The sequence below is a fragment of the Symphalangus syndactylus genome, chromosome 4 (genome assembly GCF_028878055.3).
Source record: "Symphalangus syndactylus isolate Jambi chromosome 4, NHGRI_mSymSyn1-v2.1_pri, whole genome shotgun sequence".
In the NCBI taxonomy this organism is placed as follows: domain Eukaryota; kingdom Metazoa; phylum Chordata; class Mammalia; order Primates; family Hylobatidae; genus Symphalangus; species Symphalangus syndactylus.
Window position 1 is genome coordinate 161320767 of NC_072426.2, and position 71574 is coordinate 161392340.

General features: G+C 45.6%; 1 protein-coding gene, 1 long non-coding RNA gene and 1 pseudogene across 2 annotated transcripts; 2 read left to right on the top strand and 1 right to left on the bottom strand.

The window, feature by feature from the left end:
- Positions 1 to 7942: 7942 nt before the first annotated feature.
- LOC129481397 (uncharacterized) lies at positions 7943 to 8042 on the bottom strand (annotated as a pseudogene).
- A 17814-nt stretch (positions 8043 to 25856) lies between these two features.
- Positions 25857 to 33896, top strand: TRIML1 (tripartite motif family like 1). Its single transcript, XM_055276675.1, has 6 exons — positions 25857 to 26386; positions 26945 to 27044; positions 28686 to 28912; positions 30276 to 30298; positions 30474 to 30571; positions 33233 to 33896. The coding sequence occupies exons 1-6, from the start codon at positions 25979 to 25981 to the stop codon at positions 33766 to 33768; spliced, it is 1392 nt and encodes a 463-aa protein (XP_055132650.1). The 5' UTR covers positions 25857 to 25978; the 3' UTR covers positions 33769 to 33896.
- A 12464-nt stretch (positions 33897 to 46360) lies between these two features.
- LOC134736539 (uncharacterized) lies at positions 46361 to 47728 on the top strand. The gene is made up of 3 exons (XR_010120635.1): positions 46361 to 46491; positions 46805 to 46920; positions 47105 to 47728. It is a non-coding gene; the product is annotated as an uncharacterized lncRNA (long non-coding RNA).
- The last annotated feature ends 23846 nt before the right edge of the window (positions 47729 to 71574 follow it).

Consider the following 71574-nt stretch of genomic DNA (forward strand, 5'->3'; position numbering starts at 1 on the left):
TGTGTCCAGCCATACACCCCTTCCCTTATCTCAGATGATTACCTACACCCACTCTGTTTTCCAAAACCCAACACCCCAGCTTTCTTCAAATAGACCACATTTATTCCTGTGTCCCCCTCCCCTCCTCAGCCAGTCCATCCTCCTTTACTTCTCTTATTTTCCTAATCCAATCTTCCTTTCTCTTCTAAGGCTGGGTACAGCCAACGTCTGTGAAGATACTCATATATACTTGTTGTCAGATACTTGTCATTTATTCTCACCATCCCTTGAGCTTTCATAACTCTTGAGCTTACTCATTTTGACAAGAAAACTTTGTAATCTTTGAATCAAATGGAAAATAAACATCAAGCATATTGTCAGGATTTGAAGTCCCTTAAAGCCTGTTTTAGAGTATTAAATACTTATTAAATACTTAAATACTTATTAAAGCCTGTTTTACTATTAAATATTTATTTATTAATAATTATTAATTCTAGAAGAGTCAATATTTTAAGATAATTCTAAAAACATTACAAAAAAGTGTGCTAAACCCTTATTTACTGTTCCACGCCCCACAACCCTGTGAGGTACATCTACAGCTGATTAAGTAGATGACGTGGAGAATAAGTCACTGCTGGATTAAGTAATTGACCAAGTGCACTGGGTGCAGAAAATTGAAGATATGGAATTTGAATCTGGTGCCAAATTTCATGATATTTCCTTATTATACCTATTTGTCCTTATTAAATGTTAACCAAATGTCTTGATAATTTATAAAACAGATGCCTCAAATTTGTATGACAATTTATCACGAGATGCTTTCATAGGGCTAGAGTAATCAAATTACAAGGAACGCAGATCATTTTAAGGTAGTTAGATTTTTCATAGGAAAACTTTTCATTAAAATAAGAATCCTGAAGAAATGTAATTTTTTTTTCACTGTCAAAGAACAAATACAGTTACGAATGAGTAAGTCATTGTTCTCATGAGTCATTTCATGAACTTATAACAGTCGTATCCCAGCCGGGCACTCTGGCTCACTCCTGTATCCCTAGCACTTTGGGTGACTGAGGCGGGTGGATCACCTGAGGTCAGGAGTTCGAGACCAGCCTGGCCAACATGGGAAACCTCGTCTCTACTAAAAATACAAAAATTAGCCAGAAATTGCTTGAACCCAGGAGGTGGAAGTTGTAGTGAGCCAAGATCGTGCCACTGCACTCCAGCCTGGGCAACAGAGCGAGACTCGGTCTCAAAAAACCAGGACAAGACAAAAACAGTCCTGTCCCCTTTGGTAGCCACATCACCTTCACCACTCGCCCCAGGCTGGCATACTCTCGGCTTCTGGGTGGGATGAGTATGGCTGGTGCCAAACAAGGCTGTATTTGTTACTTTGGACCAAATCTGCGGCAGGAGACTACCACCTCCTCCCATTCCAGAAAAGAACAGCTGGAGGCAGGGGTGCGCTGGCTGTGGCCCCAGTGTTATCCCTCATCTGGAAGGTGTGGCTTCTCTCTGGCTCCTTTTCTCCAAGGCTGCTCCATTAGAAGCAGGGGCTTGGCTCTCACTGGCTTACTTCCCACAGCTCTAAGAGGTCCAGAAATCATGTTCAATTGCTTCTTCCTTGCTTAAGAAAGCATTAAAACTTAAGAATCAGGCCAGGCACAGTGGCTCATGCCTGTGAGAGGCCGAGGCGGGCGGATCACCTGAGGTCCGGAGTTTGAGACCAGCCTGACCAACATGGAGAAACCTTGTCTCTACTAAAAATACAAAATTAGCCGGGCATGGGCACATGCCCAGCTACTCAGGAGGCTGAGGCAGGAGAATCACTTGAACCCGGGAGGTGGAGGTTGCAGTGAGCCGAGATCGCGCCATTGCACTCCAGCCTGGGCAACAAGAGCAAAGCTCTGTCTCAAAAAAAAAAAAAAAAAAAAGAAATTAAGAGTCAAACATTATGGGGGCCGGGCACTGTGGCTCACACCTGTAATCCCAGCACTTTGGGAGGCTGAGGCAGGTGGATCACAAGGTCAAGAGATCAAGACCATCCTGGCTGACATGGTGAAACCTTGTCTCTACTAAAAATATAACAATTAGCTGGGCATGGTGGCGGCGCCTGTAATCCCAGCTACTTGGGAGGTTGAGGCAGGAGAATCACTTGAACCCGGTAGGCAGAGGTTGCAGTGAGCCGAGATCACAGTCACTGCACTCCAGCCTGGGCGACAGAGCAACACTGTGTTTCAAAAAAAAAAAAAAAAAAGAATCAAACATTACGGTCGACCTCATGATAGCACAGTTACCCATTTCTTGTTGTAAGTCAGTGCATGCTTATCTGAACCCAACACGTTCAGTTCGCTTGCACTCTTTTGTAAGGAAGATAATCCTGCTAACAATTCCAACAGAATTAAGAGGTCACCTTCACCTCACCTATTACAACACTGGGACAAGCCCTATTGGTTTTCACTAGACAGAATACCCTCAGCAAAAGGAACGGGCTGGCTTTAGCTGAAATCAGGGAATCCTGAGCAAATAAAGTTCGGATTTTGCCAAAGTTCACAGGCTGAGGAAAGCATCATGTCTCATTGATGAGGTTAGACTGACGTGGGCTCTGATTCCAGCTTGGCCACACACTTGCCACGACCTGCAGCAAACCACTGAACGCTGAGCATCATTGCACCATGAGTCACTGTCACCATCTTTCATGAGTCTCTGAGCATTAGGAGAGGTTGGATGAAGCACACGTAGGAGCGAGGAGGGTGGTAACGGGAACAGAAATTGCTCTGTGAATGAGTATGCTTCCTCTTCTTGCCCAGAGTCACTCTTTTCAGCAAAGTCAAGAGCACGGCCCTCTACCTGAGGGAGAGTGCAGCCAGGGTGGCAATGGAGGTGGTAGAGATGAATTACTGGCGTATGGGAAACAAAGAGATCTTTGATGCCCTTTTCAGTTTCTTTTGCTTAATACTATACATATTAATAATGTGGTAACTGTATAACTGATATCAAGGCATATATTCGGCTTTTATTAATGTAATGTTTATCTGAAAACTTTTAGACCACTGGTATAATTTCTTTTTTTTTTTTTTTGAGATGGAGTCTTGCTCTGTCGCTCAGGTTGGAGTGCAGTGGCGTGATCTCGGCTCACTGCAACCTCTGCCTCCTGGGTTCAAGTGATTCTCCTGCCTCACCCTCCCAAGTAGCTGAGACTACAGGCATGCGCCACCATGCCCAGCTAATTTTTGTATTTTTAATAAAGATGGGATTTCACCATATTGGCCCTGTTAGAACGTAGTGCTAGCTTTGAACTCCTGGTCCCTAGTAATTCCCCCCGCCAAAGTACTGGGATGACAGGCATGAGCCATGGCACTGGCCCTGTTAGAACATAGTGCTGGCTTTGCCAATGCTTTTTCATCAGTAGTAGGTAGAATGTAGGGACTAGTTAAATGTTACGGTGATTACAATCTTGAAAGAAAGTAAGTAGTATCGTTACTGCCAAGTAACTTCTTCTTTAGCCTGTAACTATTTCAGTGCGCATTATGGTTGTAATTAGAAACGGTGGAGGCAGGAACCAGGCCTACATTTTACCTATTATTCTATCTGCTTAGTGCAAAAGTCCCTGACTCCTAATCCAGGATTTTTTTTTTCTCGGAGGGTTAAAAATAGTTTTCTTTTTAAAGGTTTGTGGACTGGACAGACAATTAATGGTACAGAATCCCCACGCATATTGTGGGAATGAAAAAGAAGAAGGCCGGATGCAGAGTCCTAATGGCACAATTGGCAACCAGAGTAGGAGCAGTCTCTAGTAGCATCGTAAACGAAGACAGCCCCAAATACCTAGTAAGAGCTCTTCCTTGTTTGTAACAAGCTTTGTTTGAGGAACTAGTAGTAAAGAACGTGGTTCCAGAAAATACAGTGGTGTCTGCCAAGCACCTCGGCAAATACAAATCCACAAATCCACACTGCAGAAGGAGACACCTTTGTTTTCCGGGATACCTGACTGATTCCTACTGCTCAGCCATGCTTCTCTCCCACACGCAGCCCCAGTAATGACTCCAGAGGTAAAGTTCTGAGTTCTCACGATGGCAGGAGAACCAGCCTGTCAAGACAGTCACCTCGATTAACCGCACGCTGCAAATCCGAGGACTCCGTCAGGGAAGGGCTCTGTTTTCCCATCCAGGGTTTAGGCAGTGGGATTAGAGTTCTCCAGAAAGACACAATCAGTAGGATAGGTAGAGAGATGCATGAGAGGAGGTGTATTAGGGGAACTGGCTTATGCTATTAGGAGGCTGGTATGTCCCAGGATTCGACACACCCTCGTGTCGGCTGGAGGGTGTGTCTCCAGCTGGAGACCAGCCACGTTCGAAGACCTTAGAGCCAGGGAGGCCGATGGTGGGGCTCGTGGCCAGGGCTGAAGGCCTACAGACCCCAGGAGCTGCCGGTGTAAGTCCTGGGGCCCAAAGGCCTGGGAACCCGGAGTTCTGGTGAACAAGGACAGGAGAGGAAGAGGGCCTGCACCCCACCACAGAAGATGGACACACAGATTCGCCTTTGCTCTGTTTTTGCTCGGAGTGCCCATCCTATTGACGGCAGATCTTCCCCATCCCCTCCAGTGTGACTCTCACCCTCATCTTTTCCAGAAACACTTTCACAGACATACCCCAAATAATGCTTTCCCGGGTTTGTAGGCAAGTTGACACCTAAAATCAATTGTCACAGTGTGGGGAAAATGCGTGGCCCCCACCACAGCAACGTATAGACATGTCATTATGTTCTCGCCAACAGGTTCTACCACAAAGTTTTTGTGCCACTTTGTAGAGTCCTTTTTTTCTTTTTTCTTTTTTTTTAAGACAGAGTCTCGCTCTGTCACCCAGGCTGGAGTGCAGTGGCATGATCTTGGCTGACTGCAACCTCCGCCTCCCGGGTTCAAGCAGTTCTCCTGCCTCAGCCTCCCAAGTAGCTGGACTACAGGTGCCCGCCACCATGCCCGGCTAATTTTTTGTATTTTTAGTAGAGACAGGGTTTCATCATATTGGGCAGGCTGGTCTCAAACTCCTGACCTCAGGGATCCGCCGCCTCAGCCTCCCAGAGTGCTGGGATTACAGGCGTGAGCCACCACACCTGGTCACTTTGTAGAGTCTTAAAGAGAGGGGCTGTACCCTTCTCCTCTTGAGCCTGGCTTTAATGTAGACATAATGATAGAAACTGGGTCATCAGCTGTCCTGTAGGATGGAGGCTGTATGTGTCAAAGAAACGAGAGTCGAGGTCCCTGAATTCATTCTGCCTACCGGCTATTAAATGAGGAGAATAAACTTCCACCCTCTTCAAGCCACCATTACTTTGCTTTTTACTGTCACACACAGCTGAAGCTAGTACACTGGATACATAGACTGTCCTGAAGTTAAGGTCTGGAAGATCTAACATGGACAGCTGAGCATGAGATTTATCTGCGTTTGGGATAACTCGTGGGATCATTCTGAGTTTTTTGGCAGTGATGGCAAGGGGAGGTGGCAAGGAACAGGAGATAAAGCTATGGAAAAAGCAGTGTTAATCGTGGAGAAGGACTCAGACTGTCTCTGCCTGCTAGACTATGTGGCCTTAATAATGAAGAGCTGCAATATAAAACCTGCAAACCAAAAGCATTTTCTTGAAACTGATAGTTCCTGAAAAGAGAGCGGATAGAAGGAAACCGCTATTTCTATGTAAGTCCTGTGTGCCATGGACAGTTTCATTTGACTTTAATCTTGTGTGGGTAAGCCTTGGTCTTTTTGCTTGACCGCTCCAAGCTTGGAGGCGCAGTACAGTGATAGAACAGCCGTGAATCCAGGCCAGCTCGCCTGCGCCATTGCTGACTTCATCTGAAAATTCTCTCATCCATTCTTACCATCTTGCTGCATGCTCAGGCCTTCTCAAAACCACCTTGGGGACATTCTTCATCTTGGAATGGTGCCTGTGAACAAAGATGGAGTTACTCTGTTTAGGTAATGCTAAGAAAAAAATTTGTTTTCCTTACTCCCTTCTCTCACTGGATGCCTTCAGTAAGTAGGCCATCCCTTAGATACAGGCAGATAGAGAAGAGGCACTGTGGTGGGCAGAAATATGAGAATGTCCCCAGGATTCTCACCCACTAGTACACATACACCTTCTCCCAGTTTTTCAAACACACACTAATCTGGGTGCTGGCCAGGAGCGGTGGCTCATGTCTATAATCCCAGCACTTTGGGAGGCTGAGGCGGGTGGATCACAAGATCAAGAGATCAAGACCATCCTGGCCAACACGGTGAAAAACCGTCTCTATTAACCTCCAAAAATTAGCCAGGCATGGTGGCAGGCACCTATAATCCCAGCTACTTGGGAGGCTGAGGCAAGAGAATCACTTGAACCTGGAAGGAGGTGGAGGTCGCAGTGAGCTGAAACCACACCACTGCACTCCAGCCTGGGCAACAGAGTGACGGAGTGAGACTACGTCTCAAAAAAAAAAAAAAAAAAAAAAAAAAATCTGGTTGCTGATGTGAGGGATTTTGCAGATGTAATTAAGGCCAAATCAATTGACCTTAAGGTAGGGAGATTGCCCTGGATAGGCTTGACCTACTCATGTGAGCCCCTAACAAGGACTGGGTTTTTGTGGTGAGGAAGACACAATGTGAGGGATTGGTAGCTTGGGAGAAGGATTCTGGAGAGACACACGGCGGGGATCTGACAGTGGTGGACAGTGGCCTCTGACAGCAACTCTCATTGACAGTCAGCAAGAAAATGGGGTCTTCATCCACTCCTCTTAACTTTAAGGAACTGAGTTCTGTCAATGATGTAGATGAACTTGGAAGAAGACCCCAAACTTAAGAGAATACATGCTGTCCAACCTCTGAGACTCTGAGCAGAGAACCAAGTAGTGGGATGCTGGATTTCTGGCCTGCAGAAATGTGAGCTCATACATGGGTGTTGTTTTCAGATGCTAAGTTTGCGGTCACCTGTTACAATGCAATAGACTACTGACGCAGACACCCCACTGAACTGCTCAGTGACTAAGGAGATAAAGAAAGAGGATTAGAAGTGGATTCTTCAAGCAACGCCTACATCTTATGTTGGGTTCAGAAAACAAATCAAGCTGGGCGCGGTGGTTCACACCTGTAATCCCAGCACTTTGGGAGGCTGAGGCAGGTGGATCACCTGAGGTCAGGAGTTCGAGACCAGCCTGGTCAACATGGCGAAACTGCTTGAACCTGGGAGGTGGAGGTTGCGGTGAGCCGAGATAGTGCCACTGCACTCCATCCTGGGCGACAGAGTGAGACTGGATCTAAGAAAAAAGAAAACAAATCAAGAATTCTGTTCTAACACAAAATTATTTTATTAGACCAAAATGATAGCCTCAACACAAACCTAGAATAGCTTTGACATAGAATTTAACCTAGAAAGAAAATATACTCGGTGAGGATTTTTTCATCAGAAAGTAATAAATTTTACCCTTCCCCTACAAGGGTGAAACCCTCTCCCTGAACCAAAGTTCTTTAGAAGATACAAAGTATTTATTTTCCAAAAATTCACCCTACTTATCTCTATACCTGTTCACACAAGACAGTGAACTAAATGTCTTCACATATTCAATGAAATGAGCACAAATTGCTACCAGTTTCAGTAGTTTTACATTAAGAATTTTCTTTTTTCTTTTCTTTTTTTTTTTTTTTTTGAGATAGAGTCTCGCTCTGTCGCCCAGGCTGGAGTGCAGTGGCGCAATCACGGCTCACTGCAAGCTACGCCTCCCGGGTTCACGCCATTCTCCTGCCTCAGCCTCTCCGAGTAGCTGGGACTACAGGCGCCCGCCACCACGCCCGGCTAATTTTTTTTGTATTTTTAGTAGAGACGGGGTTTCACCGTGGTCTCCATCTCCTGACCTCGTGATCCGCCTGCCTCGGCCTCCCAAAGTGCTGGGATTACAGGCGTGAGCCACCGCGCCCGGCCTAGAATTTTCTTATTTTAAGAAAATGTGGAATGCTTCACGAATTTGAGTGTCATCCTCGCACAGAGGCCATGCTAATCTCCGTATAGTTCCAATTTTAGTTTATGTGCTGCTGAAGCGATCATGGTTTCCGTTTTTTTCTGACAAGATTCTGCATAAGCATCTTCTATAGAGAAGCCTCCTGCAGGTATTGACGGATTCTTGCATTTTCTTTGTTTTTCTCCAGTTCCTACTCATTCATGAGAGGTTTCACCTTTGACTACTGACGGTTAACTGTAATCCATGTGGTTAAAGTTCGTTCCATGAAGTTAGTGGCGTACCGCCTCTCAGTCTTACAGAGGCTAATAACAGGTACTTGCAGATTGTTACCTGTGGCTTTCCACTTTAAGGAGATAAATCCTTCTTCAAAGGAAATCCGACACATGGCACACACACAGGTAGTTGAAATTCTCATCCAGCCCTTTGTTTACCCAGCATCTATTTGATGCCCGTCTCCATATATATGCACAGAACTGTTAGAATGCAATGTGTGGAGAAAAATAAAATACCCACAAACACACACACACACATGGTCCCCTCCTCTTGGGTCGGTTTTTCTACACTGCAGGTTGCTATGTCAGTTGAATTAATCATGACTAGTACTAAAAAAAAAAATAAGAAATTTGGGCCGGGAGTGGTGGCTCGCACCTATAATCTCAGCACTTTGGGATGCTGAGGCAGGCGGGTCATTTGAGGTCAGGAGTTTGAAACCAGCCTGGCCACCATGGTGAAATCCTGTCTCTACTAAAAAACATTAAAAAATTAGTCGGGCATGGTGGCACGTGCCTGTAATCCCAGCTACTCAGGAGGCTGAAGCAGGAGAATCTTTTGAGCGGGAGGTGGAGGTGGCAGTGAGCTGAGATTGCGCCACTGCACTCAGCCCAGGCAACAGAGTGAGACTCCATCTCAAGAAAACAACAACAACAACAAAAAACAACAAAAAAAGATTCAGGGCACTTTTTCTGCAGCAAAGCTAAGAGTGCTTCATCAGCTGCATGTCCCACGTCATGTAAAACTGTGTTTCTTCCAGTGGGTTGTGGTCAATAGTATGAAAAGCACTGACATAAGGGAGTTACAGTCTAATACAAGAGACAAATGGCAACACTAAGGCATTGAAGGAGAGATAGGAAGAACTATCAGCTCATGTATCAGAGGAGGGATTTAATTATCCAAGGAGATTTGGAAATGCTTCCCGGAGGAAGCTCAAGTTGAAAAGGCAGTAAACGGGGTAGATGCCCTTCACCCTGAGGTATCTTCCATTAATCCCTGCAGCTCACTTCTAAAGGTAATCATGGTTGGGCAAATAGATGAACAAAACCTTGCTTTCTTCTTCAGAATGATTGGTGGTTTAAAAGGAAAACTATTACCAAGTACAGAACAAATAAATTCTTTGTTTCTTCTTTTTTTTTTCTTTTTCCTTTCTTTTAATTTTTTTCTTTGTTTCTTCTTATTATCTAGAAGTGCCTTTGGTCTTGTCCTTTCAAAATCTTGAGGGTTTTGCAAAGGTTAGCATTTTACATGGAGGTTCCCATGGCTCTATAGTAGATCTTCTTATATCATATGCGAATTTATATATAGGGTAGAGGGGCCACAAGGGCAGTATTTTTATATGTAGACTATCTGGAAGGTTTGTATTTATAAAGCCAAACCCCAAAATAGGTTTTCTTAAACTTTTGAGTTTGTTTAGAGTTGTTACATAATTCTAGCAAATTTTACCACTCAAAGACCCTTATGCTTGGTCTCATTTACAAAGCTGGACCATTTTATATAGTCAGGATATAGTTATCAATTAATGTAGTCAATATTTTTAATACTTTAATTGTCTAACTTGAAAAATATCCTCCCCCAGCACGAAATTCTTCTTCTTTTTTTTTTTTTTAATTTGAGAAGGAGTTTTGCTCTTGTTGCCCAGGCTGGAGTGCAATGATGTGATCTCAGCTCATTGCAACCTCTGCCTCCTGGGTTCAAGCGATTCTCCTGCCTCACCCTCCTGAGGAGCTGGGATTACAGGCACTCACCACCACGCCCAGCTAATTTATGTATTTTTAGTAGACACAGGGTTTTACCATGTTGGCCAGGCTGGTCTCAAACTCCTGACCTCAGGTGACCCACCCGCCTCAATCTCCCAAATTGCTGGGATTACAGACATGAGCCACCGAACTCGGACCAAAATTCTTATATGATAAATCAAACTTATAAAAATAGTGAACCTGATATTCTGAAACATCACAATGCTTTGTATATATTTAAACCTCAACTTAGAATTACAAATCTAAATCAATGACTCAATTGTATGTTTTATATTGGAGTTACTTGGCTATTTCCATAGCCAAGTTCTCCTAAATATCACAAACAAAACTAAATAGATTTTTACATATCCAAAAGTATGAAGAGTCTGGTTATGGTACTTCTTTCAGTTAAAAAGCACTAGCCTTCCAGGGGGAATCGCTGTCATTGGGTTGGACATTTCAGCTGGGCGTGAACTCTAAGGCAGCACATACCCAGGGTGCTTCTCCTCAGCACAAGGAACTGACCTCCTACCACATGACGTCGATGCATCCCTTCCTATGTGATTTTTTGGTATTTCTTTTGCAGCCTGCTTGAAGTGACATAATGACCAGATATGTTTGGGACGATGCTGACTGGGATTTGGTCAGAGGCCCTGGTAGGCCCACTGAATTCTTACCATACATCAGTGACCTCATAACCTTTCAAGCTTTCTATTCATGAAGCTCAAAACACCCGTCAGTAACATACACACATCACTTGATAGATTTTGCATTTTCTTGGCTCTTAATATACTCAAATGCCTTTTTCATTTAAATCTAGAGTTTGATCTGGATGAAATGCTGCATTTTTCCATATATAGGCATTTCTGCTACGTGCAATGTATTTTCCTAACAAACAAAAAGACACTCCACTCTGCCAGATAATGTATTAAAATAATAGTGCTTCCATAAGAGTTAGAGCGGAACACTCAATCCTTATACAACTCAAACCAGATGCTTACAAAATGTTAACAGCCCTTAAAAAAAAGCCACATGTAGAGTCGAAGACACATAAACTTCTAACAACAACAAAAACAAAAATACAGGGTAACTACTGAATCCGCTTTTTTAGGAAGTGAAAGTTATTTGATAAGTAATTTGGGAAAGGGTTGAGGCTGCCGAGTTAGGGTGGCCAGGACACGATGCACATAGGAGCAGCAAAATCAGCATCTCTATGACAGAGTATCTGGTCAAACTGAGCCAAGAAGAGTGTGGTGTGGATGGCCATCGTGATCTCATCACAGCAGACAGATCACCCCACTGAGGGCTTGCCGCACTTGGCTGCGTTAGTGTTCTCTGCCTTCAACTGCTCTTACTTACAACCAAACTTCAGTGTGCCAGGGAAAGGTCATGTTTGAATCAACATGATTTTCCTGTCATACTAAAACAAGTCCTTTATTTTGCGTTATAGAAACATGTTATTTTTAGCCCTACAGTTGATTTCCAGTCCTCGTAGGACAATTCCCAAGGATGTTTAAGATCTATTTGAACTTTGAGTTTCACCTGCCTTCTCTAATCATGACAATGGAGACTACCCATTCTACATATTCTTCCTGGACAGCTCCCTGTGATCTAGTCTTCAGCTACCTTCTATATGCCAGAACTTTATCTCTAGTTTAGGTCCCTCTGTTCGTCTTCAGGCTCATAAGGATGTACCTATTGATCATTGGAACTCTCTATTCAGATATTGTGCAGGGCGCCTCAAAGTCAAGGTGTCCAAAATGAAACATATACATATATATACACCATCCTCTCCCCGTGTCAAAGGCAACCACATCCACTCAGTTTTTCAGGAATACCAGTATTGTCTGAGAAAGACTATCTGCTTCATATTTCTATAGTTAATTACCAAGTTTTAGCTATCTAAGACTTTTTTTTTTGAGATGGAGTCTTGCTCTGTCACCCACGCTGGAGTGCAGTGGCGTGATCTCGGCTCACTGCAACCTCTGCCTCCTGGGTTCAAGTGATTCTCCTGTCTCAGCCTCCCGAGTAGCTGGGACTACAGGTGTGTGCCACCATGCCTGGCTCATTTTTGTATTTTTAGTAGAGACAGGGTTTCACCATGTTGTCCAGGATGGTCTTGATCTCCTGACCTTGTGATTCGCCTGCCTCAGCCTCCCAAAGTGCTGGGATTACAGGCATCAGCCACCGTGCCCTGCATGTCTAAGACTTTATACAACATTAAAGTCCACTTATCTCTATCCCGCTGCCACTACCCCAGCCCAGCTTTTAGCTGAGAACTGCAACCAACTATCAAGTTCTGTGACAGTGTAAACTATTTTGATCCCAACCTGAAGCCAGTCAAAATAAATAAATAAATAAAAAATAATCTTTCCCTGCCAGTCTCTTAACACTTCGGTGGATATATATTTACTTTGGAATTAAGTAAACTTTTTTTAGATGTGTAAGGCCCTGCCTATTTTCTCCCAAATAACTTTTGCTGATGAGGGGCTTAACTTACTCCTCCTTCCAGTCCTTCCCACGTAATAATGGTGCCCTCTGAGCCTTCTTGTTCCTTCAAACCCTATTAGGATGGAAGAAGTGGCTCTTGCATAGAATCCTTAACTATTTCTTTGAAACCGTTTCTGGCCTTGGTGCTTTGTGTATCCACTACAGCCATTTTACCATAGTTTCTAGATCATGACCGTCCAGTGACTTTTCTGACTCTCCCATGAGGATAGCTTCCTTGAGGCAAGCACTTGCTATATTTTCTGGCCGTTATATAGTTCGGGTGCTCACATTTGGCCAAATGGGTGTTGACACTGTGGTGAGGAGAAGCTGCAGCCTGTGACCCTGGACTCACTGAACACTCCTCCTTAGTCAAGCGGCCATCCTTATTCGGAGGAGCCCCAAGCATACTCACCTGTTCATTTTTCTCTGCCGAGGCCGTCGTCCGCTTGTGAGACCATTGCCTTGTGTAGAGAATTCAGGATTTCTTGGGCCTCAGTCTGAAAACGATAACTATTATCCTCTCTTGGAGGTTGCTATGCTAGAGCTATAAAGTCGAAAGTAAGCTTAAATTTAGGCGTTACTTAGAATTAGCATTACTGTCAGTCAAAAGGGGGCTTTTGGGGCTCCTGAGTCTCCATTGTTGTCAGGTCAGGGATAGAAAATGAATGAGCTAGTAGGAATTATTTTGAAGACCCCACGTCTTCAAAGACAGAAAGAATGATTAAGAATGAACCCCTGGAATTTTCTTTTTTTCTTTTTTCTTTTCCTTTTTTTTTTTTTTTTTTTTGAGACAGAGTTTCATTCTTGTTGCCCAGGCTGGAGTGCGTGGCACAATCTCAGCTCACTGCAACCTCTGCCTACCGGATTCAAGCGATTCTCCTGCCTCAGCCTCCCGAGTAGCTGGGATTACAGGTACGTGCCACCACGCCCAGCTAATTTTGTATTTTTAGTAGAGACGGGGTTTCTCCATGTTGGTCAGGCTAGTCTCAAACTCCCAACTTCAGGTGATGTGTCCACCTCGGCCTCCCAAAGTGCTGGGATTACAGGCGTGAGCCACCGCTCCCAGCCTGAAATTTTCAGAGTAGACAATCTTACCTTGCAGATGACTTTTGCCTTCCCAGTGATGAATTTTGAGAGAGACCTGTGTTGCTGAGACAGAACACGAGTCTCACACAGAAGCATCGAGTCTGTTAACACAAGCCTTCAGGCTTTTTGGGTGCATCTCACATATGCTATTCTTGAAATCCATTACATGACATCTCAGATGCTTTGCCATCTCAGCCATCATCCGCTACTGCACAGTAAACCTTGGAGCACAGCTGCCATAACCAGACGTTCCTTTCCATCTCCTTAGAGGCACTCACAGCAAGGCCTGCGTGCACCTGTGATTACAAGTGTTTTGATCAAATGACGTGAATGGATAGACCAAGTCAGCTCTTTCTTGAAATCTGGTAGATCCAAGCTAGCCTTCATACTTTTCAGGGAGGAAGAGAAGGATTAAGGAGAGAAAAATCAATAAAAACCTCTCATCTTGACCTGATTTTCTGCAGCAACAGGAATTTGTCTTTAATGTCAGCTCACGATCACATTCCTTCATCTTCTGAGTCACACTCTGAGTCACACTTGCCATTCTTAGCCTGTATAGAAGCTGTCTGGGACTTTCCTCCCTCCACCCTAGACCTCCCTCAGAACGTTACTGTCTACCCACATTCATGCTGGAACTCTCATTTGGAATGAGGGGAGGGAGGCACAGTTTTGCTAAGAGGCAGAATAAAAGCATGACCCAGGTGCCAGCCTCCAGCTGCCTGGGAACCCAGTCTTTGTGAGGTGGTTTTATTTGTGAAAGCCATGATTCTTAACTTCTTAACTTTATTGCATGTTAGAATCACCTGAAAAGTGACAACAATTCTGATTCTTTTTTTGTTTTTTTTTACACGGAGTCTCGCTCCGCTGCCCAGGCTGGAGTGCAGTGGTGTGATCTCAGCTCACTGCAACCTCTGCTTCCCGGGTTCAAGTGATTCTCCTGCCTCAGCCTCCCGAGTAGCTGGGATTACAGGCATGTGCCACCACACCCAGCTACTTTTTGTATTTTTTAGTAGAGACTGGGTTTATCCATGTTGATCAGGCTGGTCTCGAACACCTGACCTCAGGTGGTCTGCCTGCCTCGGCCTCCCAAAATGCCCAGATTACAGGCGTGAGCCGCCGTGCCTGGCCTTGCTGGCTCCTTTTGAAAGCCCAGTCATAAACTTACCTAGAAGTAAGCACTCTCTTCTCTGGCCTTACCAAATGCGGCTACAAGTAATCAATGAATATGGGAGGAGTGTCCCCAGGCAGCATCCGGCACCAATTATTATTGGATAGTTCAGGGGCCAGGGGAACCTCAGCCCATCCACTGCCAGGGACGGACTTGACAGGATCCTTGCCCAGCAAGCCTCCTTTTGGTCACAAAACTCAAGGAGTCTGGTTGCCAACCAAACTCCTTGAGTTCTGCATTTGTGGCTCATTCAGTTCTGTGGAAATGGCAGCATGGCTCTGTGGTTGATAGCCTGGACTCTGAAATAAGGCCACCTCTGGGCCGGGCGCAGTGTCTCACGCCTGTAATCCCAGCACTTTGGGAGGCTAAGGTGGGCAGATCACAAGGTCAGGAGTTTGAGACCAGCCTGACCAACATGGAGAAACTTCGTCTCTATTAAAAACAAAAAAAAAATTAGCCGGGTGTGGTGGTGGGCACCTGTAATCCCAGCTACTCAAGAGGCTGAGGCAGGAGAATCGCTGGAACCTGGGAGGCGGAGGTTGCAGTGAGCCGAGGTCGAGCCACTGCACTCCAGCTTGGGCAACAGTCTCAAAAAAAAAAAAAAAAAAAAAAGTCCACCTCTGTGAATCTAAGACAAGTCACATAACTAGCGTTTGTTTTCTCATCTGTAAATGGGGCAGAAACTCATGTCCACTTCACAGGGTCACGTGTTGAAAGCGTTGAGAACGGTGTCTGGCAAGAAGCGGGTGCCATTAGAACAACCAGTCTCATGTTTCTTTCCGTTAAAGATCCTATTTTTTTGCAGCGGGGTGAGAGGTAGAGTCTTATGGATAAATGTTAAGATTTCTGGGCCGGGCGCAGTGGCTCACACTTGTAATCCCAGCGCTTTGGGAGGCCAAGGCAGGTGCATCACAAGGTCAGGAGTTCAAGACCAGCCTGGCCAAGATGGTGAAACGCCGTCGCTACTAAAAATACAAAAATTAGCCGGGCATATGGTGGTGGGCACCTGTCATCCCAGCTACTCGGGAGGCTGAGGCAGGGAATTGCTTGAATCTGGGAAGAGGAAGTGGCAGTGAGCCAAGATCACACCACTGCACTCCAGCCTGGGTGACAGAGAGAGATTGTCTCAAAACAAACAAACAAACAAACAAACAAGCAAACAAAAAAGATTTCCCTAAGAAAAGCAAAAAGTGGACTTTCTCATTAAGGAAGTGGTGTGCACTTACAGTCCCAGCTACTTGGGAAGCTGAGGCAGGAGGACCACTTGAGCCCAGGAGTTCAAGGCCAGCCTGGGCAACATAGCAAGACTGTCTCTCCAAAAAAAAAAACAGAGGAGGAAACAACGTGTATATACTTAAGCATCTGTTTCCCTATAAAATATTAGTTTAATGTGGGATGATTATTTATTTCCTAATATACTGGGTGTATTACACCACCTAGAACTTAAAGGTTTTTAATAATTCCTGCAGAATTAAGTGATAGAAGCAAGACACAGAACAAGTGACCTTCGCTCTCAAGGGTTTTTCTAAATTAATCTGCCATTATTCTTTACCAATATTAAATCCCATACACATGGTAGTAATTCAAATTATTTATCTCTAATAATCTCAAACCCCAGAATCTGCACTAGAATGAGGGAAGAAGTTAGACTATAACTCTTTTTTTTTTTGAGACGGTGTCTAACTCTTGTGGCCCAGGCTGGAGTGCAATGGCGTGATCTTGGCTCACTGCAACCTCTGCCTCCTGGGCTCAAGTGATTCTCCTGCCTCAGTCTCCCAAGTAGCTGGAATTACAGGTGCCTGCCACCATGCCCGGCTAATTTTTCTATTTTTAGTAGAGATGGGGTTTCACCATGTTGACCAGGCTGGTCTTGAACTCCTGACCTCAGGTGATCCACCCACCTCAGCCTCCCAAAGTGCTGGGATTACAGGCGTGAGCCACCGTGCCTGGCCTTAGACTATAACTCCTAAATGTCAACCAAGTGTTTAAATTCTTATTTGTCTTATTTGAATTGCTTTTCCAAGTTTCCTGCCCAGGCTCCCCAACTTACATAATTTCTTTTTGACGTCCCCCCCCCATTTTTTAAAATCTGTTTAAGAGACAAGTGCATAAAGCACCCAGCAGAAAGCCTGAAACAAGGAAATTTTCTTCATTTAACGTTTATTAAAGCAAGGGGATGAACAATATAGCCTTTATTCTCCAGAAGCAAACAAAACACCTCCCCCTAAATCCTCAGGGAAGCTGTGTGGATGGAAGCTCTAGGGAGCACCTCCCAGTGGCCAACCTGGGCAAGTGGTTGAGAGTGGCTGGTTCGACACACCAGGAAACCTGTGCAGTCGCAGTGCCTGGACCCTTCCCCACAGATCTGGCCCCATGTCTTGCTGTGTGATGTTAAAGGCGAATATTGTCAAGCTGAATTGGGTCTTTAAATATTTCTGAGATAACAAGAGTGTTGCGATTTTTGTTTGTTTGTAATATTTTGACTCACCGTCAGATTACGCATTTTATTTCTGAAATATTCAGTGAGTTTTCTCACTCCTAAACAGTAGCTATCTCTTCAGTTGAAATACATGTTAGCCCTTAAAGGTCCAGATTGAATGCCATTTCTCCAGGAAGTTTTTTCTAATTGTTCCAGCAAGAATGTCATGTTCCCGCCACTAAAATGCCAAAGTAGTTAATTAATTTAAATTCTACCACTCTCAGGGCACACGTCTTTTCATTTCGTAGATTTTTCTTCTCCTTTTGCACATATATCTTCTGCTCCCAAAGAAGAGAAATAATTTTTAGTTACTTTCAGCACTGAGCTCATTGCTCTCTATATAATAGAGGCGCAATATCTATTTGTTAAATAAATAAAAGCTGCCATTGAAATTGCAAACTATTGAAACATTTTATTATATCACAGCTGAAACCAATCTTCAGAGACAATTTTAACCTCAAAGCTGAGGAAAATTGCTTCATTAATTGGCTTACTCCAAGTCACACCTCACATTTCCTAGCTCCTACTCCATTCTTCAACATTTCTTTACTGAAAAAACTGCCGACAAATTCTTTAGAAGGGGTGTGTGTGTGTGTGTGTGTGTGTGTGTGTATTTGGAGACAGGGTCTTGCTCTGTCGGTGGAATGAAGTGACAATCATAGCTTACTGCAGCCTTGGATTCCTGAGCTCAAGAGATCCTCATACCTCAGCCTCCTAAGTAGCTGGGACTTTAGGCACACATCACCACACCTAGCTAAATACACACACACACACATATATATATATATATATATTTATATTTAGAGACAGGGTTTCTCTATGTTGCCCAGGCTGGTCTCAAACCCCTGGTCTCAAGCTGTTCCCCTACTCTTTGTTTTATTTTTTAATTTTTTTTGAGATGGAGTCTCGCTCTGTCACCCAGGCTGGAGGATAATGGCATGATTCCACCTCCCGGGTTCAAGCGATTCTCCTGCCTCAGGCTCCCAAGTAGCTGGGATTACAGGTGCCTACCACCATGCCTGGCTAATTTAAAAAATATTTTAGGTAGAGGCGGGGTTTCTCCATGTTGGCCAGGCTGGTTTTGAACTCCTGACCTCAACTGATCCCCCAAGTGATCCACCCGCTTTGGCCTCCCAAAGTGCTAGGATTCTAGGTGTGAGCCACCGTGCCTGGCCTCCCCAACTCTGTTTAGCACCTTCTCATTTTTTCCCTCCCCCTAGTCCCTGGAAACCACCCTTCTACTTTCTGCTTCTGAGTTTGACTATGTCAGGTAACTTGTAGAAGGAGAATCATGTGGTATTTGCTCTCTGTGCTTGACTTACTTCATTTAGTATAGTGTCCTCAAGGTCCATCCCTCCTGTAGCATATGACAGGCCTTCCTTTTCAAGACTGACTTGGATATGTATAGTATATTCAACCGAGTATGTTCAATATAGTGTATTCAATATATGTACTGGTATGTATAGGTCTCATTTTCTTTATCCATTCATTCCTCGATGGACATTTAATTGTTTCCTCATCTCCGCTGTTTTTTTAACTGTTTTGAGAGGGAGTCTTACTCTGTTGCCCAGGCTGGATTGCAGTGGCACCATCACAGCTCACTGCAGCCTTGACCTCTCGGGCTCAAATGATCCTCCAACCTCAGCTGGACTAAGGACCACAGGCATGGACCACTACACCTGGCTAATTTAAAAAGAAATTTTTTTGTAGAGAAGGGTCTGGCTATGTTGCCCAGGCTGAATTCCTGCCCTCAAGCAATCCTCCTACCTTGACCTTCCAAGATGCTGGGATTACGGCCTGAGTCACCATGCCTCGTCCCTCAACTCATAGCAATTGCCCCATTTTGGATTTCCACCAACGGGGTTCCAGTTTCTTCACATCCTCCCCAACTGTTGTTGTCTGTTTTTTTTGTTTGTTTGTTTGTTTTTTGATAATAGCCGTGTAACAGGTGAGAGGTGCCATCTCTTTGTGATTGTAGACTTGCATTTCCCTGATGATTAGTGATATTGAGCATCTTTTCATATGCCTGTTGGCTTTTCTATGTCTTCTTTGGAGAAACATCTCTTTGGTCAATATTGTAATCTGGCTATTAGTTTTTTTGCTATTCAGTTATAGAAGTTCCTTATATATCTTGGGAATTAACCCCTTATCTGAGATATGATTTGCAAACAGAGTCAGCCCTCCATATCTGTGGGATCTGCATCTGTCGATTCAATCAACCGTGGATCAGAAATATTTTTTAAAAAATTCATTATGGGGCCAGTCATGGTGGGTCACGCCTGTAATCCTAGCACTTTGGGAGGCGGAGGTGGGAGGATGGCTTGAGGCCAGGAGCCTGAGGTCAGCCTGGGTAACAGAGGAAGAACATATCTCTACAAATAAAATAAGGTAAATAAAAATTAGACGGGCATGGTGGTGTGCACTTGTTGTCCTCGCAACTCAAAAGGCTGACGCGGGAGGATCACTGCAGCCCTGGGGGCTTGAAGCTACAGCGAGCTATGATTGCACCACTGTACTCCAGCCTGGGTGACAAACTGAGACCCTGTCTCAAAAAAAAAAAAATTAAATTCCTTACCTTGTTTTAAAATTGTTCTTTCTAGCACTTATAACTACTTAATATATATGTTTTTTATCTTATGCCTCTCCTTACTAAAATATAAATTCCATGATGGTAGAGATTTTCCTTTATTTTTTCCTAATTTCTCATTTATAAAGAAAAATCTGGGGTGTTCATGTTATTTGTATTTCTTTCACATGTATGGTTCTTTCATCTTCCGAAAATGTTATATAATATTTTATAATTTTATCACTCCTGTGCCTAAAATCTCTAGCAATTCCCATCGGTTACAGAATGAATTTCAAAACTTGGCATAACACAGAAGGCTGTTGTGATTGGGTCTCTGCTCACCTTCACCTCCAGCCCGACTCCCACTTCGTCAGGTTCTGAACAGTCTGCCAAAACCTCTAATGTTTCCATTTTTGAAGTTTTTTTGTATTTAGAATGTTAACTATTCGGATGCCACATGCCGAGTGTGGGGAAAAAAAGCAAGAGCATTAAAAATACTTTAATACTTAAAAATAAATAATAAATGTAAAAGTCTGCAAATATACAGACTTTTTTGGGTCATTCTCTAAACAACACAGTATAACATCGATTTACATAGCATTTACATTGTGTTAAGTATTATATGTAATCTAGAGATGATTTAAAGAATACAGGAGGATGTGCAGGGTTAATGCAAATATTATGTCATTTTCTTTCCGCGACTGGAGTATCCCTGACTTTTGGTATCTGCAGGGGGTCCTGGAATGAGTCTCCTGCAGACGCTGAGGGGCCACTGCATTTTCTTTCGTTCTGCAGAATATGCCTTTTCATGCTGTCAATCGCTTCCTTTGCTGTGCAGGAGCTTTTTAGCTTGATGTAGTTCCCTTTATCTGTTGTTGCTTTTTTTGACTGTGCTTTCAGTGTCATATTCACAGAATTCCATACTTCTTCTATGCTTTCATCTACACAAACACATATGTCAACATCCATACTATGACCTCTTATTTTTAGGAAAAATACATAAATAGTGGAACATAATTGTTATTATTTAGACAAACTATTTTTGAGGGCAAAAATTTATTTCCCCTTAATGTCATGTAATGGATGTCATATCATGTTAATGTATGTAAATAGATCTGCTTTTTAAAAAATGTCTATGTAGTAAGATGAAGGGCTATTATTTTGGCCTGGTGTGATGGCTCACGCCTGTAGTTTCAGCACTTTGGGAGGCCACGACAGGCGGATCACTTGAGGTCAGGAGTTTGAGACCAGCCTGGCCAACATGGTGAAATTCCGTCTCTGCTAAAAATACAAAAATTAGCCGGGCGTGGTGGTGCACACCTGTAATCCCGTTACTCGGGAGGCTGAGGCATGATAATCACTTGAGCCTGGGAGCCGGAGGTTCCAGTGAGCTGAGATCACGCCACTGCACTCCAGCCTGGGAGACAGAGCAAGAATCCATCTCAAAAAAAAAATAATAATAAAAGCTATTATTTTAAGTATACATTCATGTAAGACTGCTCCATAATTTCAGAGTATATGTTTGACACCTGTTGCAAATTCTCTTTCCTAGAAATATATAAATAAGGTGAAAAAAGCAATACAAAAAAGGAAAAATATGAGTAGAAATTCATACTTAAAGGGGAAAAAACAGACACACTTCCCCCCGCCCACACGCACACATGCACACACATATATCCTGTATTTATCTACCTGGAATATACTTTGGTATAAGTTGCTAGGTAGAGATCAACTGAATTTATTTTTCCAGATGACTCCTCGACTTTCCCTAAACTGTGTGTTGAGTAACCTATCTTTTCCAGACTGGCATGAAATGACAGATATACAGAGGACCCTTGAACAACCTGGGTTTGAACTCTTCAACATGAACACTATACATGGATTTTTCTCAATAAAAGTGACACCAAGAATGCCTGCCTCTCCTGCCCAGCCTTCCACTTCCTCTACCTGTCTGGCCTCTGTCACCCCTGAGACAGCGAGACTAGCCCTCCTGCCCCCACCTCCTCCTCCTTAGCCTACTCAACGTGGTAACAAGGCTGAAGACCTTTATGAGGATCCACTTCCGCTTAGTGAATAGATTTTCTCGTAATAACATTTTCTTTTCTCTAGCTTATTTGACAAGAATAAAATAATACATGTAACACAAAAATATATTAATTGGCTGTTTCTGTTATTGATAAGGCTTGGTCAACAGTAGACTATTAGTAGTTATGTTCTGGGAAAGTTAAAGTGAATTTTTGACTGTGCAAGGGGTCAGCACCTGAAACCCCTAAATTGCTCGAGGGTCAATTGTATTTGTTTTTTATTTGAAATCTCGCACTGTGCCCAGGCTGGAGTGCACCAGTGATCGTGTCTCACTGCTGGCTTTGTCTCCTGGGTTCAAGTGATTCTCGTGCCTCACCCCCGAGTAGCTGGGATTACAGGCACCCGCCATCACGCCCGGCTAATTTTGGTATTTTTGTAGAGACAGGGTTTCACCATATTGGCCAGGCTGGTCTTGAACTCCTGACCTCAGGTGATTCACCTACCTTGGCCTCCCAAAGTGCTGGGATTACTGGCCACTGGGCCTGGCTAACTTTATTTTTAAAACTAGGCTTTCAAGCAATGTATTTTTCAAATAAGCTCCCCACCAGTCCACTGCCTCATCAACAAATAAGCCCTTACTTATCTATAACGTTCCTTTTTTTCTGCATGTGCCAACCCTGATGGCATCTGGGTGATAGTTGTGACTGTGACCCTCCTGGAGTACTGCTAGCATCACCTCTCAGGAGGGAAAGGCCAGAGAAGAAGCTACTTGAGTTGTTGATCTCAGAAGCCATGCTGGTAGTGCGATTGGGTCATATATTTTGGGAAGGCTGGTCTACTCTATGAATGCATTTCATCTATGAATTAAGCCCAGGTGGTATGTTTAGAAAGACAGTAAGGAAGTCTGCCTTCCCAAGAGTGAATGTGGCCAGTGATTTTAGATACCTGTCACACCATCACTCCATAATGACAGCGGTCTGACTTCCTTCTGACAGCAATTGGTCAATGTTCATTTTTTTTTTTTTTTTTTTTTTTGAGATGGAGTCTCACTCTGTCGCCCAGGCTGGAGTGCAGTGGTGCGATCTCGGCTCACTGCAAGCTCTGCCTCCCAGGTTCACACCATTCTCCTGCCTCAGCCTCCTGAGTAGCTGGGACTACAGGTGCCCACCACCACGGCCGGATAATTTTTTGTGTTTTTTTAGTAAAGACGGGGTCTCACCGTGTTAGCCAGGATGGTCTTGATCTCCAGACCTCGTGATCCACCTGCCTCGGCCTCCCAAAATGCTAGGATTACAGGCATAAACCACTGCACCCGGCCTGCAGTGTTCATTTTATTGAGATAACTGGAAATTTTCACCCACTCACAAGTCAACAAGTGAGATGCAGTATAGTGTGTTGACGAAAGAGAAAGACTGGGAGGTTGGCACCCGAGTTTTCTAGTCTTAATCTGGCCTATGTAGTAAGTAAGTATCAGGAGACGAATTTAATTTATTCAAGCCTCAGTTTTCTTCAGCATCTGTAGAAGGTAGTTGGACTATATGATCTCTTGACTTCCAGCTAAATATAAGACTATGATTCCATACTAATATAGTTCCTCTATTCATTTATAACTCATTAACAGGAAAATCGAGCCATGAGCAAAGAATTCTTGTAGTCACCAATGAATAACACATGGTTATTGTGTTACGATGCTTATAAAATAAAAAAATTCATCTGGAAGAGGGAAGTGGGATGGAACAGATCGGTGTGACTTGAACAGAGACTATGCCAGCCTCCCTATTCCAAACTGGAATACTGGCTCTGTGATGTGCTATAACTGTATTGTGAGGCTTATTCTAATGATTTTGGTAAATGTTAAAGACTCCTCCTGGGGTTGTGTTGAAATAACACACTGAATGGAGATGGTAGTTCATAAACTCTTTTTCTAGTGGTGGCAGTTAGTGTTATTGTAGTCTTTTTTTTTTCCGTTGAGATGGAGTCTTTCTCTGTCTCCCAGGCTGGAGTGCAGTGGCGGGATCTTGGCTCACTGCAACCTCCACTTCTGGGGTTCAAGTGATTCTCCTGCCTCAGCCTCCCAAGTAGCTGGGATTACAGGTGTGCAACACCACACCCAGCTAATTTTAATTTTTTTTTTTTTTGAGACAGAGTTTCTCTTTTGTTGCCCAAGCTGGAGTGCAATGGCGTGACCTCGCCTCACCACAACCTCTGCCACCTGGGTTCAAGCAATTCTTCTGTCTCAGCCTCCTGACTAGCTGGGATTACAGGCATGTGCCACCATGCCCGGCTAATTTTGTATTTTTAGTAGAGATGGAGTTTCTCCATGTTGGCCAGGCTGGTCTTGAACTCCCGACCTCAAGTGATCTGCCTGCCTCGGCCTCTCAAAGTGCTGGGATTACAGGCATGAGCCAAGGCACCCAGCCTAATTTTCATATTTTTAGTAGAGACAGAGTTTCACCATGTTGGCCAGGCTGGTCTTGAACTCCTGACCTCAAGTAATCCACCCACCTTGGCCTCCCAAACTGCTGGGATTACAGACGTGAGCAACCACGCCCGGCCAACCTTTTTTTGTTTTGTTTTGTTTTAAGACTCTTACTTAAGACTAACCCATAGCAATATTCTGAAGCTGTGACAGGTTAGTATCCTGGAGGCTATCTCGGTAGAGGTTTCATGATGCCACCGTGATGCCACCTCTCTTCCTCTTTACAGTAGTATAACTCTTTGCTCTGTTATTTTTTCATAGCTTAAATTCTCATCCTAGTAATTCACATATGCTTTACAAGGGATGTATAGGATTAAAACATGTTGAATTAATGATTTCAGAAAGGTGAGTTTTGACTAGGAGAAAGGAAGGTGGAGGAAAAAACATTCTCAGCCAGAAAACTTCTTTTTCCCAAAGTTCAAGATAAGAAAACATCTAACATCCTGTTGGAGGTAAGTGGGAAAGAAGTAGCAGTTGGAGCCTTGAAAGTCAGAAACCAACGAATGGAACAACCTCAGTAATGGACCCGACCCGTGGAAGGTTGCCAGGCTGGAGAGTGAGGGGACGGAAACAGAAATATGGCGTGATGAGTGCGTGGGGAGGTCAAACTCGCTGGCCTTTGAGGAAGAGCTTTTGAGGTGCAACTTCCTGCATGCAGCGAGCAGAAGGCAGGCCAGGACAGGAGCTGACTCCCGAGGAGGGGACACAGTGAATTTGTGGCATTTGGCACCAATCTCGGAGTTCACTGTGCAGTCTCCACACTAGGCATTTACTTTTCCACATGTCTGAAAAAATGTCTGCACACTTCATTTCTGTCCAGTAAGAACCGATAGAGAATCAGGGATTCCTAGTTTGGAAATTTTCAATGGGTGAAAATAAGTGAGCAAAATTACATTTATACTAAAATATAATTCTTTCCATCCACTCCACAGTGAGGTAGGCTCTTGAGGCAACTTCCAATTAGAATGCCATTTTAGATGCTTTCCATGATGGCAGAGGGGTGAGTACTAGGGTGTGCAGGGAAGAATAAACAGCTCTGGCGATCCATCGTGCATCTAACACCAAGGAATACTTCAGTGGAAGGGTTCTCATTTTGTTGGGATGAATAAAATTAAATAAAAGTACACAGTACCCCGTAAAGGAACAAAAGCTTAGGCTTTGGTCAAGCAGAACAAAGGGCGAATGAGAAATGGACCATGTATTACAGTTTTCTTCTTTCAGTTCTCAACTAGGTTTTGTTAGTGGAGTTCCCGAAAGATTTGGACCAAATTTCCAATTCAGGTATTATTAGAGATCATCAAAACTCAAGTCTCTTTACTGGTTTACACCAAATCACCCAAGCTTCCAGCCTAAAACCCACATGTCCACATGGTTCCACAGTGCTGTTTATGTACAATAACCAATTCTCCAAATGGTAATCCTGTTAGAAGCCAGAATCCTCAGCCTCTAGCGTGTGTGCTTTTCACAGATAAGTCTCAAAGTTTGGGGTTGGTGAGGAGCCCAGGGTACAGGAGTTCCACAGTAAGTCATAATTGGCTTTGTGTTGGACAGTGTATGTCAGTTGGTGAAATCAGGCACAGAAGAGATAAGGGTTTCTTGTCATAACAACATAGCAACAGGTCACCCATGTGCTACTCAAAACCGTAGGACTGCAGTGAGGGCTTTGCTAGTCCTAGAACAGAGGTGTCACCTGGCCCCACATCCAGCCTTGAGAAAATGTCTACAGCAGATCTGATGGGGAACCTCACGGATGAACTCACCTGTTTCATCTGCTTGGACTATTTCCGCAGCCCAGTGACCACCGCGTGTGGGCACAGCTTTTGTCTGGTGCGTCTCCTCAGGAGCTGGGAGGAACATAACACCCCTGTATCTTGTCCTGAGTGCTGGAGGACCTTGCAGGACCCGCATTTCCAGCCGAACGAGCGTCTGGGGAGGCTGGCCAGCATCGCCAGGCAGCTCCGGTCCCAGGTGCGGCAGAGCGAGGATGAGCAGGGCAGCTACGGGAGGATGCTCGCCGCTGCCAAGGCACTCTCCGATGACGAGCAGGGTGGAAGCGCCTTCGTAGCCCAGAGCCATGGTGTAAACAGACGGCATCTCTCCAGCGAGACTGAGGAGCTTCACAGAGTAAGACAGCTGCTCAGCATGAACCCCACGACTCATTGCAGCTAACTCCGTTAGCTTTCCTAACGTTTCCTAACGTCCTCTGTGGGGGACAGTCACGAGGGCCCATCTGAGCACCATATCACAAACTGGCGTGGGTCCAGCTTACACCCTTTTTTTTCCCTTTTTTTTTCGAGGCAGAGTTTTGCTCTGTCACCCAGGCTGGAGTGCAGTGGTGTGATCTCGGCTCACTGCAACCTCTGCCTCCTGGGTTCACACCATTCTCCTGCCTCAGCCTCCCGAGTAGCTGGGACTACAGGTGCCCGCCACCACGCCGGCTAATTTTTTGCATTTTTAATAGAGATGGGGTTTCACGATGTTGGCCAGACTGGCCTTGAACTCCTGACCTCAGGTGATCCACCTGCCTCGGCCTCCCAAAGTGCTGGGATTACAGGCGTGAACCACTGTGCCCGGCCTGTCCTTTCTTCTAGAGGCCTAGCCCTGTGCAGTTACTGGTCTTCAAAGCCCCTTCATGACCTGGTACCCTGCTCATTTGCCAAAAGGGGTTTGTTTCTATTGCAGGAGAAACTTCAGGAAATCCTGAATCTTTTGCGCGTAAGGAGAAAGGAAGCTCAGGCTGTACTAACCCATGAGAAGGAGAGAGTGAAACTGTGCCAGGTCGGCGACTGTCTGACTTTTGCTGCTTGTATATGACCCCATGAGGGGGACTAAAGGGAAATTTAGTGAAATATCAGGAAAAAAAAAAGACAAACTTTTCCAGTCTCACCTCTAAAATATGCAGTTTCCTTGCATTGGGCTGCCTTCTTCTGAGTGTCCTCGTGGGAATCTCAAGGCTCAGCTACAATTCGCCCCCTCTAGGAGACTCCTTTGTGGAACTAGACAACGCTGTGGCTTCCTCTGTGATGGCTCTGATAGAATGATTTAAAACACAAGTGATACTTATAGACATGCAACGTGAGACGGAAAGCGATTTGAAAAAGAAATAGCTCAAAAACATTGAGGGGAAAATGCAAATTAAAAAGAAATAGAGATATAAAAGCAAAATAGTGGTTTAAATTATACCTGACAAGTCCTCAAGGTTAGTCACGGACTTGGATTTGAGCTCTCCAGCAGTCAAAGCAAAGCCCTAAATATCTAACTATATATTTTTTAAAACCATGTATCTGATTCTCCCAATAGACTTTGAATTCTGTTTTTTTTTTTTTTTTTGAGATAGAGTCTCACTCTGTCGCCCAGGCTGGAGTGCAGTGGCACGATCCCAGCTCGCTGCAACCTCCACCTCCCAGGTTCAAGCGATTCTCCTGCCTCAGCCTTCTGAGTAGCTGGGATTACAGGCGTGCACCACCATGCCCAGCTAATTTTGTATATTTGTAGAGACGGGGTTTTACCTTGTTAGCCAGGCTGATCTCGAACTCCCAACCTCAGGTAATCCACCTGTCTCAGTCTCCCAAAGTGCTGGGATTACAGGTGTGAGCCACCGTGCTTGACCATAGACCGAACTCTTAAGTGAGAGTATTTGCCGTGTATATTTCTATTCCTTTTTGGTTATCTGCCACCTACTTTCATTGAATAAATATTTATCGAATAAATGAACATTTTTCACAATTTTTCTTAATTTTGTTTTATTTTTATCATAGTCCTGATCACTACATGTCATATTTCTTACTCATTTTTGGTTTTCTCCACTAGAACGACACCCTCCTGGGAATGGAGATTTTGGTTTTGTTTACTATTGTATCTATAGCATACATACCTCCGAAAACATCAACCTCTACACCCAGCACATCAATAGATTAAATGTGTTATATGTTGGATTTCAGGAATTGTTGCCATGAAACTCTGGGACTTGGCCGGGCATGGTGGCTCACACCTGTAATCCCAGCACTTTGGGAGGCCGAGGAGGGCGGGTCACCAGGTCAAGAGACTGAGACAATCCTGACTAACATGGTGAAACCCCATCTTTACTAAAAATACAAAAATTGGCTGGGCGTGGTGGCACACGCCTAGCCTATGGTCCCAGTGACTCGGGAGGCTGAGGCAGGAGAATCATTTGAACCCAGGAGGCGGAGGTTGCAGTGAGCCAAGATTGCGCCACTGCACTCCAGCCTCGCGACAGAGTGAGACTCCATCTCAAAAAAAAAAAAAAAAAGAAAGAAACTCTAGGACTTGCAAGGATTAAAAATCTACAGACAAGGGCATTTCTCTTAGTAACTTTATCTTGTGTGTGTGTGTGTACGTGCACGCGCATGTGTGCGTGTGTGCGCGCGCGCGTGTGCGCGTGTGTGTGAGTGTTGGCGGGAAGAAACAAAGACCTGTAAACAGGTTGTTGTGTCAGAATACATGAAAATGCACCAGTTCCTGAAGGAAGAGGAGCAGCTGCAACTCCAGCTACTAGAGCAGGAAGAGAGAGAAAACACGAGGAAGCCGAGGAACAATGAGATCAAACTGACCCAGCAAATCAGAAGCCTGAGCAAAATGATCGGACAGATCAAGTCCTCAAGTCAAAGCTCGGCTTTCGAATCTCTTGAGGTGAGAATAACATTCATGAGAGTAATGGGAAAAGTTATAGTAACTCATAGTACTTCGAGCCATAGGAAATAATGCTTTCTTTATTCATCTTAAAAACTAAGTTCTGGTCCAAAAGTAGTTTTCCTAAGGAATTGACATTCTATATGTCAGTAAAGCCTTATAGAAGAGAGAGAGAGAAAAAAAAAAAATCCAGAGGAATAACTATCCCAAACAAGCCTGAGAGTGGCTTCAATTTCTCCTGTACCTGCCTCTCTGCAACCACAGCTTTGTTCATTTTTTTTTCTAGTTTATTAATGTGTATTTACTATGTGCTGGGCACATTAAATTTAATCTTCACAAAGACCTGATGAAGATAAGTACCATTATGATATGAACTCTAGGTCTAGATGACTGTCATCTACAGGATGGGTTAATAGCGGCACTGATTTAATTATTCATACCTGTGATACTAATGCAATCTGCCGGCCTGATAGTTAATAGACAGGAGAGCCCCCCTGTTCCGTGCAGGGAGCTCCTATTTCTCACCACCTTTGGTCTACTGCCCTTCTAGGCTACTGCATTCTTCAGGACCTTTTTTTTTTTTTTTTTTTTTTGAGACAGAGTCTCACACTGTCGCCCAGGCTGGAGTGCAGCGGTGCAATCTTGGCTCACTGCAATCTATGCCTCCTGGGTTCAAGCAATTCTCCTGCCTCAGCCTCCCAAGTAGCTGGGATTACAGGCGTGCACCACCATGCCCAGCTAAGTTTTGTATTTTTAGTAGAGATAGGGTTTCACAATGTTGGCCAGGATGGTCTCTATCTCTTGACCTTGTGATCCACCCACCTCAGCCTCCCAAAGGGCTGGGATTACAGGCATGAGCCACCAGTGCCCGGCCATGGACTTTCTTAAACATAAACCATGTAATCTAACTCCAGCTTCAGGTCTGTTTTGTAGACTGGTTCCACAGAATGCTGCTATTTAATTTAGTGTCTTCCAAACACACCACCCCGACCTGACACAGGCTTGGTTAGCCTCAATTGTCACCAGCCCATTTTCCTTCGTTATCTCTGCCTCTCACTGGATGATCAATGAGACTAACAGGTTGGCTTGTTTGCAGAACACGTTCCCTGGACAAAGTGATGACACGAGAAAAAGAAAAGGACAAAGTATTCTCTAGTCATTGTGAGAAACATCTTGTGTTCACCACAGCATATCCCTGGAAGAAACTGGGGATGCTTTTCTGTGCTCTGTGTGCCCCCACTCATGGTGTGCTTCATGGGAAGAAGCAGATTCTGTGAGCTTCGCAAGGACTGTATGCAAAATGAATTTCGTCTGTGTTATGATCAAAGCGCACAGTGCTAACTTCTTTCTTTTTTACCCTTAGGAAGTGAGAGGAGCACTGGAAAGGTAGGCTTTCATTCTGTGTTCAGTTACACAAGCTGCGGGGAAGTGGTGCTGATGGACAGTTTTGAGTGGGGATAAGAGGTCTGCGCTGTTGCTGGCGGAGAAACGAGGTGGACTCTCCAGTTGGAGCAGGTCACGCGGTCTTTGCTGAGGAGTGAACCTCTCTGCTGTCTCGCAGGAGCGAGCCACTCTTGCTTCAGTGTCCAGAGGCCACCACCACAGAGCTGAGTCTGTGCCGCATCACGGGAATGAAGGAAATGCTAAGAAAATTCAGCAGTAAGTCAGCCTGATTTGTTACCCCTCCGGGGCTCGTAGAATTAACTTCAGCATACGTTCTTCCAGTGTCAGACATTTACGATCTGACACTAGGCTCCTGGTTAAGGAATCTGGGCCAGCACGGAACACCAGGGAGGGCTGGGGCCACAGGCCGTCTCTGAGTGTGAGCAGAGAGAAGCAGTGAGACTTGACTCAGGCTTTATCTGGCTTTGTTTTCTGTCTAAAGGGTCCTTTTTTTTTTGAGACGGAGTCTTGCTCTGTCGCCCAGGCTGGAGTGCGGTGGCGCGATCTCGGCTCACTGCAAGCTCCGCCTCCCGGGTTCACGCCATTCTCCTGCCTCAGCCTCTCCGAGTAGCTGGGACTACAGGCGCCCGCCAACACGCCCGGCTCATTTTTTGTATTTTTAGTAGAGACGGGGTTTCACCGTGTGAGCCAGGATGGTCTCGATCTCCTGACCTCGTGATCCACCCGCCTCGGCCTCCGAAGTGCTGGGATTACAGGCGTGAGCCACCGCGCCCGGCCCATCCTGGTCCTTTCTTTGTTCGTTTTGTCCTTGTCTTTTCCATCCCCCCTTGCACGTGCAGACACGCCCCCCTCATGCAGGGGCGGCTACATTTCTAGCTCTGTTCCCATTAGGATAAAAGCGGACTTAAATTCTACAATCCCAGTGAGGGCGCATTCAACGAACTGTCCTTGTAGAATGCTCCAGATGTTTAGTCTGGCCAACACCGAGAGGCGTCAGGATTAGCTCTCAGCTTTTATCTTGTGGACAATCTGACCTTCAGAGGAAGGCCTAATGAGCTTCGAACTCCACAGTGTTGAAGAAAGCCCTGCCACGGGCCCCAGCAGTATGCTATTGGGCTCTGCGCTTACTTACAATGATAAATAAGGCAGATTTTGCCTTTGCTTTTGTAGAATTTTCAATGAAATTGAGGAGGAAGGCATTAATCACACAGATAATTAGTTATGGTGGGATCTGGTCTATAAATAAAAGTATGAAATGGTATGATTGGGGCCAGGTGTGGTGGCTCACGCTTGTAATCCCAGCACTTTGGGAGGCCAAGGCAGGCAGATCAATTGAGGTTAGGAGTTCGAGACCAGCCTGGCCAACATGGTGAAACCATGTCTCTGCTAAAAATACAAAAAAAAGTTAGCTGGGCGTGATGGTGGGCAGCTGTAATCCCAGCTACTCGGGAGGCCGAGGCAGGAGAATCACTTGAACCCAGGAGGTGGAGGTTGCAGTGAGCAGAGATGGCGCCATTGCATTCCAGCCTGGGTGACAAGAGAGAGACTGTCTCAAAAAAAAAAAAAAAAAATCAGAAATGGAATGATTGGGGCACCTGATCTTGTCCGGACAGTGAGTGGAAGTTGGAGTCCTTGGCCGGCCATGGTGGCTCATGCCTGTAATCCCAGCACTTTGGGAGAATGAGGTGGGTGGATCACCTGAGGTCAGGAGTTTGAGACCAGCCTGGCCAGCATGATGAAACCCCATCTCTACTAAAAATACAAAAAACTAGCCGGGCGCAGTGGCGGACACTACTACTACTTGGGAGGCTGAGGCAGGAGAATCACTAGAACCTGGGAGACGAGGTTGCAGTGAGTCAAGGTCGCGCCATTGCACTCCAGCCTGGGCAATAAAAGCGAAACTCTGTCTCAGGAAAAACAAAAAAAAAGGAGACCCCGTATGTGACTGTCGGTTCACAGCGTGTGTGTGCTTCATCAGATGGTCCTGGGTGCTGCATTGAACTCACAGGAAGCTGCACTTGTCATGACATAATGAAAAAAGCTGATCAGGGATTGTGATTTGTGATTTGAACACTCAGTAACTGTGTAATCTTGGTGAAGTTCCCTAACCTTTCTGAACCTGTTTTCTTTTTTTAAAAAATGATAGGAAAGAATGCTTGCAGTGATTAAATGAGATAATGTACAGAAAATGTTTGGCACATTAGAAATTCAGCCAAAGATAAGTACTATTTTCTCTCCCACCCAAATTGAAGAACCAGAACCTAGCATGGCTAATATGAACGCGAACAACCAAGGGTAACCCTATGTGGATACACAGCTCGGAGCTCTAAAGGTGTCCTGTAAACAGAGCGATGTCCATTCCACTCACAGGGCTTCTCCTCCCCACCTCAGGCAGGCTAAAGCCCCTTCTCCACGTGGCTCTTCTCTCTCTCTCTCCATTTAGAGCTTCATGCTGTGTGTTGTGGAACAGTGAAAGAAGAGCTCAGAAATTTTGTTCTAAACCAAATACTGGTTTGTTTTTTTTTTGAGACTGAGTCTTGCTCTGTCGCCAAGGCTGGAGTGCAGTGGTGTAATCTTGGCTCACTGCAACCTCCACCTCCTGGGTTCCAGCAATTCTCGTGCCTCAGCCTCCTGAGTAGCTCAGATTACAAGCACCACCACGCCTGGCTATGTTTAGTATTTTTAGTAGAGACGGGGTTTCACCATTTTGGCCAGGCCGGTCTTGAACTCCTGATCTTGTGATCTGCCTGCCTCACCCTCCCAAAGTGCTGCATTACAGGCGTGAGCCACCACGCCCGGCCCCAAATTACATTTAAAAAACCAGGACTAAATACTAAGAATTCAATGGAAATCTCACACACGTAAGAGGTTTTTCAACCATGCCCAAGGGAAATCTTTTCTTTCCTCCTCTTGCAGTGGAGATAACACCGGACCCAGCCACAGCTAATGCCTATCTCGTGTTGTTGGAGGATCTGAAGAGTGTGAAATACCAGGGAAGCGGCCAGCAGCTACCCGACAACCCGGAAAGATCTGACCAGGCTGCGACTGTGCTGGGTGCTCAGATCTTCACCAGTGGGAGACACTACTGGGAGGTGGAGGTGGGAAGCAAGACCGAGTGGGAAGTGGGCATCTGCAAGGACTCTGTGAGCAGAAAGGGGAATCTCCCCAAGCCACCTGGGAACCTGTTCTCACTAATAGGTTTAAAAATCGGAGATGATTACAGCCTCTGGGTCTCGTCACCTTTGAAAGGTCAGCACGTCAGAGAGCCTGTATGTAAGGTTGGTGTCTTCCTGGACTATGAATCTGGGCATATAGCATTCTACAACGGGACGGATGAATCCCTCATCTACAGCTTCCCCCGGCTTCTTTCCAAGAGGCCCTCAGGCCTATCTTTTCCCCCTGCCTCCCAAATGAGGGGACAAACACAGACCCTCTCACCATCTGCTCACTGAACAGCCACGTCTGAGGGGCATGCCCGAGCCTTCACAGTGGGCGATGTCTGAGACCAAGACATAACTATTAGGACGATGAAGGCATCGACAGTATTAATGTCAGGTGATCTGAAATAAACTCCTGTACTCCCACCCTACCCCCAAGGGTTTCCATTAACTTGATCCCACTATGAATAGCCACATTACACAATCAACTTCAACCCCAATAGAAGAGAGCTGATCATATTCTGTGTCTTTGACTAAATGTATTCTCTAGGCTACCCCATGCGTGTGCTGGTCACTCAAATATTGAGCCCCTATTACCATGAATCCTATGCCATAGGCCGGATTTTATAATATATGTCACTTTTTCAAGTGTATTTAATTATTTGACTCTAAAAAACTGTGCTGCTCGAATGTGTCTTTGTCCTCTGTGCAGAGCTCCGCATGCTGGGGCAACGCAACTCCATCTGGGGAAACCGAGGCATGGACACATCTTTCCAGGGTGTGTGAGGGCTCAGGTCTCATCCCTCTCCCCAAAGCCATTTTCCTTCCCATCCCATGAGCCTGCAGTGTTTGTACCCGGGAAGGCTTCTGTGTTCAGAACACTGCAAATATTTGTGTGAATATCGTCATACCATTCATGCTTCCATAATCACAACAGGCTGGAACCTTCCATTAATACGTTAAAAGGTGACAGAGCAAAGTCTCTATTCAGTAAATGGCATGACAAGGGATGCCAAGCGACTAATTGCATTGTATCTAAGGTTCTTTTCGGTGCTTTTGCGGTTTGCTGTGAGCAGAAGGCTTTCAATCTCCGGAAGGCCAAAGAGCCTACCCTCCTCTTATCTCAAAAGGTCAGGGTTGGCCGGGTGCGGTGGTTCACACCTGTAATCCCAGCACTTTGGGAGGCCAAGGTGGGTGGATTACCTGAGGTTGGGAGTTTGAGACCAGCCTGACCAACATGCAGAAACCCCTTCTCTACTAAAAATACAAAAATTAGCCGGGCGCGGTGGCTCACGCCTGTAATCCCAGCACTTTGGGAGGCCGAGGCGGGCGGATCACGAGGTCAGGAGATTGAGACCATCCTGGCTAACACGGTGAAACCCCATCTCTACTAAAAATACAAAAAATTAGCCGGGCGAGGTGGCAGGCGCCTGTAGTCCCAGCTACTTGGGAGGCTGAGGCAGGAGAATGGCGTGAACCCCGGGGGGCGGAGCCTGCAGTGAGCCGAGATCGCGCCACTGCACTCCAGCCTGGGTGAAACAGCGAGACTCTGTCTCAAAAAAAAAAAAAAAAAAAAAAAAAAAAATACAAAAATTAGCTGGGCATGATGGCACATGCCTGTAATCCCAGCTACTCGGGAGGCTGAGGCAGCAGAATCTCTTGAACCCGGGAGGCTGAGGTTGCAGTGAGTGGAGATCATTCCATTGCACTCCAGCCTGGGCAACAAGAGTGAAACTCCATCTCAAAAAAGAAGTCAGGGTTTGTGAGGAAGGGGTGGTGGCTGAGGGGATCTCTTTTGGCTGGTGGTCTGCATTAGGCTCGCTGTCTTTAGTGATCTATCCCTGCAGGCGTTTGTTTGTTTGTTTTAAGATGGAATCTTGCTCTGTCACCCAGGCTGGAGTGCAATGGAGCGATCTCCGCTCAATGCAACCTCTGCCTCTGGGGTTCAAGCAATTCTCCTGCCTCAACCTCCCAAGTAGCTGGGATTACAGGCACTTGCCATCATGCCCGGCTAGTTTTTATATTTTTGTAGAAACAGGGTTTCACCATGTTGGCCAGGCTGGTCTTGAACCCCTGACCTCAGGTGATCTGCCCATCTTGGCCTCCCAAAGTGCTAGGATTACAGGTGTGAGCTACCGCACCCAGGCTTTTTTTTTTTTTTTTTTTTTTTTGAGACGGAGTAGTCTCGCTCTGTCACCCAGGCTGGAGTGCAGTGGCGTGATCTTGGCTCACTGCAAGCTCTGCCTCCCGGGTTCACGCCATTCTCCTGCCTCAGCCTCCTGAGTAGCTGGGACTACAGGCACCCACCACCACGCCCGGCTAATTTTTTGTATTTTTTTTTTTTTAGTAGAGACGGGGTTTCACCGTGTTAGCCAGAATGGTCTTCATCTCCTGACCTTGTGATCCACCCGCCGCCACCTCCCAAAGTGCTGGGATTACAGGCGTGAGCCGCCACGCCCGGCCCAGCCTTTGTTTTTTAATGGAATACTCCCTTGCTCATACTGCAGAGTCACAGAGGGTATCCCTTTACCTCCTCTCATCTCTCAGATAAGCCATTGTCCTAAGGCAGGCAAGACAGTGAATACGATTTAACCACCACTCCAGACTGTGTAATTACTAAGATGTTTAGCAAAAATGTTTATCAGAGTTTCGTCTGTAAATTGGAGACTCGGTTGGAAAAAAATTAATAATTCAACCTGTTAATCAGCACACAAGGCCTTAAAAAGAGGTCAGTGAAATGAGAGGGTTTACTGCAGGGTGAGCTTATCCTTCTCATCCATCTGAATCTGCTTTCTCTTGCCACTCTATATGTTTCAATCTTGCATCCTCCAAGGCAGGGGAGCAAAGAAGAAGCAGGCTCAAGAGTCTGGGAAATACTGTCTCCTGTGCTTTGCATTCAGCATTGAATTCCCACCCTGAATTCAGCATTGAATTCCCACCTTGACATCACGCACAATCAGAGTTTGAGACTCGCGGAGGCGAGCCCAGCATGTCCTCCTTAGACTATCTGTGGCCCCCTGTGTTTCCTTCTTATTTATTCATTTAAGATGGAGTCTCGCTCTCTCGCCAGGCTGGAGTGCAGTGGCGCCATCTCGGCTCACTGAAACCTCCAACCCCTGGGTTCAAATGATTCTCCTGCCTCAGCCTCCCGAGTAGCTGGGACTATAGGCGCTCGCTCACCACCATGCCCGGCTAATTTTTCTATTTTTATAGAGATGGGGTTTCACCATGTTGGCCAGGATGGTCTTGATCTCCTGACCTCCTGATCCACCCACCTCAGCCTCCCAAAGTGTTGGGATTAGAGACGTGAGCCACCATGCCCGGCCTTATTTTATTTATTTTTAAAAATTATTATTATTTTTTGAGATAGAGTTTTGCTCTTTCACCCAGCCTGGAGTGAAGTGGCATGATGTCGGCTCACTGCAACCTCCTCCCCCCAGGGTTCAAGTGATTCTCTTGCCTCAGCCTCCTGAGTAGCTTAATCCCTATAGGCACGTGACACCACACCCAGCGAATTTTTGTATTTTTAGTAGAGATGGGGTTTTGCCATGTTGGCCAGGCTGGTCTTGAATTCCTGACCTCAAGTGATTCACCCGCCTCAGCCTCCCAAAGTGCTGGGATTACAGGCATGAGCCACTATACTTGGGCCCCACTTACTTTATTAGACAGATTTTATATCTTGATTTCTCACCTCAAAAAGCTAGGGAACAAGATGATAAAAAGCAAACAGCAAACATTTGGAATATATCTTTTCTCAATTACCAAAAATCCCAATTTTGTGGAGGGACTAAATAAATACAAAAGTAATACATTTTACTTTGTGGGCATTACATCTACTTGTAGCATAATCCAGTGATACATCCTTTCCTTTCCTTCTTTGTCCCAAAGTGGTAGATACTGACAAAGAGTCTAGCCTAATTTTTCCTTTGGCAAAATCATCCCGAGTGGCTCTTTGCTGCACCATTGTGTACACAGGGCCTGCCACTGATGAGGCATGTGGGGAAAGTTGAATCTATAGGATCAAGCTTTGGAGTTTGAATAAACCACCAAGAAAACTTTGCAAGAAAATTGCCACTCATGGTTTCTGGATACAAACTCCAAGGCGATGAGACGTGGGGGTGAGAAGGGGAGTGAGAGTTGGGGGTGAGGAGTGGAGTGAGAGTGGGGGTGAGAAGGGGAGTGAGAGTGGGAGTGAGAAGGGGAGTGAGAGTGGGGGTGAGAAGGGGAGTGACAGTGGGGGTGAGAAGGGGAGTGAGAAGGGGAGTGAGAGTGGGGGTGAGAAGGGGAGTGAGAGTGGGGGTAAGAAGGGGAGTGAGAGTGGGAGTGAGAAGGGGAGTGAGAGTGGGAGTGAGAAGGGGAGTGAGAGTGGGGGTAAGAAGGGGAGTGAGAGTGGGAGTGAGAAGGGGAGTGAGAGTGGAGGTGAGAAGGGGAGTGAGAGTGAACCCCGGGAGGCGTGTTCCTTCGTGTAGACACTCATCCCTTGCACTGCTCAGGGCGGGGTCTTGCTGCTTCGGCCTTTGACCTTGTGATAACGACATTCTTTGGATATGAGGGTGTCCCCACAGAACCTGCCACCATTCCTTAAGCTGTTCCTTATCCTCCCTTGTTAATTCCTCTCCAAATTCCTGTCTTCCCCCATTTCCTGAGTGGCCGTTTCCCCGGGAGATAGCTATTCCAAGCGGAATTTGCTTCTCTACCTCTTCCAAAATTTGCTAGAAGAGGTAGGAAGGACATCAGGAGGAATCTTCTGCATCGGACTGCAATTTGCTTCATTTTAAAATTTTCTTCCCCCTAGAGCACTTTAAAAATAAAATATTGTCAATCTCTTATGCTGAAATCTGATATCCAAAAAAACTTCAGATAAGATTTTTATCTACTCTTTTGCTCTGATTATTCCCAGCTTCCTGGTGTACCTCCCCTGCCCCTGCCACAATCAGCCTATTATGCTTAGAGAGTATCGGTACCTTATCTGACCTCAGATTACTTTACAAAGCCCTCTTACACTAAGTAACTGAAGAATGTGGCCAATCTAGCCTTCTATATTCTTGGATTTATCCCTGGCCTGTACCTTGGAAGGATGAGATCTAATACACCACCACAGGAAAATGAAAAAATGCTGAAATGTGCAAAGGTTAAAATAAAAATTGCATGTAATTTTACAACATGCAGATAACCAGTGCTTATATTTTTGTGTATATCTTTCTAACCCTTTGTTTTTTACTGTATGTTTTTAACAAAATGAAAAAAAGGTTACCTTAATATTACATAGTGAACTTCCTTCAATCATTAGATAGTTCTTTAAAATGTAAACTTTTATATTCCTAAATGTATAAGCATGTGTCTTCTACAAATTAGCACATTTCATTACATTACATTTATCTTATCCAAAAATCTACATTCAATAAATGATACAATGATATTATCTAATAAACACTTTGTATAAAAATTTCTCACTTGTCCTTGTAATGTTCTTTATAGTTGTTTTTCAGTCTTCCAGTGACCAGAAATAATACAGGAGCATGCACTGAATTTAATTGTCTCGGAAACTATGATTTTTTTTTTTTTTTGAGATGGTGTCTCCCTCTGTCGCCCAGGCTGGAGTGCAGTGGTGCGATCTCGGCTCACTGTAACCTCCACCTCCCAGGTTCAGACAATTCTCCTGTCTCAGCCTCCCCAGTAGCTGGGACTACAGGTGCACACCATCATGCCCGGCTAATTTTTGTATTATTATTATTTTTTTTTTCCAATAGAGACTGGGTTTCACCATATTGGTCAGGCTTGTCTCGTACTCCTGACCTCAGGTGATCCACCCACCTCGGCCTCCTAAAGCACTGGGGGATTACAAGTGTGAGCCACCACACCCGGCCTGACTTTTTTTTTTTTTTTTTTTGAGATGGAATCCCACTCTGTCACCCAGGCTGGAGTGCAATGGCACGGTCTTGTCTCACTGTAACCTCCACCTCCTGGGTTCAAGTGATTCTCCCACGTCAGCCTCCCTAGTAGCTGGGTTTACAGGCACGTGCCACCACACTCAGCTAATTTTTGTATTTTTAGTAGAGATGGGGTTTCACTATGTTGGCCAGGCTGGTCTTGAACTCCTGACCTCGTGATCCACCGCCTTAGCCTCCCAAAGTGCTGGGATTACAGGTGTGAGCCACCATGTCCGGCAGAAAATATGATTTTTAATGGGAGTAGTATTTCATTATATGACTGTCCCTAATTTATGTAATCATTCCACTATCGTGCAGCATTCAGATTTTCTGTTGGTAACTATTAGACCTCCTTCTGTGGTGAACACAGTGCACAAAAGCCCCTGGGTGTCTCTCTAATTCTTCCCCAAGTATGTCTCCGGCAGGCAGGAAAGCTCACTGTGTGTCCTGCGCTGTGTGCGTGTTGGTTGTACCTTCCCTTCGTTCTACCTGCACTGCAAGGCGTCCCAAAGGCTTCCCTCACACCCCCACACCGAAGGGGCACACACACTAGTTGCAGACCAGCGAAAGACCATGTTTGCCCCTGCCTTACGGTCTCACCACAGCATTGCGTTTATTCCCCAAGAAACTACACTGAGAGGAATTGGAGTAGGGCTTAGACTTTGAAAGTAGACACTCAGGCTGGGCGGTGGCTCACACCTGTAATCCTAGCACTTTGGGAGGCTGAGGTGGGAGGATCGCTTGAGCCCAGGAGTTTGAGACCAGCCTTGGCAACATAGTGAGAACTTATTTCTACAAAAAACTAAGGGCTGGGCACAGTGGTTCATGCCTGTAATCCCAATACTTTGGGAGGCTGACGTGGGCGGATCACCTGAGGTCAGGATTTCGAGACCAGCCTGGCCATAATGGCGAAACTCCGTCTCCACTAAAAATACAAAAAATTAGCTGGGCGTGGTGGTGCGTGTCTGTAATCCCATCTACTCAGGAGCCTGAGGCAGGAGAATCGCTTGAACCCGGGAGGCAGAGGTTTCAGTGAGCTGAGATCTCGCCACTGCACTCCAGCCTGGGTGACAGAGTGAGACTCCGTCTCAAAAACAAAACAAAACAAAACAAAACAAAACAAAAACTAAAAACTAAAAAATCAGCTGAGTGTGGTGGCACACACCTGTGGATCCAGCTACTCTGGAGGCTGAGGTGGGAAGAGCACTTGAGCCCAGGAGGTCGAGGCGGCAGAGCCGTGACTGCTACATGCCAACCTGGGTTGAGGGAGCGAGACTGTATCACAGAAAAAAAAAAAAAAAAAAGCTAAAGAAATGAAACTAGACAACCTAGGCTTGAATGCTTGACTTCACCACAAAGTAACTGTTCTAACTTTCCTAAGTTATTTCAACTCTCAGGGACTTAGCTGTCTCTTCTCAACAGTGTGGGGAAGCCCTCCTTGCTGTGACAATTCCGTGAGCACAAATGAAAACAACGTGTGGGGCACGATGGCTTTTGGCAGCTCTCCTGTCTCCCCCAGAGGCTCTATTTTGTATTTTTCAGAAAAGAGACAGAAAAACACAGGACTGGTGGGGAAGACAGAACACACAGGCACCAACATCTCTGAAATGTTTCCAAGCTTGGTGTTACTATTTTAGATGGAAAAATATTAATAAAAATTCAGTTGGAGTAAAAGGAAGCCTCCATACATTATTTTCGTATGTTTATGTAGTCCTTCTGACCCTTCATGCTGAGCACTCTATTACGAAATTTTAAAAAAATAAACTAATACAATATATAGTAAATAAATAAAACTAGGTTGGGCTTGGTGACACATGCCTGTGATCCCAAAACTTTGGGAGCATCCCTTGAGCCCCAAAATTTGAGACCAGCCTGAGCAACATAGCAAGACTCTGCTTCCACCAAAAATAAAAATGAAAACAAATTAGCCAGGCGCAGTGGCACATGCCTATAGTCCCAGCTACTCAGGAAGCTGAGGCGGGAGGACCACTTGAGCCCAGGAGCTGGAGGCTGCAGTGAGCTATGATGGTGCCACTGCCCTCCAGCCTGGGCAACAGAGTGACACCCTGTCTTAAAAATAAATTTAAAATGATACATAACTATTTTAAAGAGGAAGTCTTGTTTTCATCCTCAGTCTTGGAAATCTCACACCTTTGCCCTGAGCTCCTAGGACATGGTATGAACCTTGCTAAATGTTATTAGTGTGTGCGCTTCACATCCTGCATGTGGAAGAATGGGCTAATGTTGCCTTTTACAACCACTGTGCCTCAGTTAGTGTTCTCACATAGATTAAAGGTGTCCTGAAATGTGGACCTCATCAGCCACGGGGTGAGGCTCAGGAAGGCTACCACCAGCTGTAAGCACTCCTGTCTGCCTTGTAGAAAACATGTCAGATGTGTGCCATGATGTGAACAAGGCTGGAAAGCACTGCATCCTCTTTGTATAATTTTTTTTTTTTTTTTTTGAGACGTAATCTCACTTTGTCACCAGGCTGGAGTGCAGTGGTGCTATCTTGGCTCACTGCAACCTCCACCTCCCAGGTTCAAGCAATTCCCCTGCCTCAGCCTCTCCGGTAGCTGGGACTACAGGTGTGTGCCACCATGCCTGGCTAATTTTTTGTATTTTTAGTAGAGACGGGTTTTCACCATGTTAGCCAGGATGGTCTCGATCTCCTGACCTCGTGATCCGCCCAACTCGGCCTCCCAAAGTGCTGGGATTACACACGTGAGCCACTGCGCCTGGCCTGTAGACATTCTTATATTGTATACATACATGGAGTCCTGTGAGACCTCCCCGGGCCTGCTGCTGGTCTCCCACATAATGGCCTGTGGGGGCAACACCCTCTATCCTGGCTCCACAAAGCTTCTGCACAAGGAGCTGAGCGCGGATCATGTCTCCTTCACCAAGGCCACGATCTGGGTGGGTTCCAATAGAAACTTTACTGTCTGGCTAGGAGTGTCGGTTGTGGCTCACCTTTCTACCTGCAAGCCTGAGTGGGTGACCCAAGAAGAGGACGGTGAGCGTCTGAGGATGTGAACTACTCACTCCTGAGAATGGGCTGTTAGATGGGCGTGGGTGGATTTCAGCATAATCCACCCACGCCCATCTAACAAGAGTGGGGTTAGCTGACTTTGGAACTCTGGGGACATGAGAGTATTTTTTAGGTTCTAAGGTTATGGTTTTATCTTCTTTCAAGAGTGGGACCAACCCCAGGGAGAGGACAAGAAGTCATCCTTGGAAACCCTACAGGGGGCAGTTTTTCCAGGGTGGCCTGTCTTTGGGGTGGGAGTGGCTGGCTGCTAGCTCCATGCCTGATAGCCACTGATTTCTCATTGGCATCTCTGTTGGGTTGTCTCATTCTTCTTGGTTGAGTAGGTTTTAACTGGGGTAACCCTGCTAGAGTCCATTATTTTTGAATAGAGGCAGGGGAGTGTTGGGGGTGGGGAGAGTTGACGTTTCTGGTCCTACAGGCCCTTTCTGGCCAGGGAGACACTGCTGCAGGTGAGCCTGGAATGCCCTTGCACCCGTAGCTGGGGTCTTTGTTTTTTGTTTGCTTGTTTTTGTTTTTGAGATGGACTCTCAATCTGTTGCCCAGGCTGGAGTGCAGTGGCGCGATCTCGGCTCACTGCAAGCTCTGCCTCCCGGGCTCAAGTGATTCTCCTGCCTCAACCTTCCAAGGAACTGGGATTACAGGTGCATGCCACCACGCCCGGCTAATTATTATTATTATTATTATTATTATTATTGTTTGTATTTTTAGTAGAGATGGGGTTTCATCATGTTGGCCAGGCTGGTCTCGAACGCCTGACCTCAAGTGATCCGCCTGCCTCGGCCTCCCAAAGTGCTGGGATTACAGGTGTGAGCCACTGCACACCCGGCTGGGGTCTTGTTTTATATCTGCAAATAAACAGCTTGTTTGGAAGCAAAAAAAAAAAAGAGAGAGAGAAAGAGAAGTTACCCACAGTTGCACTGTTGCACCGTTGCCTGAGATACCCTGTTGCAACTTTCTTATCGACAGCTCACAGAATGGAGCAAGGTTGAGGCCAAATCTCTTCAAGAAAAATAATTTAGGCTGGGCACGGCCGCTCACACCTGTAATCCCAGCACTTTGGGAGCCTGAGGCAGACGGATCACCTGAGATCAGGAGTTCGAGACCAGCCTGACCAACATGGAGAAACCCCGTCTCTACTAAAAATACAAAAATTAGCCAGGTATGGTGGCGTGGGCCTGTAATCCCAGCTACTCAGGAGGCTGAGGCAGGAGAATCGCTTGAACCCAGGAGGCAGAGGTTGCGGTGAGCTGAGATTGCACTGTTGTACTCCAGCCTGGGCAACAAGAGCAAAACTCTCTCTCTCAAAAAAAAAAAAAAAAAAAAGGCCCAGTGCGGTGGCTCATGTCTGTAATTCCAGCACTTTGGGAGGCCGAGGCAGGCAGATCACGAGGTCGAGAGATTGAGACCATCCTGGCTAACACAGTGAAACCCCGTCTCTACTAAAAATACAAAAATTAGCCAGGCGTGGTGGCGCGTGCCTGTAATTCCAGCTACCTGGGAAGTTGAGGCAGGAGAATCACTTGAACCCGGGAGACAGAGGTTGCAGTGAGCCAAGATCGCGCCACTGCACTCCAGCCTGGTGACAGAGACTCTGTCTCAAAAAAAAAAAAAAAAAGGAAAAATAATTTAAAAATTACAAATGATAAAATTAGGCCCAGGGTCTTAGAGAGTTTCAAATAAATAAGGGCCTGAAACTTGTTTCTCTAGCTCCATTGTACAACTGCCTCTGGGTTAGCCAGATATGAAGACGAAGCGCAAAGGCAGTAAAGCCAGGTCTGCTGAGTTGAAATCTCAGCTCCACCACTCCATCACTTACTAACTGTACCACCTTGTCTCCCTGTGCCTCAGTTTCCTCATCAGGCAAATGTGTTTGAAAATATCTGGGCCGGCACATTGTAATCTCAGCACTTTGAGAGGCCCAGGCAGGAGGATCGCTTGAGCCCCGTTCAAGACCAGCCTGCGCAATATAGTGAGACCCCAAGTAATACTATTACCAAAAATAAAAATAATGAGCCAGGTATGGTGGCACACACCTGTGGTCTCAGTTACTCAGGAGGCTGAGGTGGATCACTTAAGCCTGGGAGGTCGAGGCTGCAGTGAACCGTGATTGCGCCATTGCATTCCAGCCTTAGTGACAGAGCAATGCCCTCTCTCAAAACAAACAAACAAAAAAAGAAATACTGCTTCCCAGGGCTGCATAGGGCTGCCGTATGTATGAAATGCCATAACACTTGTACTTGGAGCATCGCTTAATTTAAGGTGTAAGCACTCAACGGTGCTAACTATGAATCGCTCCTCACCAAGCTTGGACGTCTACACTAGCGTGATGCTGTTTGCGTTTTTACACACTGCCCTGATTCCTCACAGTTCTGACCAAGAACCTGAATCTGAGGCCGGAATATTGCCTTCTATTCCTCCCATTTCTGCCTGGGGGTCCTCGTTCTGTCCTTAAGGAAACTCTACCTCCCTATTTTTGCAATGGCCTCTGTGGGGTCCCCCAGTAACCCTTCTTCCCTACTTCACTTTCTTTCTGTGTCCTGACCAAAAATCACAGAGTGCTTTGACAGCTCTTGACCCAGCCAGGTGCAAGCTTCTCCCAGCACGCCCAAACCCAAACCGGGCCCAAACCAGAGTCTTAAACATTCCCAGACGCTCATAAAGGTCTCAAGGTTGTCGCCCGAAACACGGAAAGAAACTGGCCCTGGCCCCTAACCAAATTTCTTAAACTCTCACATTCCATAATCCCTGAACCCCTCACTGCAGACACACCCAGGTAGAACACAGCCCCCTTTTTTTTTTTTGAGATGGAGTTTCACTCTGTCACCCAGGCTGAAGTGCAGTGGAGTGGTCTCAGCTCACTGCAGCCTCTGCCTCCCGGGTTCAAGCAATTCTCGTGCCTCAGCCTCTTGAGTAGCTGAGATTACAGGCGCATACCACCACGCCCTGCTAATTTTTGTATTTTTAACAGAGACGGGGTTTCACCACGTTGGCCAGGCTGATCTTGAACTCCTGACCTCAGGTGATCCGCCCGCCTCAGCCTCCCAAAGAACTGGGATTACAGGTGTAAGCCACTGTGCCCGGTCTGTTTTTTTTTTTCTTTTCTGATTATATAAATACTTAAAAATGTAATTTAATTTTAAATTCCGGAATGCATGTGCAGGACACGCATGTTTGTTACATAGGTAAACGTGCCACGGTGGTTTCCTGAACCTATCAACCCGTCATTTAGGTATTTAAGCCCCGCATGTATTCACTGTTTATCTTGATGCTCTCCCTCCCCCTGCCCCACCGAAAGGCCCCAGTGTGTGTTGTTCCACTCCCTGTGTCCATGCAGAGCACCCCTTTCTCTCCAAGGACCGCTGTGGTCTCTGTAAGCTCCCCTCATAACTGCTCTAAACTGAGCACCCTGCTGCTGAGGGCTTCTTTCTTTGGAATCCCAATCGACCCCATCCTGGAACAGTTCAGAACACTCCCTTGTGGGAATTCCTCCGCCGCTGCTTTTGGGGTGATTCCAGCCTTGGGTTGGCTGGACAAAACAGCCTCGAAGCACACTGCCCCAAATCTGGTCTTTCTGAGTTTGATTCCCTCACTCTTCATCTCTTACGAAGCCTTCCTAAAAACTCCTGAGAGTTTCAAACATTGTCTTCTATTTGACTCAGGGATTCATCCCCTTTCTGTTCGAATAGTAAACTCCTCCACATCCACTCACGGGTTCACCTCCTTCCGGTCTAAACAGCGAAGTCCTCCACATCCGCTCGCGGGTTCACCTCCTTCCGGTCTAAACAGCGAACTCCTCCGCATCGACTCACGCGTTCACCTCCTTCCGGTCTAAACAGCGAACTCCTCCGCATCGACTCACGGGTTCACCTCCTTCCGGTCTAAACAGCGAACTCCTCCGCATCGACTCACGGGTTCACCTCCTTCCGGTCTAAACAGTGAACTCCTCCGCATCCGCTCGCGGGTTCACCTCCTTCCGGTCTAAACAGTGAACTCCTCCGCATCGACTCACGGGTTCACCTCCTTCCGGTCTAAACAGTGAACTCCTCCGCATCCGCTAGCGGGTTCACCTCCTTCCTGTTTAAACAGTGAACTCCTCCGCATCCGCTCGCGGGTTCACCTCCTTCCGGTCTAAACAGTGAACTCCTCCGCATCCGCTCGCGGGTTCACCTCCTTCCAGTCTAAACAGTGAACTCCTCCGCATCGACTCGCGGGTTCATCTTCTTCCGGTCTAAACAGTAAACTCCTCTGCATTTTAAGTCAGTGTCTAGAATGATGATTTGCTTTCTGGGGTGTGTTTTTCACAGTGATGGTGGATCCACAAATTTCAAACAAATTCCTTCTCCACCAGTTCTGCTGGGTTCTATTTTTGTGGGGCCACCCCTCCTTACAGCCTATCTGGGAGCCCTGCCCTCCTGCAGATGGGAATGAAGGCCCAGGTGCTCTGGAGAGGCGACTGTCCTCTAGGTGAGGGGTGTGAGTGTGAGAGGAGTGAAGTGCGGTGTAGGAGGGTCCTTGCAGGGTTCGGCTGCTTTCGGAGGCTGTTTTTCTCAGCTCCCCATCTTGTCCCTTCAAATTGTGCTCCTCTCCTTCCAATTGTTATTCTCCTTTCCCCCAACCCTCTCTGTCTCCCAATTGTCTTGCTTCTCAGAAATGAAACACTGGTTCTGTAAACCTGTTTGAGAAGAAAGGCTTCACGGAGGTTTCTTGGCTTCTGCTTCTGGAGCAAGGGGAAAAAATAGCCCCAGGCTGAAGACAGGAGGGACCAGATTACTGCTTGGTGATGCTATCTCACTGCAGAGGCAACCAGGAGACCCTCCTGAGGCGAATTGGAGACTCCATGCTGCTTTTACACACATTCTAGTTATTTTATAACTAGTCTTTTCCTATTAACGGACATCATTCAAAAGCCAGTTTTAAGCAACATAAATATTGAAAATAATACTATACTATTTAGAATTATAATAAATTTTGTTTTTAAAGCCTAAATCTTTTATTGTTGTTTGAACCCTGGGCAGTGAAGCTAATAATGTAACTTTTCTCCCTTCTTTCTTCTTTAGCATAGATCTAAAGAACTGTTAGACTCATTTAAAATGCTATTAGGCATTTTAAAGAGTAATTGTTAAATGTGTTGTCTGTTTTGTGGGGCTGGAAATGTTCTGTTCCTATCTGGCGCTGGTTACATCCTGTTTTTAATTTGGGAAAGTGCATTGAGCTGGAAATTTGTATGTTCAATTTCTGTATGTAAATTGTACTTCAGTAAAAATTTTCAAAATGGCTGCCTTTTATACCAGGTGTCCCATGCTGATATATATATATATATATATATATATATATATATATATATATATATATGTAATTTTTTTTTTTTGAGAAGGTGATCTCAAGACCAAGACCTGTTTAAAGGTAGGGAAGGAAGCAGGATTTGGCAGATTTAGCTGCCATGCAGGGCCAGCTACAGGCTGCCTCATCCGCACACAGGGCGCCCTGGAGCTAAATTGGCTTTGCAAACTAGCCTGGCTGGAGTTGGACTGAGATATACTAGCCCTTAGGCACCCTTGGGCAAGGTGGCTCCCCCAGCGGAGGTGGTTCCTGAAGGGGCCGACAGCTGCAGTCAGTCAGTCTGCCCAGGGCATTCCCAGCAAAAGAGGCAACCAAGTCCTTCTTTGCTGGGAGGAATCTGGGACATGCATCAAAGTGTCCGTGTTGGCAGGGCGCAGTGGCTCACACCTGTAATCTCAGCACTTTGAGAGGCTAAGGCGGGCAGACCTGGGGTCAGGAGTTCGAGACCATCCTTGCCAACATGGAGAAACCCTGCCTCTACTAAAAATACTCTACTGGGTATTGTGGCACGTGCCTGTAATCCCAGCTACTTGGGAGGCTGAGGTAGGAGAATTACTTGGACCAGGGAGGTGGAGGTTGTAGTGAGCCGAGATTGGGCCACTGCACTCCAGCCTGGGCGACAGGGCGAGACTCCAACTTAAAAAAAAAAAAAAAAGAAAAGAAAAGTGTTTACCTTAATTCTGGAGACCAGGACTTCAGGAGGGAAGAGGTGGAGCAGAGTTCTGTCGGCCTTTCATTTTAAAACTCCATTTTATTGATTGATTGATTGAGACAGAGTCTCACTGTATCACCCAGGCTGGAGTGCAGTGGCTCTCGGCAACTTCCACCTCCCAGGTTGAGGGGATTCTCGTGCCTCAGCCTCCCAAGTAGCTGGAATTTCAGGCAGGTGCCACTATGCCCGGCTATTTTTTTTTTTTTTTTTTTGTATTTTTAGTAGAGAAAGGGGTTTTGCCATGTTGGCCAGGCTGGTCTCGAACTCCTGTCCTCAAGTGCTCTGCCCACCTTGGCCTCCCAAAGTGCTGAGATTACAGGTATGAGCCACTGTGTCTGGCCCAGCACTCGGTATTAATTTTTAAAAATCCATGTAGGTGGCCGGGCGCGGTGGCTCACTCCTGTAATCCCAGCACTTTGGGAGGCTGAGGCAGGCGAATCACGAGTTCAGGAGATCGAGACCATCCTGGCTAACACGGTGAAACCCCGTCTCTACTAAAAATACAAAAAAATTAGCCGGGCGTGGTGGCGGGCGCCTGTAGTTCCAGCTACTCAGGAGGCTGAGGCAGGAGAATGGCGAGAACCCGGGAAGCAGAGCTTGCAGTGAGCCAAGATCGCACCACTGCACTCCAGCCTGGGTGACAAACCGAGACTCCGTCTCAAAAAACAAAACAAAACAAAATTATATATGTCTATATATATATATCACATACTGAATGTACAAAGCTGTTGTTAATTCTTCAGGAGTTACATACATTGCTGTTGTTTTTTTTCTTATGAGCTACTATAAGGAAGAGGCTGAGAATGTCTTTAAAAAGAGCAGGCTGTGGAAGTTCTAGTTGGTAATGCCGTTAGTATTCTGCTGCTAGAAATCAGATTCTATTTTATGTGCCTCTTCTCATCTCCACCACTTTTATCTTCCACTTCATGGATAAGATCTTGGCTCTGTGTTTGGATTCAGATGCTTATCTTTTCCCAGAAGCTTGGCCCTCTGGGGACTGTCATCCTGCTTTCCTCCCCTGATGGGTAATGGCTGATGGCTGCAGCTTTGTGCTTAGAGGAGCAGCCACTGAGCTAGGCTGAGCTGCTGCTGGGCAGCTTGGTGTGCATATGCAATCAAGGCAAAGAGAGTAGCTATGACTCCAAGGTTTTTCTATGCATATGTACTTTCTCGCTAATAACGATTATAATCTCTTGGATAATATATCCCAGATATTTCATAAATTCTCACATTTATGAAACGTCTGTAACAGGCCAGGTATGTGTATAATAGTTACACTACTTTTGGAAGGGTTAAAGAAGTTGCCTAGGCCAGGTGTGGTGGCTCATGCCTGTAATCCCAGTGCTTGGGGAGGCCAAGGCAGGAGGATCACTTTAGGCCAGGAGTTGAAGATTAGCCTGGGCAACATAGTGAGACCCCCCATTTCTACAAAAATAAAATAAAATGTATTAGCCGGCTGTTGTGGCACGTGCCTGTTGGCCTAGAACTTGGGAGGCTGAGGAGGGAGGATTGCTTGAGGCGAGGAGTTGAAGACCAGCCTGGGCAATATAGTGAGATTCTCATCTCTACAAAAATAAATTAGCCGGATGTGGCAGCACATGCCTGTAGCCGCTGCTACTCGGGAGACTGTGGCAGGAGGAAGTCGAGGCTACAGTGAGCCATAATTGCGCCACTGCACTCCAGCCTGGGTGACAGAGCAAGACTCTGTCTCAATAAACAAATAAATAACCAGGCCTGTTGAAACAGCACTTGAATCAAGATGGTGGTCAATGGAACGCTGGGAACCACTGTGTTATTTTAATGATACTAAATTCCCTCATACAGAATTTCTATGAGAAAAAAAATCACGGGGAAGGAATAAGATGTTACAAGAGACTCCATTATTTTCTTTCTCGTGTTTCAGTTTCCTTCCTCTTTGTCTCCATTTTGCATTTGGTTGACGAGCACAGGTTAAAAAGTTTTTTACTAAAAAGTAAATTTATAAAAGTAAATTTATTTACTTTTGGGGGAACAAAATGTAGAATCTTAAAATGGCAGCAAAGTTTAGTCATAAAACAGAGAATCAGTAGAGTAAAATCTCACATTCTTGGTTATTAACTAGCCAGAGGGTCCCATGAGTATTGCAGGCCAAGTGTCAGTGCTCTGGACTTGAAATAACCAACAGTTTTCTCAGTAGGGCTGAGGGTTTGCCGATTGCTGATGGATATTCATCAGCAAACCCCAACATCCTGGGGTCAACATCTTGGGTAGCAGATGTTAACCTCTGGAACATTAATAAAAAGTGGTAGATCAAGGCCATACTGATTAGAAATTGGAGTATTGTGAGAAGTCAGTCATTAAGAAGAATAATCTCTATAGTTTATCAAGATGTATTTTATACATGTTTATCATTTTACCGCCTTGTGAAAGGTCATTTTTCAAAAAGACCAAGATGGCCGGGCGTGGCTCACAACTATAATCCCAGCAATTTGGGAGGCTGAGGCAGACGGATTGTCAGGAGTTCAAGACCAGCCTGGGCAACCTGGTGAAACCCTGTCTCTGCTACAAATACAAAAATTAGCCAGGCGTGGTGGTGCGTGCCTGTAGTCCCAGCTACTTGGGAAGCTGAGGCAGGAGAATTGCTTGAACCCAGGAAGCAGAGGTTGTAGCGAACAGAGATTGCGCCACTGCACTCCATCCTGGGCAACAGAGCAAGACTCCGTCTCAAAAAAAAAAACAGTCTGGGTGCGGTGGCTCACCCCTGTAATCCCAGCACTTTGGGAGGCCAAGACGGGCAGATCATGAGGTCAGGAGTTCGAGGCCAGCCTGGCCAACATAGTGAAACCCCGTTTCTACTAAAAATACAAAAAAATTATCCAGGCATGGTGGCGCATACCTGTAGTCCCAGCTACTCGGGAGGCTGAGGCAGGAGAATTGCTTGAAGCCAAGAGGCAGAGGTTGCAGTGAGCTGAGATCAGGCTCCAGCCTCGGCAACAGACCTAGACTCCGTCTCAAAAAAAAAAAAAAAAAGGAAAAAAAAAAAGACCAAGATGACTTTCGTCTTTTTCTTCTTTTGAGATCTACCAGGAGCAGCTTTGCGGGCTGCTGTGCCTACACCTCAGCAGAGAGAAAAGACCACTGTTGGAGAAGGTTGTTAATTAAGGAACTTATTAAATGGTGAAAGCAAAGGGAAGGAGAACAATTTTGTCACTTTGGGCCAATGCTGACGAGCTAATTGTTTTGCTAACTGAGATTCAAGGAGAGGAAAAAAAATCAATGAGCTGAAAAGGCGTCTTATTTAATCTAAGAAACCTATTCAAAAAAGTTTGAGAACAAATTTTCTTTCTTTTTTTTTTTTTTTTGAGACAGAGTCTTGCTCTGTCACTCAGGCTGGAGTGCAGTGGTGTGATCTCGGCTCACTGCAAGCTCCGCCTCCTGGGCTCAAGCAATTCTCCTGCCTCAGTCTCCCAAGCAGCTGGGCTTACAGGCGCCCAACACCACACCCAGCTAATTTTTGTATTTTTAGTAGAGACTAGAAATACATGGGGTTTCGCCATGTTAGCCAGGCTGGTCAGGTCTTGAACTGACCTCAAGTGATCCGCCCACCTCAACCTCCCAAAGTGCTGGGATTACAGGTGTGAGCCACCACACCTGGCCTAAATTTTCTTTTTCTTTCTTTTTTTTTTTTTGTTTTTTGTTTTTTGTTTTTTTTTGAGATGGAGTCTCGCAGTGTTGCCCAGGCTGGAGTGCAATGGTGCGATCTTGGCTCACTGCAAGCTCTGCTTCCCCGGTTCACACAATTCTCCTGCCTCAGCCTCCCGAGTAGCTGGGATTACAGGCGCCCACCACCACACCTGGCTAATTTTTTGTATTTTTAGTAGAGACGAGGTTTCACCGTGTTAGCCAGGATGGTCTCAATCTCCTGACCTCGTGATTCGCCTGCCTCGGCCTCCCAAAGTGTCACGCCCGGCCTAAATTTTCTTTTTTTGAAAGAAATAATGAAACCTCATTAAGTCACTATGTGCTAACTGGATGTTGATGATCTCATAATAGGTAAAGGCCAGGTGCTATACCAAAGATAACCCCAAATAGTGTGGATTAAACAGCAGAAAATTTCCTCTCAGGTAACCATTCTTGGTGAATTAGTGGCCTCTGCTCCACAGAGTCATTCAGGAACTGGGACTAGCAGAGTGTCTCCACCACGCCCAGCACAGGGTTTTAAAGTCAGCTTCAGTCATGGCCATTTCAAGCTGCTAGAAGCTGGGGGGGTAAGGGAGCCTGGAAGTTTCAGAGCGAGAGGCTGTTCTTTCTCCCTTTCTTTCTTTCTTTCTTTCTTTCTTTCTTTCTTTCTTTCTTTCTTTCTTTCTTTCTTTCTTTCTTTCTTCTTTCTTTCTTTCTTTCTTTCTTTCTTTCTTTCTTTCTTTCTTTCTTTCTTCTTTCTTTCTTTCTTTCTTTCTTTCTTTCTTTCTTTCTTCTTTCTTTCTTTCTTTTTTTCTTTTCTTTCTTTGTTTCTTTCTTGTTTTGCTCTTGTTACCTAGGCTGGAGTGCAATGGCGTGATCTCAGCCCACTGCAAACTCCGCTTCACGGGTTCCAGCGATTCTCCTGCCTCAGCCTCCTGAGTAGCTGGGATTACAGGCATGTACCACCACGACCAGCTAATTTTGTATTTTTAGCAGAGACAGGGTTTCTCCTTGTCGGTCAGGCTGGTGTCAAACTCCCGACCTCAGGTGATCTGCTCGCCTCGGCCTCCCAAAGTGCTGGATTACAGGCGGGAGCCACCGTGTCTGGCGAGAGGCTGTTCTTTACCCGGGTGATGCAGAAGCTTCAGCATCTCTTCGCCTCAGGTTCCACTGCTCATGCGGTCCCAGGTGTCTGCGAAAATGGCTAGGTACTGGGTACAGCCAGGCACTAAGAGGAGAGCACATATAGGGGCCCCAGCAACCTCTGCGGCAGCTGGACTAAAACCTCACACACGGTACCTGCTTGACGGGAAAAATGCTTAGAAAGCGTGCAGGCTTTCAATTCCTTATGCCCCTTGGGCTCAATGTGTTTTGAAAGTCAGGAATTTTTGGTTTATAGAAAAGTAACAAATTACATGCGCTCTGCACTGTGTAGCACCCCAGTGGGGTCTGAGGCAGCACCTTTACACAAATCAGTCAGTATTCCTGGAGTGAAACAAAATTATTCATACGAAATGGGATCAGTAAAGACTAAAAGCATCCTCTTGTCCGTGCAGGGCAGGTTGTCTCCGAATACACTTTTTTCCCCCCGATTGAGGAAAACACTTTTAGGCCGGGATTCATAAATTGTTGATAAGAAATTATGGAACTGAATTAATGGTAAAACCATGTAAGTTAAGCATAATTGAGTAATTTTAAAGCAAAACTTTTAAAGCAATTATGATGACACAAGGTCAGAGAATTTTTATTTAAGTTCTATCCTTTAAAATTATGGTTCTTTATATATAAATATAGTATTTGTGTGTATGGCAACTACAATAATGACAGGGTGGCTTAGAATTCTAGGAATAGGCCATGCGTGGTGGCTCATGCCTATAATCCCAGCACTTTGGGAGGCCGAGGCAGGTGGATCACCTGACACCAGGAGATCGAGACCAGCCTGGCCAATATGGTGAAACCCCATCTCTACTAAAAATACAAAAATTAGCCGAGCGTGGTGGTGGGCGCCTGTAGTCCCAGCTACTCAGGAGGCTGAGGCAGGAGAATCACGTGAACCTGGGAGGCAGGGGTTGCAGTGAGCCGAGATTGCGCCACTGCACTCCAGACTGGGCAACAGAGTGAGACTTTGTCTCAAAAGAAAAAAAAAGAAAAAGAAGTCTAGGAATAAAGGACTAAAAGAAGTCCCACACTCAACAGCAACACAACTAACGAAGGTGGAAATGATGGCCCAGGAGAAGAGAGGATGGGCACAGGAGTGGGAGAGTCCCTGTGTCCCCTGAGCAAAATTTCTAAAAGTAGATACTGTTTAAAAGGAAGGAAATACATTGACATTGTGGCTGTCATAAGTGCAAGAGAAGGTGGTCAGTGGATGGTGCTACGAAGCACCATTGCTCTCATCCATAACTGACTCTTGCCCAGCTTAACCCCAGGACCTCTTCCTATAAGGCAGGAACCCCACTAGACCTTTGCCTCCAAGGGCCGCCCTGAACTCTCCTTTTCCTCCTTTTTGGAAGAGAAACTCAGAAATGCATGCGTTTTCATTCGGAGCTTGCTAACCATCCCTCAGTGCTCTCACATTTGGGTGCTGATTTGCGTCTCTGCACTTAGTAGAAACGACCACTTTTTCCTGATGCCCAAGAAAAACTGGCTGAGCTGCAGGAGTATCCCCAAACAGGAACTTGTGCCTGATCAATGTGAGCAATGTGAATTTGGTCCTCCCCTCCAGATGAGCTCAGCTTCACTCCAGGGTCCTATGAGAAGTGAGGGCTGGATAATCTGTGTGAGAAACAGTATCACTTGAGAAGTCTTAAGGCTTCTTAGAGCAGTTTTAGGTTTGAAGCAAAATTGAGAGAAACAGAGAGAGATTTCCCATAAACTCCTGCCTCTGCACACATGCATCCTCCCCCATGATCACCTTCGCCCACTAGAGTGGTACCTTTGTCAGAACTGATGAGCCTACACGGGTACATCTTTATTATACAGAGTCCAGGGTTCACACTCGGGTTCACCCTTGGGCTCAGTGTGTTTCAAAAGTGCTGCACATTCCTTGGGTTTGACAACTGCATAATGACATGCATCCACCACTATCGTATCGTACTGAGTCATTTCTCTGCCCTAAAAATCCTCTGTGCTCTGCCTGTTTATCCTTCTCTACCTAGTAACCCTTGGCAACCATTGATCTTTGTAATGTCTCCATAGCTTTGCCTTTTCCAAAACACCGTATAGTTGGAATCACACAGTATGTCATGACATTTTTTGGAGCAAGGATTTAGTGACTATTCCTTTCTACCAGGATAGACTTCTTCCTTGCCTACATCTTCTGCTGTGAGATAGCTTCACAGTCGTCTCCATTTTGCTCTTAATGTGGGAGAGTTTTCCCATTTCTCACCATCTGTCCAAGAATACCCAGAGATGCCTGACAACTGAAAACAGCTTATGTTTAATAGCTTGATAGGCTACGATCCGATGGCATGTCTCCCTCAGGAGGATCTGATCAGATCACTCATATAAAAATACATTCAGTTCTGCTATTCACTTGTTTTGAAAACGCAAATTTGTTCCAATGCAATTGGTGTATTGGAAAACAATTCAAGCAGAATGAGAATTTCATGTTTGGGTATGCATGATTTCATCCATGAAAAACACTAGGTGAGCAGAGACAACTGCGCTTAGCTGAATCCAGCTGCCCAGGAAGGCATAAAACACTCACACACTCACATACATGCACACACACAGACACCCCTCAACATCTGCCAGCCACCTCAGTTCACTGCCAGTGTTATGAGCCACACCCATGCACATTTGGTGTAACAGCTTTCTGTTTGATTTCCTTTCTTTTCTGTCCCTCCTGATAACTCTCCTTCTACTGCTTCAGAATAACTCATAAGCTATAATCCTTCTGATGCCCACTTCCACAAGAAACTTCAGATATTTTTCAAGGTACAGTGCCATATTTATTGTAGTATTTATGCATTGCTTAGCCATGTAACAAGTGTAAAGCTGTGCTACCATGTTTGTTAGGTTCCTTCTTTTTTAATGTGTCAGCTGACAATGTTTCTAGGTGTTGTGCCCAGGACCCCATAAATCCAGTAGTTTGTTGTTGTGTTTCTTTATTTTTTTAATTAATTAGTTAATTTATTTTTGAGGCAGAGTCTTGTTCTGTCACCCGGCTGTACTGCAGTGGCGCGATCTCGGCTCACTGCAACCTCTGGCTCCTGAGTTCAAGCAATTCTCCCGCCTCAGCCTCCCGAGTAGCTGGGACTACAGGCGCATGCCACCATGCCCAGCTAAGTTTTTTGTATTTTTAGTAGAGGTGGAGTTTTACCATGTTGGCCAGGATGGTTTCTATCTCTTGATGTTGTGATCCGCCCGCCTTGGCATCCCAAGTGCTGGGATTACAGGCATGAGCCACCACAGCCAGCCAAACCCAGTAGTTTTCTATTACACAATTCTATATATTGCAGCGATTTTTAGGAACACATGTGGCACTCCAGCAGCAGAAATGACTGTGTATGACAGGATGCGAAAATGGAATTCCTTTTCCCTAGGATTCCACTGAGAGTCTAAGATCATTTATATGTCAACTTCCTCATTTGCAAAGGAGTTAGAAAAAGAATCACTTTTTATTTACTCTTGCATGGGCAAGTACTAAAGTTGAAGAAGATGGAAATTTATTTCGAAGTTGGAGGTGCTAAAGCAAAATATCCAGGAGGCCATTAGCCTGGGGTTGGTTCTGTACCTGGAACACTTACACAAGCAAGCCAAAGTTCAACTTGGAAGCATTTCTTGAAACTGATTATTATTATTATTATTATTTTCTTGATGGGGGTGGGGGTGGTGGGGGGAGACAACAACCGATAATCAGCCAATCAGAAACAGCCAACTAGCAACCAGTCACAACCAACTAGCAACCAATCAGTGAACTAGCAACCAGTCACAGGCAACCAACTAGTAACCAATCACAAACAGCTAACTAACAACCAGACACAGCCAACTAATGATTAATTATAAAAAGCCAACCAGCAACCAATCACAAATAGCAAACCAGTAAGCGGTCACTAGCAATCAACTGGTAGTCAATCACAAATGGCCAACTAGGAACCAATCTCAAACACCCAACCACAAACAGCTAATTAGCAACCAATCACAGGCAGCCAACTAGTACTCAATCACAAGCAGCCAACTAGCAACTGGTCACAAACAGCCAACTAGCTGTTAGTTATGTAAGTAGGGACTTTTCACAAGATTATACTCAAACAAGGCCTGGCTGGAGTCAGTCGAGTAATTCCTTTGTTTTCATGGTCAGCCTATAAAAGTTTGCTGCTCAGTCTGCTGGAGCAGAGCTCTCTGCACCTCTTCTGTGTCTGAGTGCTGCCCGATTCCTGAATGCCTTAATGCTCAAACCCTGTTAAATTTATTTTGTCTAAACTTTTTCTTTTCATGGAAACTTTCTTTGGAAAAAGTAACTTGAGCACCTGGGTCCCTAAATCTCCCCTCTCTGAGAGAAGGATGGGTGTACTGTCCCCTCACATCATGCCTGGTGAGAGGAGCTACAGGCCCCTGCTACAGCTGACTGTGCATCCACGGAGCTTGTGGTTACACAGTGGAGCAGTGTCTGCCTCACAGCTGAGAAAAGCCAACAACCTGGCTCCAGTGGTCTGAAATACATGATCAACATTAAATTTTGTGTATCTGCCACAACTGCTTGAAATAACCATTTAGAATGGTGTCACAGGTCCTGAGAATATAGATGATGACCGAGGAGAGTTGTGGACAAGATGTAAGGACATATGCAGAGGGCAGAGAGAACACAAGATACCACTCTCCTGGCTGTGAAGATAGGGTAAGGGACCACAAGCCAAGGAATGCAGGCAGCCTCTAGCGGCTGGAAAAGGCATGGAAACAGCTCCTCCCCTTATCTTCCAGAAGGAGTCAGGCCTGCCTACACCTCATCTTAATCGAGTCAAAATAATGTCAGACTTCTGAGACCTCCAGAACTACGAGATAATAAATTTGTGTTGTTTTAAAACCACAGAAGGCGTGGTGATTTGTTAGCCCAGCTATAGAACACTAACATGAATCAAGGGTGGAAGCAGAAGAGAAGGGGAAGAAGGGGGAAAGACCTTCAATTCTTCTTGGAAAGTAAGGCTCACAGTCACACTGCACACTGAGTACAAATTTACCTCCAGGGACTGAGGCCAACGTAGCTCAGGACCAGGGCAAAAGCACCTTGAAGTGCTGAGACCAGTCTCATCATATCACCACCAATAGCACAGGGAGGCTCAGTTCCATCAGACACACCCTGCCGACTCCATTGATGACACAGTCTGTCTGCTATTGGCAGACTCTTCTTTGTCTGTGAGTAAAATGATGTTGTTTACAAGCAAAGTTGAAAGCATAAAAGATTTTCGATAAACTCCTCAGGGCTCATTACAATTGGGATTAATTTTATGCACTCTGGTTTGGGTAGCATCCTCCTATGATTAGAGGGTGGATCCCAAGCAGCCTATCGTGTTAGAAATAGGAAGAGGTGCTGTGTAAAAAGACTATAGGATTGTCTAAGCAGAGTGGAAAAACAGGCTGAAAGAGTTCAGTGGGTTTGTGTAACTTTGTCTTGTAACAAAGTCAGCAAGTGAAAAGCTAGGGAAGGTTTTTTCCTCCTCTTCTGCCTCAATTTTCTTTCTTTCTTTTTTTTTTTCTGCCTGAATTTGAATATAGATTTCACTTATTTAAACAGAAATATGGTCTATCCTCTTTGTATACTGATCTCTTGTATTCCCCGCTTCTTCACTTTTGCTTCTTCCTCATTACTTACAAGCAGGATGGAAGTCAGGTAGAGCCGACTGCATTCCAAGTCCTTCGCTTTCTCTTCGGGTAGCTGGGCCCTGGGCCTGGCATCTTGTGAATGTAAAATGAAGGCTGCGTTTTGTCTGGTCCTTCTTTCACATAACAGATCATAGTGATTGGCACTCATCACACACACATTTTTATTCCAGAGTATAGTCTCAGAAAATCCTGCTGAAGGTTCAAGCCAAGAAGACAGTTCTATGCCAATTAATCCTAAAACCACCCTTGCATAATTATAAATAATGAGAGAACTCTAACATGACCAACTCCATCTTGCTTTTAACCTTAACTGCTAACTTGTTTTTGTTTTGCTTATTATAGTAGAGAGGCCAGTAAAACTATGAGAGGAATGTAGTCATAGTTAAACTTGAAGTTAAGGGAAACTGATCCCCCTTCTTGTCTGGAGATTAAAGGTACATTCATAAAACAAAATTAGAATTATGGTAGGGGATTAAACTTCGCTAAGGACTAGGAAGCATTAATGACCTGCCATTGCTTAGTGACTATTAAACTCTTTCTTTGCTGTAATAACTGTTGTTCTTGGGCCAGGCAGGGATGGTTCATGCCTGGAATCTCAGCACTGTAGGAGGCCAAGGCAGGAGGATCACTTGAGCCCAGGAATTGGAGACTAGCCTGGGCAACATAGTGAGACCTGGTTTCTATAAAAAAATTTTAAAAATTAGCTGGAGGCTGGGCGCTATGGTTCACACCTGTAATCCTAGCACTCTGGGAAGCTGATGCAGGTGGATCACTTGAGGTCAGGACTTTGAGGCCAGCATGGCCAACATGATGAAACCCTGTCTCTACTAAGAATACAAAAAAAAAAATGGCCGGGTGCGGTGGCTCATGCCTGTAATCCCAGCACTTTGGGAAGCTTAGGCAGGCGGATCACGAGGTCTAAAGATTGACACCATCCTGGCCAACATGGTGAAGCCCCGTCTGTACTAAAACTACAAAAATTAGCTGGGCATGGTGGCACCTGCCTGTAGTCCCTGCTACTCGGTAGGCTGAGGCAGGAGAATCGCTTGAACCCAGGAAGCGGAGGTTGCAGTGAGCCGAGATCGCACCACTGCACTCCAGCCTGGTGAGAGAGTGAGGCTCCGTCTCAAAACAAAACAAAACAACAACAACAAGAAAAATTAGATGGGTCTGGTGGGGGTATGCCTGTAATCTCAGCTACTTGGGAGGCTGAGGCAGGAGATTTGCTTGAGCCGGGAGGTGAAGGTTACAGTGAGCTGAGATCGTGCCACTGCACTCCAGCCTGGGCAACAGGCAACAAGACTCTGTCTCAAAAATAAATAAATAAATAAATAAATAAATAAAATTAGCTGGGTATGGTGGTGAATGCCTGTAGTCCCAGATATTTGGGAGGCTGAGGTGGAGGTTGAGGCTACAGTGAGCTATGATTTCACCACTGTACTCAAGCCTGGGTGACAGAGTGAGACCCTGTCTCAAAAATAAATAAATTAATTAAATACCTTCCATCTCATTGGCTTTAAAAGGAGGCAGTGGAAGAACCTGTCAATCTGTGACAATCCCTCAATATTGGCTATCAGTGACTTTTATGGTCTGGATGGTCAAAGAGAAAAATGGCTCCAGAAAAACCTAACATGTCTCTATTTAATTAGGAAAAGTGGAATTAGTATTACTGTATGCCTACTATTTACCAGGTATTGATTAAAGTATTGGTTACTTAGAAATATTTCATTTCTTTATCATGTCCATAGTTATACCAAAGCATAGGTTTAATTGTCAAATAGCACAATCTCTAGCAACTGGTATAACTTAGGCTAGTAATAAATGCTAGGTATTTGGAATAAGAGTGGAGTTTGAAACTTTATTTTGCTTTTTAGAAAGTGGTGGATTTCAGACAATTTTCTTAACCTTTTCAAGCCTCATTTATTCAACTGAACTTTAACTCAGTGTCTGCAATGGGCCTACAACTGGCCTGTCCTGAAGGGGTAAGAGATACAAGACAAAGTCCCTTCTTTGCAGAGAAAACCATCAGCCTTTAGTTTCTTCCATGTCAAAATTTGAATAGTACCCATCTTGCAGTGTGTTGTGAGAATTAAATGAGATAAATTTTTATGAGAGTGCTTCACACTTAGAAGAAACTCAATAAATGTTAATTTCTTGCTTTCCCTAGTGGCAGCCTAGGGGGAAGGACATTTTTCAGCTGGGAAACCTTTATTTGTGCTTCTCAAATAATACTAACACTGCCTTGGGGGTGACCGGTTCTGAATAACAAGCACAGGAAGAATATTAGAATGAAGGTGCCTCCATGGATTGGTGAAAATTATAGTGAGATTTTGGTCAATATTCAACATTTGACAGTAATCTTATTATAAGAATAATTCTAGTATATTCAGTTTTATTGTTTGGTGAGATGTGCTGAAGCGCAACCTCATTGATGGAGACAAAGTGAGAAATAGTAGTGATTTGGAGTAGAATTAACAGAAGTGTGTATTACTGATCCTGGGCTTACTAAACGGTCTGTTACAGCCAATGCAGTAACTCCTGTAAGATGTGCTGATAAGAGTAGAGTAATACTGTGACCATTCATTCACAAATGGTAGGACTAAAGTTCTCTCTCTTTTTTTAAGTGGAGTTTCGCTCATGTTGCTGAGGCTGGAGTGCAGTGGTGCGATCTCAGCTCACTGCAACCTCCGCCTCCTGGGTTCAAGCGATTCTCCTGCCTCAGCCTCCCTAGTAGCTGGGACTACAGGCACGTGCAACCACGCCTGGTTAGTTTTTGTATTTTTAGTAGAGACGGGGTTTCACCATGTTAGTTAGGCTTGTCTCGAACTCCTGACCTCAAGTGATCCACCTGCCTCGGCCTCCCAAAGTTCTGGGATTACAGGTGCGAGCCACCGGGCCTGCCCAGGACCAGCGTTCTTCTAACAGGACGAATATGCTTAACTCGTATGAAACTAGACTGCAATCTGCTCTAAAGGTGTGTCTCCTTCTTTGGCGAATTTATAAGGAAGTTCCGGCTGGGCGCGGTGGCTCACGCTTGTAATCCCAGCACTTTGGGAGGCCGAGGCGGGTGGATCACGAGGTCAGGAGATCGAGACCACGGTGAAACCCCGTCTCTACTAAAAATACAAAAAATTAGCCGGGCGTGGTGGCGGGCGCCTGTAGTCCCAGCTACTTGGAGAGGCTGAGGCAGGAGAATGGCGTGAACCCGGGAGGCGGAGCTTGCAGTGAGCCGAGATTGCGCCACTGCACTCCAGCCTGGGCGACAGAGCGAGACTCCGTCTCAAAAAAAAAAAAAAAAAACAGGAAGTCCCCACAGCCCTCAGCACAGAGACTGAACAAGGGACGTGACTGCTGTGAATACTCCCGGCCAAAGGCCATCAGGACACCCAGAGTTGAACAAGCTGGGCTTATTGGTAAAAGGAGACCATCCCATGGGGACCCATGGGATGTCTCGGGAAGAAGGTGACAGAACGGGCTTGCGATGGGGTTTGAGCTTATGCTAGGTGATTTTGAGTGAGTAATCAATGAAACGTGGTTTTCCTCTGGTGCTGAGAGCAAGCAGTGGAGATTCTGTGACAAAGCGTTGTAATAACTTTTATCTACGAGGCAGCAGGAACACAGGAGGGCTTAAGCTGTAATCTACACAGAGGCAGTTGTTCACGTTAGAAGAATGGGATGTTCAGGCAGTATTACGGTTTGCAGTCTTCTTGTTTCTTTCTGTTTTTGTTTTTTTTTTGAGATGGAGTTTTGCTCTTGTTGCCCAGGCTGGAGTGCAGTGGTGCGATCTCAGCTCACTGCAACCTCCGCCTCCTGGGTTCAAGCGATTCTCCTGCCTCAGTCCCCCAAGTAGCTGGGATTACAGGCATGCGCCACCACGCCTGGCTAATTTTGTATTTTTAGTAGAGACGGGGTTTCTCCATGTTGGTCAGGCTGTTCTCGAACTCCCAACCTCAGGCCATCTGCCCACCTCGGCCTCCCAAAGTGCTGGGATTACAGGCGTGAGCCACCGCGCCCGGCCAGTGTTCTTGTTTTATTCTGTGCTCAGACATGTGTATGGAGCGGTCTTGTTTTTATCTCCCTCCATCACAGTCAGAGTGACCCTGTTGATGCTGTGCTCTGTGAAATTGTTTACTTTCACCAGAACACCGGGCCCAGCTGTGAGCGTCAGGCCAGCTCCTAACAAACGACTGGCAGGAGCTACTCTTTTTCTTTTGCGTTTTTCTCACCCTCACCACATGGCCTATTTCCTTCCAGTCCAGTAGAAATGGGCAGCAACTGGCCCAATAGTAGGACCCCCTAGCCACTGACATCTGGAACAGGCTTAAGGCTGGTGAGTCTGCAACACTCAACAAGGAGATAGTCTGCCAAATAGGAGAAAAAAAGGGGAGAAATGGAGGGATTGAACAGGGAGATTAGAGAGAAAGAGAAGAGTGGAAAGGGAGACGGTGGGAGAGAGAGGGAGACGGTGGGAGAGAGAGGGAGACGGAGGGAGAGAGAGGGAGAGAGAGGGAGACGGAGGGAGAGAGAGGGAGAGAGAGGGAGACGGAGGGAGAGAGAGGGAGACGGAGGGAGAGAGAGGGAGACGGAGGGAGAGAGAGGGAGACGGAGGGAGAGAGAGGGAGACGGTGGGAGAGAGAGGGAGACGGTGGGAGAGAGAGGGAGAGAGAGGGAGACGGAGGGAGAGAGAGGGAGACGGAGGGAGAGAGAGGGAGAGAGAGGGAGACGGAGGGAGAGAGAGGGAGACGGAGGGAGAGAGAGGGAGACAGAGGGAGAGAGAGGGAGACGGAGGGAGAGAGAGGGAGACGGAGGGAGAGAGAGGGAGACGGAGGGAGAGAGAGGGAGACGGAGGGAGAGAGGGAGACAGAGGGAGACGGAGGGAGAGAGAGGGCCCATGGAGACACGCTCCTTTCCAAGTCTATAAGGTTCCTTTCTTTGTTTGCAAGAAAATATAAATTATATAGGACTTACACGTAGGAATGGTCTTTTGAAATCCACCTATTCTATTTGTGCATAATTTTGTACACTTCCCTTGGAGTTTGGTATATCATTGGCCACCCAGGAATGCAGGAGGTGCTTAAGGGATGGAAAGCACTTTTTTTTTTTTTTTGAGACAGAGTCTTGCTGTGTCTCCCAGGCTGGAGTGCAGTGGCACAATCTTGGCTTACTGCAACCTCTGCCTCCAGGGTTCAAGCGATTCTCCTGCCTCACCCTCCTGAGTAGCTGAGATTACAGACAGGCGCCACCATGCCCGTCTAATTTTGTATTTTTAGTAGGGGGGGGGGGTTTCTCCATGTTGGTCAGGCTGGTCTCGAACTCTGACCTCAGGTGATCCGTCCGCCTTGGTCTCCCAAAGTGCTGGGATTACAGGAGTGAGTCACTGTGCCTGGTCCTAATTTTTGTATTTTTAGTAGAGACAGGGTTTTGCCATGTTGGCCAGGTTGGTCCTGAACTCCTGACCTCAGGTGATCCGTCCACCTCAGCCTCCCAAAGTGCTGGGATTACAGGCATGAGCCACCGCTGTCGGCTGGAAAGCACCTCTTAAACCTGAATTGAGCCGGGCACAGTGGCTCACGCCTGTAATCCCAGCACTTTGGGAGGCTGAGGCAGGCGGATTGCCTGAGGTCAGGAGTTAGAGACCAGCCTGGCCAACACGGCAAAACCCTGTCTAAACTAAAAATACAAAGAATTAGCTGGGCGTGGTGGCGGGCGCCCGTAGTCGCAGCTACTAGGGAGACTGAGGCAGAAGAATGGCGTGAACCCGGGAGCTTGCAGTGAGCCAAGATTGCGACACTGCACTCCAGCCTGGACAACAGAGCGAGACTCTGTTTTGAGAAAAAAAAAAAAAAAAGGAGATGGGGGCGGAAATAGGCATTATGCCAGGAGCAGAAGGGAATGCTCCCTGTAGTTCAGAAAACAAAACCAAACAAAACACACTCCAACACAAAAAGATGACCTGAGGGCAGTCAAGATCGAAAAGTTGAGAATTTTCACAATGTTTTGTATCCTACTGGACTGTTTCCTGAGAGAATGATAATGAAGTTTCCAATAGAGGGCTTAGAAATACAAAAACTGTTTCTTGAATACAAATATGTTTACTAATAATAAGTTGCCTTAAATATATTAATATATTTAAACTTTATTTATTTTCTGTACCTCAATTTGGTCACCCCAAAATTAAGTTTAGAGTAATTTTTTGAGACATGCTGTAGTGGAGTGAGGAGAAAATTTGTTTGGTGCTGCCAAAGAGCTATCCCAGTGCAGAGCTCTGCAATGAGACTGGAATTCCATGCAGGAAAGGATTCTCCAGCCAAAAAAGGTTTAAAAGATGCCTCCTCCTAGCTCCCATCATTGCTACACATCTATAGGAATGCTGATCACACAGAGAGAAAAGAACTAACTGGCAGTGTCGCCGCAGACTAGAGAGTTGGGATGAGAAGACGCGGGCACTGTAGGGTGCATAGCACCGTGGAAGCAAACACTCAGTGATAAGATAACGACAGAAAGAATAGGCTTGAAGCAAGTATATACGCAAACACTGAAATTTGCAGGGGTTAGAAACTGCCCTGAAGGAAGAGGTGGACAACTCTGCCAGACACTGTCTGGGAAGATCAGCGCGGAACACAAGCCGGGATCCAGCCAGGCAGAACTGACTCCCCCATCGATCACATCTTTGCAGAAAAATCTACACCAGAGCTTGCTAGATTCCCAGGTTAGTAAAAAAGTTTTTTTCTTTCTCTTTTTTTTGGTAACTAACATTGCAAAGTAAACATTATATCGTGTTCATTATACATAAGTAATGATTTCAGCTATTGTTTGAAATTCATGGTCAACATCAAAATCCTGTAGGTTCTGTTTTCTAAAAATGATAGGACAAGCTAAGAAACCTTACCCCTATCCCCTTATGCAATCTTGAGGAGTCATGCTCAGAATAAATTAGATGAAGCACTTAGATGTATTAGATATGAGTCATTTCTGCTTCTCAGGTTGAGAAAGTTCTTTGCATTTAAACTGTGAGACCAAGCTGAAGACAAAAACAATCTATCTAAATATATCTTAAAGTTATTATTATGAAAACTAAGATCAATATGACAGGATCAACCTAGAATCAATTTGCTCAGAACATTTAAATTTTATGTAACTTTCTTATTTGTAATGTATCAGACAGGTGAATGGTTCAAAATTCAGGTACAGTAAGACACACAATGACAAGTAAATATTTGACTTTTTTTTGGTACTATTGAGAGGTGACAATGTACTGGCGGTCCTCACTCGCTCTCAGCACCTCCTCAGCCTCGACGTCCGCTCTGGCCACGCTTGAGGAGCCCTTCAGCCCGCCGCTGCACGGTGGGAGCCCCTTTCTGGGGTGGCCGAGACTGGAGCCGGCTCCCTCTGCTTGCGGGGAGGTGTGGAGGGAGAGGTGCGGACGGGCACCCGGGCTGCCCACGACCCTCGCGGGCCAGCGTGAGTTCTGGGTGGGCGTGGGCTCGCCAGGCCCCGCCGGCCCCAGGCAGTGAGAGGCTTTAGCACCCGGGCCAGCAGCTGCGGAGGGTGCGCCGGGTCCCCCAGCACTGCCGGCCTGCCCAGGCCGCACTAGAATCCTTCCTGGGCCTCAGCTGCCTCCCCGCGGGGCAGGGCTCAGGACCTACAGCCTGCCATGCCTGCACCTCCCGCCCACCCTGGGCTCCTGCTCTGCCCGAACCTCGCCAACGAGCACCACCCCCTGCTCCACGGCGCCTGGTCCCATCCACAGCCCAAAGGCCGAGGAGTGCGGGCGCGGGGCACGGGACTGCCAAGCAGCTCTGCCCGGTGCCCCGCCACGAGATCCACTAGGGGAAGCCAGTCGGGCTCCTGAGTCAGGTGGGGACTTGGAAAATTTCATGTCTAGCTGAAGGATCGTCTATGTGCTAATCAGCACTCTGGACTAGCTTGGGGTTTGCAGATGCACCAATCAGCATTCTGTATCTAGTTAATCTGGTGGGGACTTGGAGGAATTTTATGTGTAGCTAGAGGATTCTAAATGCACCAATGAGCACTCCGTGTCTAGCTTAGGGATTGTATACACACCAATCAGCACCCTGTCAAAACGGACCAATCAGCTCTCTGTAAAATGGACCAATCAGCTCTCTGTAAATTGGACCAATCAGCTCTCTGTAAAATGGGCCAATCAGCAGGATGTGGGTGGGGGTCAGATAAGGGAATAAAAGCAGGCTGCCTAAGGTGGCAGTGACAACCTGCTCGGGTATCTTTCTGTACTTTGCAGACTTTGTTCTTTCAGTGTTTGCAATAAATCTTGCTGTTCGTTGTTTGGGTCTGGTCTGCTTTCATCGGCTGTAACACTCACTGCTAAGATCTGCAGTTTCCCTCTTGAGGCCAGCGGGATCACGAGCCCACCAGGAGGAATGAACAACTCCAGACCTGCCGCCTTAAGATATATACCACTCACCCTGAAGTTCTGTGGCTTCACTCCTGAAGCCAGGGAGACCACGAACCCACCAGAAGGAGGAAACTCAACCTGTTCAAACATCAGAAGGAACTAAGTGTGGACACATTATCTTTAAGAACTGTAACTCTGACCGTCACGGTCTGCGGCTTCATTCTTGAAGTCAGTGAGACCAAGAACCCACCAATTGTGGACACACTATGATAAGCCAGTAACCCCAATGCTTCCCCGCCATAAGACAGAGAAATCACATGAGGCCAGTAACAAAGACCGTTGGAGTCCAGGGCAGTGGCTGAAGACATTAGATATGCTGGGACCCATCCTTGCCTTGGAGCAGGGACGGGATCTGAGTACAAAGTTTCTGCTGCTCTTGTGGTGGAGAGTTGGATTGGGCGTCACTTTCATACAGCTAGAGGAAACAGTGGGTGGTGTCATCCGTGTTAGCACTGGCTGCAGTGGAGCTTAAAAAACATCCTGTTGCAAGCTCTCGCGTGGGTTCAAGTCTGAATTTCCATTGCTACGTGGTCTGAAAACTGCAAGCAGGAATTTAAATTTGAAGCACATGGAGTCTATAGTATCCCCAGGTACTTCAGAGAAGCAAACGTCAATACTCCCTTGAGGAATAAGTCTTCAAACAAGGCCTCTGAGCACCTCACAGGGTTAGTGGCACCAACTTTTAACTAATATAACTAATAAGGAGAAGCCAAGGGTACATATGAAGAAGTTGTTTATGAGCATTTGCCAACAAAAAAAGACCTGCAAAGTCATCAGATACTGGAAGGACAGAATACAGAATATAAAATGGGTATTCTTGATATGTTTCAATGAGTAAAGGCAGAAATAGGGTGAAGAGTCAGGATGAAGAGATCACCAAAGATAAGCAGACACATTTGGGCAAAACTAGAAATATAAACTATAATAATTGAAGTAAAAAGAAAACTCAATGGAAGGGTTAAAAAACTGCTAGAGATGAGAGAACAGTTAGCAAACTCAGTTATTCAAAAATTATACTATTACACAAAGAGATCAATACATTGAAAATAGAAAAGTTTAAGAGACAAGTAGAAAATCCACCATACATATAATCAGAATTTAAGAGGCAGATTATTGAAAAAATGCAAGGAATAAAATATTTCTTTTTTTGTTTGTTTTTGAGACAGTCTTACCCTGCTGCCCAGGCTGGAGTGCAGTGGTGTGATCTCGGCTCACTGAAAGCTCCACCTCCCGGGTTCAAGCGATTCTCCTGCCTCAGCCTCCCGAGTAGCTGGGATTACAGTGACCCGCCACCACGCCTGACTAATTTTTGTATTTTTAGTAGAGACAGGGTTTCACCATATTGTCCAGGCTGGTCTCGATCTCCTGCCTTGGCATCCCAAAATGCTGGGATTACAGGCGTGAGCCACTGCGCCTGGCCAAAATATTTCAAGAAATAATGACTAACAGTGTTTCTGGAATGAATGAAAGACACAAATCCATCATGTGTCTTTCATTCATTCCATTTGATTTCTCATTTGATTTTTGTTTTTGCAGCTGGGAAGTTTCGGGGTTACTGGTTCATCATAGTACCAAATCATGACAGATCCAAAGAAAGACAAATAAGAGCAAGTCAATATTAGGACATATTACAGTGCAACAGCAGAACAACGTAAACAATAAGGGATCATGAAAGAAGAGACACTTTGCCACCGGGCATGGTAAATAAGCATATGTAAAGATGATGTCAACATCTTGTATCACCAAGTATTACAAATTTTTAAAAAAGGAGATAGCACTGCACACCTATTAAAAAAGGGAGCAGGCTGGGCGCAGTGGCTCACGCCTGTAATCCCAGCACTTTGGGAGGCCAAGGTGGGCAGATCACCTGAGGTCAGGAGTTCGAGACCAGCCTGACCTACGTGGAGAAACCCCGTCTCTACTAAAAATACAAAAGTATTCGGGCGTGGTGGCAGGCACCTGCAATCCCAGCTCCTTGAGAGGCTGAGTCAGGAGAATAGCTTGAACCCGGGAGGCAGAGGTTGCGGTGAGCCGAGATCATGCCACTGCACAGCAGCCTGGGCAACAAGAGCCAAACTCCGTCTCAAAAAAAAAAAAAAAAAAAAAGTGAGCATACCAAACACCAATGCTGGCAAGGATGTGTAGCAACAGGAACTCTGACTGATTGTGCTGGGAGTGGATGTACTCATAAAATGGTACTGATACCATGGAGGGGGCAGTTTGGTGGTTTCCTATAAAACTAAACATTCTTTAACTATATAGTCCAGTCATTATGCTCTTTGGTATTTACCCAAATGAACACATCAATGTTTACAGCAGCTTTATTTGTAATTGCCAAAGCTTAGAAGCAACTAAGATGTTGTTCATTAGGTTAAAAAAGAAAAGAAACTGTGGCACATCCATACAATAGGATATTATTTAGTGCTAAAAATAAATAAGCTACCAAGTCACAACAACACATGGAGGAATGTTAAATGCATATAAATGACTGAAACAAAAACCAATCCGAAAATGTTATGCACTGCATGATTCCAGTCATGTGATGCTTTGGAAAAGGCAAAACTATGGAAATGGTAAAAAGATCAGTGGTTGCCAGAGAAGGGTAAAGAGAGATGATTAGGTGGAGAACAGAAGATTTTTAGGATAGTGAAACCATTTTGTATGATAATGTAATGGTGGATATGTGTGATTATACATTTGTTAAAAACCATGGAATGTACAACCCTAAGAGAGAACTCTAATATAAACCATGAAATATGAGTAATAATGATGTATCATTGCAGATCTGTAGATTTGTCAAATATGCACCACTTTCGTGGAGGATGGTAGTGGTGGGGTAGGTTGTGTGAGTACAGGGACCGAGGGTATATGAGAACTCTCTGTACTTTCTGATCAATTTTGGTGTGAAGCTAAAACTGGTCTAAAAAATAAAGTTTATTAAATTACGAAAATTAACAGGGTTAAAAGAAAATGGGAAAATTAATTTAAAAATGTACATGGGCCAGGCGTGGTGGCTCACGCCTGTAATCCTAGCACTTTGGGAGGCTGACATGGGGGGATCATGAGGTCAAGAGATCGAGATCATCCTGGCCAAAATGGTGAAACCCCATCTCTACTAAAAATACAAAAGCTAGTCGCGCATGCTGCAATGTGCCTATAGTCCCAGCTACTCAAGAGGCTGAGGCAGGAGAATCGCTTGAACCCGGGAGGCAGAGGTTTCAGTGAGCCGAGATCGCACCACTGCACTCCAGCCAGGGTGACAGAAGGAAACTCCATCTCAGAAAAAAAAAAAAGAAAAAACATGTATATGGCAGCATAAATATCAAGAACAGATGGGAGAAACTCTTCAAGTGGAATGAGATGGGAACATATGCTTCCTCAGATATCAAGATGCATTATAATCCATAGACTATAAGACAGTGGCATTAGCACAAAAATAGACCAATAGAGAAAAGAAATTTGATAGATTGTCTGGAAATAACACAATGAAAGTGTGGAGGTTTGATAAGTGGCGAAATTATCCTGTATGTGAATGGGGATAATATGCGCTAGTCCATTAAATTAATCTTCTCTGACTTTTTCTCTCTCTTGCTTTCTTTCTCTGTGTGTGTATGTGCATATATGAGTGTGTGTGCATGCGTATTTGATATGGACAGGAGGCAGGGAAACACTGGGTAGAAGAAGGTGGTTCTTCAGCAAAGGCCCCACCTTCAAGCCTGGAAACTGCGGCCCTAAATGAAAACAGTTATCTCTGTTTTCCCGTCCAAATGTTGCTTTATTCAAAACCACCCTGGCCTGCCACCCTCACGCCCCGCCCCCGCCCTGACCCCACATCCTGTACTCATAAAACCCCCAAACCCCCAGTTCGGTGAGCAGAGGGGTGGCACAGCAGCAGAGCAGCAGAGCGGCAGAGTGGAGAAGGAGAGAAGAGAAGAAGTGTCTGAACGTGGGGAAGAGTTTTGCTGGGGGCGGTCATAGAAGAGATTCGCCACGAGATGGCTGAACTCCAGGGGAAAATCATCTTCCCACTCCGTCCCTTCTCCACCTCCCCATCCCACTGACAGCCACCTCCACCTCTCAGTAAAATCCCTGCATTCACCATTCTTCAAGTCCATGTGACCTGATTGTTCCTGGAAGCTAGACAGGA

Bases quoted from the DNA above. Each gene is read 5' to 3' on its own strand.
- TRIML1 (XM_055276675.1), top strand. From the start codon at position 25,979: ATGTCTACAGCAGATCTGATGGGGAACCTCACGGATGAACTCACCTGT. The intron at 26,387-26,944 runs GTAAGACAGCTG...TTTCTATTGCAG, and splicing joins AGACTGAGGAGCTTCACAGA to GAGAAACTTCAGGAAATCCT. The intron at 27,045-28,685 runs GCGACTGTCTGA...GTTGGCGGGAAG, and splicing joins AGTGAAACTGTGCCAGGTCG to AAACAAAGACCTGTAAACAG.